This window comes from Geotrypetes seraphini, chromosome 12 (assembly GCF_902459505.1).
Source record: "Geotrypetes seraphini chromosome 12, aGeoSer1.1, whole genome shotgun sequence".
NCBI lineage: Eukaryota > Metazoa > Chordata > Amphibia > Gymnophiona > Dermophiidae > Geotrypetes > Geotrypetes seraphini.
In genome coordinates, this window is record NC_047095.1 from 116,520,982 (window position 1) to 116,585,772 (window position 64,791).

At 42.3% G+C, this 64,791-nt stretch overlaps 1 protein-coding gene across 6 annotated transcripts; it reads left to right on the forward strand.

Moving 5' to 3' along the window:
- The first annotated feature begins 2,035 nt into the window (after nucleotides 1-2,035).
- On the forward strand, nucleotides 2,036-37,344 carry LOC117346824 (zinc finger protein 665-like). 6 transcript variants are annotated; one of them, XM_033916952.1, is made up of 13 exons: nucleotides 2,036-2,106; nucleotides 2,231-2,313; nucleotides 7,131-7,285; nucleotides 10,380-10,643; nucleotides 12,798-12,924; nucleotides 15,166-15,279; nucleotides 15,694-15,807; nucleotides 17,703-17,789; nucleotides 19,958-20,031; nucleotides 20,196-20,322; nucleotides 30,233-30,346; nucleotides 30,508-30,621; nucleotides 35,023-37,344. In XM_033916952.1, exons 4-13 carry the CDS (start codon nucleotides 10,620-10,622, stop codon nucleotides 36,882-36,884), a joined length of 2,757 nt encoding a protein of 918 aa, XP_033772843.1. In that variant the 5' UTR covers nucleotides 2,036-2,106; nucleotides 2,231-2,313; nucleotides 7,131-7,285; nucleotides 10,380-10,619; the 3' UTR covers nucleotides 36,885-37,344. The 6 variants fall into 6 exon arrangements, with proteins under 6 accessions (XP_033772843.1, XP_033772847.1, XP_033772845.1 ...); XM_033916956.1 differs by lacking the exon at nucleotides 7,131-7,285; XM_033916954.1 differs by lacking the exon at nucleotides 2,231-2,313 and having other exon boundaries at nucleotides 2,045-2,106.
- Nucleotides 37,345-64,791: the final 27,447 nt, after the last annotated feature.

The following is a 64,791-nucleotide window of genomic DNA, read 5'->3' on the forward strand; positions in this document are numbered from 1 at the left end:
TCTACTGACCCACCCCATTAAGTCTGAGTACTAATGACCTAGTTCCTTAACTCAACCCTCGTAAGGATCCTACTAGGGCATCCCATTTATTCTTAAAGTTTGTCTGTTTAGATTGTAAGCTCTACTGCAGGGGTGTCCAACCTGCGGCCCCGTGCGTTTCTGTGGCCCCAGAAACATTTTTTTTTTGGCCAATGCGACCCAGGGAAGCCAAAAGGTTGGACACCCCTGCAGTGGTGTACCTAGCATATGCTTGAGTACCTGAATAAATTCATGTAAACCGTTCTCAGCTCTCCTGGGAGAACGGTATAGAAAACTGAAAGAATAAATAAAGAATTCGGTTCTTGGGCCAGTTATTCCTGGGGGGCAGGAGCGACATCACCCCTCTGGCTGCTGCTCACCCTTACTATACCACTGACTACTACTTATTCCTATAGCATTGCCAGACGCACGCAGTGTTGTATATTACAGTGTTTTTCAACCTTTTTACACCTATGGACCGGCAGAAATAAAAGAATTATTCTGTGGACTGGCATCGGTCTGTGGACCCAGTGGTTGAAGAACACTGTTCTAGAGCTCAGATTGTGATGTCATAAAGCCTCATTCCACCAATGCCTAAGCTCCGTCCTCATCTGCACAAGCCTCTTAAGTAGCAACATTCTAGAGCTCAGATTGTGATGTCATAAAGCCTCATTTCACCAATGCCTAAGCTCCGTCCTCATCTGCACAAGCCTCAAACACTTTAAAACCATAAGTAGCAACATTCTAGAGCAGTGTTTTTCAACCTTTTTACACCTATGGACCGGCAGAAATAAAAGAATTATTCTGTGGACTGGCATCGGTCTGTGGACCGGCGGTTGAAGAACACTGGGTTAAGTCGTGGGCCAGACCCCGCCCATCTCTACACAATCTCCACTCCAGACCCCGCCCTCATAATAGTACTAATTGCACCTTGCACATCCCGTGCATCATTTGGAAGCCTTCCCTCTGATGTTGCAACGTCAGAGAGAAGGCTTCCGGTTCAGGCGCAGGATGCCCGTAGGAGCCACTGCCCGTGGCTTTGTGCACTGAATCAGTGAGGAAGAGGGAGCTGGCTCGAAGATAACGCCGCATCGATCGCACCGTGGACCGGCGGTTGAAGAACCCTGTTTTGGGCCTGATGCACGGGCTGGCCCTGTGGACTGGCAGGAAATTTCTGTGGTCCATGGACCGGTGGTTGAAGAACACTGGCATATTACATTAACCATGTAATATAAAAGACAATCCCTGCCCAACAGAGCTTACAATCTAATCAGGCGAGTCTCTTTCAATTGAAGGGAAGCTCTGGAATGAGGGGATTTGAGTTGAAAGGAGACAGATTCAGAAGTAGCCTGAGGAAATACTTCACGGAAAGGGTGACGAGATTTTCCCCAACAGAAAATCCGGACCCATGGCCATGCGCCCGGGCCGGCCCGGTTCCGCTCGCATCCCGCCCCCTTAACCTGTTTGTGCGTGAGGGACAGCCTCCACGCATGCGGTACGACGACCGCGTTGCACCCGTACGTTCGCGGACGCCACCCGACGTCGGAAGCTTTTCAAAACCCGGAGACAGTGATGGGTTTTGAAAAGCCGCCCGGACCCCCCGGACTTATCAGGGGAAATCCGGACGGCTGGTAACCCCAGGTGGAGGAGACGGAAACCGTATCTCAGTTCAAGAAAGCTCGGGACGAGCGCCTAGGGTCTCTTAAATTGCTTTGAATCTCAGATGGCTAGTATTTTAATTATTTTCAAAACACTTCATATTTCCAAAGTTCAAAGTGAATTACAGTTAAAGCATACATAATTCAAATTGAAAACCAGACAAAACAAAGTTAAAGCAAAAACACCACACAGAATCATAAACAGAAACAATGAGAATGTCTTCATTGCACAGTCTGAGTTGTCAAAAAAAATAAAAAAAAATTCTCCTGCACAGAAGCCAGGAAGCATCACAGATACAGCTTTGAAATAAATACAGGTCCACCTTAAGAAAACAGGATGTCCCGGCATGCTGTGAGCCAGAAATATGGTCTCAGTAGAGCAGCCCTGTTGTGGCTGACTATCCTGCTGTACGGAGAACCTACGTTACAGGTAAGTAACTACACTTTCCTGTTCATCTGGATTCCGCAAGCCCCATCCCAGACTCAAGCCTGGGAAATGGAGAGTTTGGACTTTATCGGAGACCCAACCTCGTCGGTCTTATTCATCTTTCCAGGAACAGGGAAATCTCCAGCCTGGATCCATCCCAACAGCTGCTGAGTTCAGAGGGAAAACAGCAGGGAACTGGTTTCTGATCCAGTAAGACATTTTCTCCTAATCTTTCTGATTCTGGGAACTCAAACCAAGATGGGTAACATTTTTGCCAGGTTTGGCATCTGTGGATCTATTTTGCTCATCCTTAGTATGACAGGAATGAACCTTAGAAACATAGAAACATAGAAAGATGACGGCAGAAAAGGGCTATAGCCCATCAAGTCTGCCCACTCTACTGACCCACCCCATTAAGTCTGAGTACTAATGACCTAGTTCCTTAACTCGACCCTCGTAAGGATCCTACTAGGGCATCCCATTTATTCTTAAAATTTGTCTGTTTAGATTGTAAGCTCTACTGCAGGGGTGTCCAACCTGCGGCCCCGTGCGTTTCTGTGGCCCCAGAAACATTTTTTTTTTGGCCAATGCGACCCAGGGAAGCCAAAAGGTTGGACACCCCTGCAGTGGTGTACCTAGCATATGTGACACCCCCCCCCCATCTATATGAAAAATATGATTTTTAGTAACAATTCACATATCGCACAACAAGAGTGTACCTAGGAAAAGGCAGCATCTTAAACACTGCAGTGAGCACTAGAACACCAATACATTGTAAAACTAAACAAACCAGATCCTGTACAGTCAATTGATCCTGTACAGTCGATGCTATCAGAAAGCCATGTCCCTTTCATACACACAGACAGATACACCCTCGCCCAATATGGAATAATCACAAACTAAAAATAGAAATATGTAGACAAAAGTTAAACTGAACTGCCAAGAAACCAGACTCTGCATACAATGCAACACCACAACACCACAAAAACAGTAATACATGTCCTCTAATACTGTGCAAAATATAAAGACAGTAGATGTAAATTTGAAAAAACTGATACATGACAATCACCACTTTACAAATTAACAAATAAAAATAAACAAATAATGAGAAATAAGAAAATACCATTTTATTGGATTAATCCCCGTAAGCTCGGTCCCCATCCCCGCAAACCACCTGATTCCATCCACACAAGCCTTGAATTGTTTATATTAAAGTATAAAAAAAACAATATTTTGTACAATTGTCAATTTATAAATCAGCGTCTTCTCCCCACTCTCTCTTCCCCATTTCCCTTCAGCGTCCTCAGCCCATCTCTCCACTTTCCTTCAGCGCACGCACATAAAAACAAGCAAGTAATTTTATATCATTTACATTCTATTCATTCATAGACATTAAAGTCTAAATAATGCACAGTCAAGCCTGCAAGGATTACTAGATGTCTTTCAGCAGCTCCCCTCCCTCCCCCTTACCTTCGTGGCCAAGTCAAAATGATCTACCAACAATAAAATTTTAAAAACACAATGCACACTGTACACAGAGAAAATGTTAATTATCATTTATATTCCGCGGGTTTTCAAAGTGGTCAAGGCAGATGACTTTATGCAATGTCACCTCAGTAACAAGTATAAAAAAATAGACAAATATACCCCTTCCCTTTTTACTAAACCACGATAGCGGTTTTTAGCGCAGGAAGCTGCGCTGAATGCCACACACTGCTCTCGATGCTCATAGGCTCCCTGCGCTAAAAACCGTTATTGCGGTTTAGTAAAAGGGGTTCATAGTGCAAAATATAGACAGCATATATAAATTCTCAAAACGGACACATTTTGATCACTAAATTGAAAATAAAATCATTTTTCCTACCTTTGTTTGGTAATTTCATCAGTCTCTGGTTGCACTTTATTCTTCTGACTGTGCATCCAATATTTCTTCCCGTCTTTCAGCCTCATCTATGCTTCCTCTCCTCCAGACCTCATTCTCTCCCCCATCTTTTTCTTTGTTTCATCCTGCCCCCTTCTTTCTTTTTCTCTCCATGCCCCCTTTCTTTCTGTATGTCTGTCTTTCTCTCCCTCTCTCCGTGCCCCATTTCTTTCTTTGTTTCACCCTGCCCCCTTCTTTTTTTTCTCTCTCCATGCCCCCTTTCTTTTTCTATGTCTGTCTTTCTCTCTCTCTGTGCCCCATTTCTTTCTTTCTTTGTTTCACCCTGCCCCCTTCTTTCTTTCTCTCTCCATGCCCCCTTTCTTTCTCTATGTCTGTATTTTTCTCTGTGCCCCATTTTTTTCTTTCTTTCTTTGTTTCACCTTGCCCCCTTTCTTTCTTTCTTTCTTTCTCCCTGCCCTCCCCCATGCCACTACCATTGGGAAACATGCTGCTGTAACCGCCGCCGGGGAAAGGCTGCCACTGCCGCCATTGGGAACAGGCCGGCGCCGAGTTCTCCCTCCCTGCTTTTCTTTCCCGTGGGGCCAACCAACTCTCACCGCCCAACATCAATTCTAAGTCGGAAAGGACGCTCCAGGCCAGCCAGGCAGCGATTGGCTGGCCCAGAACATCCTCTCCGATGTCAGAATTGACGTTGGGTGGCGAGAGTTGGTCGGCCCCGCGGGGAAGAAAAGCAGGGAGGGAGAACTCAGCACCGGCCTGTTCCCGATAGCGGCAGTGGCAGCCTTTCCCCGGCGGCAGCCTATTCCCTGGTGGTTGGCCAGCTGTGCACCCCCTTGAGCATGTACCCAGGGCAGACTGCCCCCCGCTTCCCCCTTGGTACACCACTGCACCCCCTGCTCTACTGAGAAGGGACTGTCTCTTGAATGTTTTAATGTACAGCACTGTGTATGTCTAGCAGTGCTATAGGAATGATAAGTAGTAGTAACTTTGCTTACTTGCCAGAGTATGTTTGGTATGACTTGCAAGGGGGAGTGTGGTGCAGTTGTTAAAGTTACAGCCTCAGCACATGCGTGGATTTAAACCCATGCTACTCCCTGTGACCCTGGGCAAGTCACTTAGGGCTAGATTCACTAAAGTCCACAAATTGCTCCAATTCGTGTCCTATCTGTTTCCGAGTCATTCTGGCCGATCGATTCAGTAACGCTTGTCCATGCAAATGATCAAATCGTAAGTACGCCCCCATTCGTGCACACGTCTCGCTGTAACATCGATCGACGCGCATGCGCACTGTATCCTTGTTGGGTTTGAAGCACATAACGCATGCGCTAGCTCTTTCGGACTTCACTGTGTAGAAATGGGGCGGGGTTTAATCGCAGATGTCATTGGCAGGCTTCAAATGCGCCTACCGCAAAGCATTGTTGTCGTAAAAAAAATGCAATATAAGAACTGTAGTTTTTACCAACCTCTCCTCGGCATACTCGTGTTCCAAAAGAAGCAGATAAAGTAGCCAATGAGCGACGTCCATTTCTAGAAGGCACAACAGTTAACAGCAGTTGAATGCGCTAGGATCATGCGCTGTTATATACAGCCTACGAATCCCAGGAGGCTGTGCGGCTCTTTCTGCCGTGAAGCACGAAGCAACCAAAGGCGACCCCGTGATGTCAGATGCACGTGACAATTTAGCTGGAAGGAAGGGGGGAGGAATAGTTGACCCTTAAAAGTTATTTTTTATTTATTTTTTTTTAATTTGGCATTGATATATGAAATGTACAATACGCAAGGAGAGCATGGGGTTAATCCATGATTTTCTCGCCATGGACATTACAAATCCGAGATTTATAGAGCAAAGGTCAGACCACACTTGGAATACTGTGTCCAACATTGGTCTCCCAACCTAAAGAAGGATATAAAACTGCTGGAGAGGGTGCAGAGACGAGCAACGAAGCTAATAAAGGTATGGAGAACTTGGAATACGAGGAACGACTTAAGAGACTGGGATTGTTCTCCCTTGAGAAAAGGAGACTGTGAGGGGATATGATCGAGACTTTCAAAATACTGAAAGAAATCGACAAAATAGAGCAGGAAAAAAATTTATTTACAATGTCCAATGTGACACGGACAAGAGGTCATGGACTGAAGATAAGGGGGGACAAGTCCAGGACAAATATCAGGAAGTTCTGCTTCACGCAATGAGTGGTGGACACCTGGAATGCTGTCCCAGAGGAGGTTAAAGCGGAATCAACCGTTCTAGGATTTAAAAGGAAACTAGATGCACATCTCCTTACGAGAGGCATAGAGGGATATGGGTGACTAAAATTACGCCAGGTGTACACCTGGCTGGGCCTCCGCGTGTGCGGATCGCCGGACTTGATGGACCGAAGGTCTGATCCGGAGATGGCAGTTCTTATGTTCTTATGATTCACTCCTGCGCTCGCTTTGCGCATTCAAAAATCAAAAAAAGATTTCTAACGCTTACATGAAAGTTTACATATATTTAAAGTTTAGATATATTTTGGATTTTTTTGCGGGGTAACATAGTAACATAGTAGATGACGGCAGATAAAGACCCGAATGGTCCATCCAGTCTGCCCAACCTGATTCAATTTAAATTTTTTAATTTTTTTCTTCTTAGCTATTTCTTGGGTTCCAAGAAATATTTTTAATATTTTTAATGGGGTTTTTAACATGCACGCGGCAGTTGCTAGGCAGGAATAGTCGGCGAGGATGTAAAGCGACTGGTCCTCAGCAGTCGAAACTTTTTGGATCGGAAAGGCCAGTCGGTTTGGACGAAATGGTTTCATCAATCGATGCCTTAAGAAATTGACATGCCTTTTTCCTCATTTGCATGCGCAGATCGGATTGGGTGCGGATGGGGTCTGGAGGAAGGTTAGTGAATCGAGCCGTAGTAGGAAAGTGAGCGCAAACCGAGTGGTACATGATTGGTTTGCTTAGTGAATCTAGCCCTTAATCCACCCCCCCTTGCCTCAGTTATATTACATAGATTGTGAGCCCCGCCAGGACAGACAGGGAAAAATGCTTGAGTGCCTTAATAAATTCATTGTAAACCATTGAGCTTTCTTGGGAGAACAGTATAGAAAATTGAATAAATCTCAAATTTCCATTTCATTTTTATTTACATCCGTAGATCCTCTTATTTGCAAAATAGTGCAACCTAACATGGGACCCTCGACCACCAGAGGGCATCCGCTGAAAATCAGGGGAGGGAAGTTTCATGCCGACTCCAGGAAGTACTTCTTCACCGAAAGAGTAGTGGATCATTGGAACAGACTCCCACTCCAGGTGATAAAGGCCAGCAGCGTGACGGATTTTAAGAGAAAATGGGATACTCACGTGGGATCTTTAAGGGAATAAATTCAGGGGAGGGGATACTTGGAATGGGCAGACTTGGTGGGCTATAGCCCTTTTCTGCTGCTTTTTTCTATGTTTCTAACACATTTTACAGCAATTTAATCAACAAAGATGAAATTCAATGCTACCACTACTATTTATCACATATAGCGCTGAAAGGCATATACCGTGCTGTACTTTTTGACATATACTAGATGGTCCCTGCTCAGAAGAGCTTACATTCTAACTTGGACAGACAGACATGATATATAGAGTTGGGGATGCAGAACCCAAGGTGAGATGAGTTAAGATTGAAGCTGCATATTAAACAAGGCCCCCCCCCAACCTGGCTACCCCAAACCCAAGTTAATCTCTGTACTTGCTGGACAGTGAGGGTGGGGAGGGGCAGGTTCAGAGGGGGGGGGTCAGGTGGATTTTTAAAAAAAATTTACTTAAAAAAAAGAAAGTTATGCATATTCCGGCAGAATATAGCCAGTACCCACATAAATGCCGGCTCTTCTCCAGCACTGAAACCTGACTCGCCCCTGACCATCCTACTGTTTTTTAAGGCCAGTTAGAAGCAATATTCCTCAGCACTTAAACTCCTCCCCCACCTAAATGTCTTGTTTGTCTGTCCAAACTAGGTTGTAAGCTCTTCTGAGCAGGGATCTTCTGTTGCATGTTGAATATACAGTACTGCATACACTTTTCAGCGCTATAGAAATGATAAACAGTAGTAGTAGTACTTGCATTGTGCAAGAGATGGACCTGCCTGTTGAGATGAGATCAGCAATAGGATGATAGGACCCCGCTCTGCACAGTGAAACTATTTCCTCCTGTAACCCTGCTGGCCTCCTATGGCTGGTTATGTGCATAGGAGGCAGGCTAGGACACTAACAGATAAAAAGTGGGTAAATAGGACAAACAGAAATCCCCCCTTTACCAGTACATTCAGGGTTCTGGGACACTGAACCCCAGAGCTAATATACAGAAGTAGCCAGCTGCTTAGAAAAATTATCTGCCAGCTCCTACAAAACTATTAACCAGAGAGAGGCAAGCTGCCTCTCTCTCTCTACTCCAAAACTGCTTCCTTCCTTTCCCTTCTCCCATCAACTTTTTTCTTTAAACTACACTGTTTTCAAACTGAAAACTCTGATTCTTTCAAAAAAAGCCAAAACTAGCTCTCTCTCTTGGTAGTGGGGAGTGTGCTCTATGTCTACCATGCTACAAATTCTCATCCTACGCCCACTATACAATATTTGCCATTCCATGCCTACCACACCATACTGTCATGTCTTACTATTCATTACTAATACAGTAAAACCTTGGATTGCAAGTAACTAGGTTTGCAAGCATTTTGCAAGACAAGCAAAACATTTGATCAAATTTTAACTTGATATACAAGCAATGTCTTGCAATACAAGTACATACAGTATACACACATCACAACTGAGCCGATGGTTCTTCTCTCTCTGACGCTGCAAGAGTGTAGTAACTGCTCTAAATGAGCAAAGTCTTGCAATATGAGTACATACAGTATACACGCATCGCATCATCACAACTGAGCCGATGGTTCTCTCTGACGCTGCGAGAGTATGGTGACTGTTCTAAAAGAGCGAGGTCTTGCAATACAAGTACATAAAGTATTTTGTATTAAAGTTTTTGGGTTGTGGAACGAATCGTCTGAGTTTCCATTGTTTCCTATGGGGAAATTCGCTTTGATATGCAAGTGCTTTGGATTACAAGCAATGCTTCTGGAACGAATTATGCTCGCAAACCAAGGTTTTACTGTACTAGGTTAGCCACACAAGTATACTATGTTTGCTATGCTATGCTTGTATATATTGAGCTCTCCTGGGAGAGCATCTACCAGAAAGAAAGTGGTGATGACCCCAGGGTGAAGCCTAGAACACATTGACAGATGTTATCCAATCCTCAGAATAAGGCTTGGAATACTGAGAGTATTATAGTCCCAGAATGAGGCTTGAAAATAAAGCTATTGGGAAGGCAGCATATAATGAGAGAAGAAAATTGGAGCCCCAAAGTGAGGCTTGATATACAATGAGAACAGCTATTGGGACCCCAGAATGAGGCTTGGCTCATAACGAGAGAAGCTATTGGTGCCCCAGAATGAGGCTTGGCTAATAACAAGAGCAGCTAATCGGTGCAGAATGAAGCTTGGCTCATAACGAGAGAAGCTATTGGGGCCCCAGAATGAGGCTTGGCTAATAACAAGAGCAGCTAATCGGTGCAGAATGAGGCTTGGCACAAAACGAGAGAAGCTATTGGGGGCCCCCGAATGAGGCTTGGAATACATAGCCAGCACAGTATTTCCTGAATAGGGGAATATCACCCAAACCGTACACTTTGCCCCAAAACCTGCAACCCAAAAACTTTACCACTGCCGACATTGAAGAACTAGCTCAGTCTGACTGGGAATCCACCCAACTGGCAAACACTGTAGGCAATTTATAGTTTCTAATGGGATAGGAAACCCAGATCTTTTGTTAAGTCCTTTCTTGTTGGTGTCCAAATCATTTTAGCTTCAAAAGTCTTATGTTCCTGGATAATTTTAATGTTCTCTTTTAATTTCCTGATCTTAAAAGGCACTGACACAACTGAGAGCTCACTGTGGTTTGCTTTCTTGTGTTAAGATCTTATGTCTGTGTGAAATGATTATTCTCTGTATGATTTTCCTGACTGCTCAAGGTAGAATATTTCTCATTTTCTATATTGAGTAATAGGAATTGCTCAGTTGGTGTCTAATGAAGTATTTTGAGAAGAGGCAATGGGTGTGTGGGGGGGGGGGGGAGGGGGGGGAAGGAGGGAATAAAAAGGGGCCCATCCAGCAAAGCCTGCTCAGGGTCATATAAAAGGTTAAAGCAGCTCTAGATGGAACAGGACTAAACCAGGTTCCAAACTGTTTCTCTGTCTCACAGACACTGCCGCTGTCTGATTTTTCTATATCCACCTGAAGAAGGCAGAATTTTCTCCCATATAAACAGCACATACTCTTCTGCTTTCTCTCTTCCTCTGTTGTCTACAGGCTTGGAAAGACTTAACATTCAAAGGAGAAACTTTCTGCTGTCCCAAATCTAAGCTCCAGAACTGAGGAAGACCATCAGGGACTCAGCTTAGTCTCCTCCAATGTTATTAACAAGTAGAACCACAGACCAACAAATGCAAAATAGCAGACAAGACGATCTTCATCTTTCTAAGAACAGGGAAATCTCCAGCTTGGATCCATCTCAGCCACTGTAGAAGTCAATGACAAAGCAGGAAGAAAATGGCTACTCCAGTTTCTGATCAGGTAAGAAATTCTCTCTGCTCTTGTGCTAAAGGAGCCAACGCTAAAAGGACAACTTTTCCCTGTGTAGGAAAAATTGACTGATGATATCATCCAGTTGTGCCAATTCCAGATTTGCTGCTCCCCAGACTCACCATTCCTATTGTTAATAAAGATGACCCTTGAGGACTCTCCAGATTCTTTTTTATTAATTGCTAGAACATAGACCACTTTGCTAAGGAACCTTTTTTCTTTTCAAATTTCTTTATCTAAATTGACCAAATTAGCAGCTAATCCACATGAACAATCTATATAACAAAGAATAAAGCAGTTTTCAAATCCCAAGCCCCTTTCTGCTCACTACAACATGGGGTTACATATAATATCAGAAGAAATTAACAAATCCTCAATAAATATGGGTAACTCTGTTACATCCCCTCCGGCTATATGTATCCTGAGTAACAGCCCTCAAGGTATCAGGACACAGGCTGCTTTTTACGCCCTTGGTTACGTGAGGGGGTGGAGGTCAGGGTCTGTTCAAAGATCCTAAATATTGGTCTGTTTGGAGACACTTTGAAGCAGAAATTCCATTTCCTTCACTTCAGCTGCACAGACAGAGCTGACTGGCAACGCATTACTTTCTATGGGAGAATTGGGGGTGGGTGTCTGAAAACGGGGTTTTCAGCACTTTCTGAGGGTAGGGTTCAGGTTTGCTATATAGTCTGAGTAGCATTTTTTTTTTTTTTTTTTTTTTACAGTTCTTGCTTTGTTTATGTTTTAAAGCACAGGTGTCGAAGTCGGTCCTCGAGGGCCGCAATCCAGTCGGGTTTTCAGAATTTCCCCAATGAATATGCATTGAAAGCAGTGCATGCACATAGATCTCATGCATATTCATTGGGGAAATCTTGAAAATCCGACTGGATTGCGGCCCTCGAGGATCGACTTTGACACCCCTGTTTTAAAGGAATTGTTTTATGTTTTTAGGATGTTGAAGTATTTTATGTGATTTCAGTATGTTGTAAAGTAGTGGTTTTATTTGAATTATGAATGTGAATATGTAACCCACATAGAATAAGGATATGTGGGATATAAATGAATAAATAATATTTGCAGGTTTTTGTGTTGCTTCACAATACCTGTTAGTGGTGAAATTTTGTTTTGCAGTTACTGAGGTGAACATAGAATTTGAATATATATTTATTTGTTTTGTTATGTGACAAGTGAGACATCTAGGACTGATATGCTACTTAAAGCCTTTTGATATGGGATACACAGTTAAACTGGAGGTGAAAGCTCATATAGCGTGAAGTACAATAAACTTATGCCGTCCAAGCATGATTTCTTCTTGAAAGTACAAACCAGGCAAATTCATACTAACAGTTAAACAATGAAATATCTAGACATAAGAACATAAGAAAAGCCTTCACCGGATCAGACCGAGGTCCATCCAGTCCGGTGATCCGCACACGCGGCGGCCCATTTAGGCGCTTCTGAATTGGAGACCCAAATATACCGTAGCCCTCAATACGATTTGCAAGAAGGTGTGCATCCAACTTGGCGCTTGAATCCCAGAACAGTCATCTCTGTCACAACCTCCTCCGGGAGAGCATTCCAAATTCCCAGCACGCGCTGTGTGAAAAAGAACTTCCTGACATTCGTCCTGAACCTGCTGCCTCTCAGTTTCAGTCTGTGACCTCTTGTCCGTGTCACCTCCGAAAAAGTTAGTAAAGCTTCTTCTTGGTCCATTTTATCAAATCCCTTTATTAATTTAAAAGTCTCTATTAGATCCCCTCTCAGTCTTCTCTGCTCGAGGGTAAACAGTCCCAATTTCATAAGGCGCTCTTTGTAGCTCAAATTCTCCAATCCCTTGACAAGTTTCGTGGCTCTCCTCTGTACCCTCTCCAGCAGAGTTATATCTTTCTTGAGGTATGGAGACCAGTGTTGTACACAGTACTCCAATTGCGGTCTGACCATTGCTCTATAAAGTGGCATTATTACATCTTCCGATCTACTCATAAGAACATATCTTCCATCTACTCATAAGAACATATTTTGTTCAGCTGTGAATTTTAGTGTTCGGTGTATGTAACTGTTGTCTGTCAGGTGTGTCACAGCAGAAGAAAGGTTGAGAACTGCTAATATAGACTAAAATGGCAAGCACACCATTTTTTTTTTCAGGTGTCAGTCACATTCAGCGATGTCGCTGCTTATTTCTGGGAAATGGAATGGGATATTCTGGGAGAACAGCAGAAGGAGCTATACGAGAAGGTCATCAAGGAGATTCATGGCATCCTCATATCACAAGGTAAATGTCTTTTCTGTCATTACCTCCCCTGCATGTGTCAAAGGATGGGCTTTGCCTTTTTATCAGGGCTGGAAACAAAAACGGTTCCAGATTGATCTAAACTAAACTAAAACTTAGTTTTGTAGACTGGGTCATCAACCAAATCGACTCGGTTAACAGTAAATGGTAACATAATACTTTAAGAAAACAAAATCAGAAAATCTAAATGAACAGAAGAGGCTAATTTTCAGCGTTTAGCAAACAAGAAAGTCTTTAGAATATGCACGAGAAATTTGCATATAATGGAGGTGACAGGCATGCAAATCTGCTCCATGCATATTCATTAGGGCTTTCCTGAAAACCTGACTGGCTGGTGGTCCTCCAGGACAGGGTTGGGAATCCCTGTACTAGAGGCTTCCTATAAGACCAATTGGGCAAGAGGAGGTGTCATATTGACTAATAACACACAACTACACAGTTGATAAATGTGTAATAAACCTTTTGCTTTTAATTCCAATATGGCCGCCTGTTCAGAGAAGGGGACTTAAAATGGCCAACATATCAAATTAGTCACAATGTGGCGACTGATGCAGTACCATCACTCAACCTCCAAGTGAAAGGTGGTTGCAGATTCCCTGCTAACTAGCTTCTGAGTTCCTTTGGGCCACCAGTCTATATTGATATTTTTAAACAGAGTGTGATGATTTCAGATAGGCCGGCCTAAGATGGAGGGCAGAGGGAAGGTCTAAACCTGTGAGCTTTTTGTTTATTGCTGTTGCTTTTTCAGATATGATAGCTTGCTGAAACCAGAGCTTAGCTGTCTCATTAGTGGTTGTTGCACTGGAGGTCTGAAGAGGCTATCAGGAGACAATTTCAGGCTCATAATCAAAAAAACATAGACGTCCAAAAATCATCCTAAATCGGCACTTGGACATCCCTAATCGCCGATAATCAAAACCATATTTCTATAGATCTAGCAAGGTGTTCCAGCCTCTGTGCATCCAGAGCATGAGACAGGCATGATTGAGGCATGCTATGGGCGGGCTTTGGGTGTTCCCAAGGGCGGGTTAGACATGGACGTCTTGCCCTGATAATCAAACATTTTGCAAGACATCCTGGATGGAACTTAGATGTTTGGAACTAGACCTGTTAAGAAGTATCTTAATGAGCCTTTTGGCAGCGTGTTTGGGTCTTCTTGTCCTCCTTGGTTCATGGGCTCCTGAGCTGTAACCCCTGTGTAGCTCTTTTTTACCAGGAGGCGGAGCTTCATGGTTGCACTGTTGGGCAGCGGCAGTTGATTTCTAAGGCCCTTTTGCTGGCTAAGAAAGCCATTTTGACTTTTTGGCGAGAGCCGCATGCTCCCTCTTTCTCTCGATGGCAGGGGTCTCTTTATGACTTAGCTCTCTTTATGACAGCTCTCTTGGAAAGACGGGCTGCGGGCACTCAGGATGAACGAAGGTGGTCTCGATTTCAGGATGTATGGGAGGAGTATTGGCTGTCCCTTCCCCATCGCGAGAGGAGTCTACTATTGAACTGTTAGCATCTACTGGGGTCTTCTGTCCTCTCCCTCTTCAGACTCATTCTTACTTAGATTCTCTTATGGGGTTCATTTCTCTTTCTCTTTATTTTTTCCTCTTCTTCTTCCCTTTTTGATCTAGTTTTCCTCCCCATTTTGTCTATTTTTTGTCTATTTTGTGTATTTCGTATATATATTTCACAGGTCAGGAGTAGGGGTGGGTGGGGGGGTTGAGGGGTGGTTTGGATCCGGTTTTCTACGGTGTATTCTAATGTATGTTATAGTATTGGGGTGCTATGATATGTCCTGGGGGGGTTTTCCGAGGGTTTTACATGGAAAATTGTATTGAGCACCTCTTGTTCCTGAGACATCTGATCTTGGTTGTGTTTATGACCTTTGCTCTCTGTATGCCCGGTAGGGCGGTTTTTTCTGGATTGATGGATGTCCCTTTACTCTGTTATGTTATGTGTGTACTGGTTTGCTCAATAAAGAAATATTATATATTAAAAAAAAGAGAAGTATCTTAAGTGCATAAAGGTGCCCAAACTGTCCAGATGGCATCTGCATGCTTCAAGGTAAGACACCCCCACACTCCCCCAGTGCTCACTGACCCCCTTCTACCACACAAAAATGAGAACTAAAAAGTCCATTCCTGTCTCTAAAACCGCAGCATCTGGTATGGGGAAGCACAGTTGATATGCTTCGGGTTCTAAAACTACTATTTTAAATTTTTTTTTTATTCTCAGGTTATTCAATTTTTAATCCGGATACTATTTTCAAGATTAGAAAAGAAGATGGGAAATATTTTACTCAGAACTGTGAGTGGAAGGGAGAAGAAAATGTGAATGAATCCCCCACGAGTGAGTAAATATTCTGGTTCTAATCTAATCTAATCCTTAGGTTTGTATACCGCATCATCTCCACGTTTGTAGAGCTCGACGCGGTTTACAGTAGGAGAAATAGGAAGGAACTACAACAGAGGGTTAGAGGTAAAAGTGTGAAGAAAATTTAGAGGACTTGGGATGCCAAGATATAAGAGTTTCCTTGATTCCTAAGTTGGAGGGAGACTTACATTTTTTGAGAAAAGCCAGGTTTTCAGATATTTGCTGAAAACTTGGAGAGAGCTCAAGTTCCGAAAGAGCTTTTGCATTTTAAGATCACCACAGATGGGTCATTGACCATTAAATATTGGAGACGTAAAATCTATTTCCTATTGTTGTGTAATAGCATATCCTAGGTGAATCCTTCCAGACATGCTGGTTTTCTCATAATAGGTCTTCCGATTATAACGTCTGTGTTCTCCTTGAGCGTTAAACAAGAGGAAGATTCGCTGTTCATAGATCATCTTAAATCAGAGACAACAGAAGCGATTCACCCTCCTGAAACAGGCAAGTTTAAAATTCCTCCTGCAGCTCTTGACTGTGGTCAGCTGGCACCTTTTAGGAATTGAGCACTGGGAGAGCCAGAGGCCCTCTATCTGGGGCGAGGGAGGGTGCACCTGAGGGAAGTCTAGGGGTGGGGGGGGGGGGGGTCAGATTTGGCTGCTTAATCAAGCTTTTCCACAAGCCTTTTCACCATTCCATCTACAACCTGTTTATTTGTCTTATTATTCATTCAGCAGTGTGTTGTCTTTCGGGCCTTTCTATGTTATGCTACACATTTTCTCCTTCCATTTTGCTTTGTTTGATGATTTTGTGCTTCCCGTGTACTAAATTCCAAGTGCTGTTCCACCATTACGATGACCAATCAAATAGCAGTCTGTCAAATCCAGATAAATTCAGTCGATAGATAACATGGATGCCTATTTTGGCATTTCACATAGGTCCCTGTTAAGAGAAAAAACCCCAAACATATGTTCCTGGCTTTACGGCTTGTATTATTATTTACTTTTACTGAATTTTTTTATTTTTTATTTTTTTCATTCTTTATTCATTTTATAATTCACAAGTGTACAGTAAATATCAAACAATTAGAATACAATATCACTTGAAAATCTACCATATCATACAACAAAAAGATATAACCCCCACCCCCTCCCACTTCCATATACAACAAAAAATATAGCACATGAATATAATATCTTATCATTCATATATATTATTAATAGAAATCCAACCCCCCCTCCCCGATCCACATGTAAGAATTAAAATTGGGAAAAGTGTAAATTATTCATTAGAATAATTTAAAAATGGCCCCCCCACACCTTAAATTTATTATAGTAACCTTTTTGAACTGCCAACGCTCTTTCCATTTTAAACACATGACATACTGAATTCCACCAGAAACAATAATTCAACCTTGTACAATCTTTCCAGTTATACATTATTTGTTGAATGGCAACTCCTGTCAATATCATCAAAAGCTTATTATTATTAGCAGATATTTGAGTCTTAGTTCTCATCAGCATGCCAAATAAAATTGTATGATAATGCTACATAATTTTCCATTAAATGATTTATTTATTTATTTATAGTATAAAGAAGGAGGGAGGGAGGGGTTAAGGGGAGGGAATTATTCTCTTTATCATACATTATAAATAAAATATTATAATAGATGATATTCTTACATGAAAATAACGTAATAAAGGGAGGGGGAAAAGGTTCATATTTAAATAATAATTGATAAAATCATTACAATATATATATTGTATAACTTTATAAGAAAAATAATTACAATTATATGATATATAAAACCATAAGAAAAATAAGACAAGAAATGTTATATATAAAATATATTATAAAAATATCAAGTGTATTGTTAAGATAATTGTATGAAAATTTATGACACTTGTTGTTAAATGGAAAAAAAATTCAATAAAAAACTTTAAAAAAAAAAAAAATGATTTATTTGATCCCAAATAGAAATCCAAAAATTTTTAATGAATGGACAATAAAACAACAAGCGATCTAAAGTTCCAGCATCAAGGTAACAATGCCAACATCTATTAGACTTAGAGCAATCCAATTTTTGTAAACGCACAGGGGTCCAGAGTGCTCTATGCAACAGGAAAAACCATGTTTGCCTCATACATGCAGACATTGTACACTTCATCCTCCGTGGCCACTGAGATGCATTAATTTGATGCTTAATCTCAATGCTCCAAATATCTCTAAGTCCAGTTTTTGGTTTCTTATTTACTTAGCCAGATAATAATTTACTGAATGTTTTATATCTTAGTAATCTGTTAACAATTGGTTTTCAGTAAAACAGGCAGATTAAATTCGGTAAATACAGGCCCTGGGGTAACTTCACTAAACATATTGTAGCCTCTTTCCCATTACAGGCTCCTCCAGTGTCAAACCTGATATCTTAATCCGATTTAAGCTGGAGGGATCCCAAGGTGGAGGGAACCTGCCCATCGCAGACCCAGGTGAGGAACTGCACGAAACAGGGGATGTATTTTGCTTTACAGCTAGTGATGGACTGACCCAAACATTTTACAGGACTTTCACCTCCTCTGACTCAGGCGTTGTGAGAATGAGGTGCTGCAATGGTGTGGGAGGGGGGGGGACTGCTCCGAGCATCGGCGCCTTCCTCCCCTCCGCCCCCTTGCTCCTTCCCCTCCACAAGGGCCTTCAATTCCCCGCCACCGTACCTCTAACTCTTGTCGGCGCGAGCGGCATCTCCAACCCGCTGTTCCCGCCGGCCACGGCACGCCCCTCTGACATTACTTCTGGGTCCCGCAACTACGAAGTGACAGAGGGAGAGCCAAGGCTGGCGTGGGGAGCTAACAGGTATGGGGGGAGGAAAGTGGAGCGCACGCAGCAGGAGGGAAGAGAATGAGGGGGTGCACTCTCCCACTTTCACTATGCCACTGAGGTGCTGTAATCGCAATCCCTGCCTTCTAACCTTTGTTATTTGTATAATTTATTTCTTAATTTCTCCTTTCATTATCGGGTCAGTCTTTCCTTTTGTCTTTGATTCCTTCTCTCTTTTTCTCTCATCCTTTTCCTGCAAATTGCCTCTTTCTGAATCCACCTTCTCCTCTCCCCGTTTCTCTCCCTCTTTTCTCGTGTCTTCCTCTTTCTCCTTACAGTTTCTCATCCTTTATGGGTTTTGTTTCATCCTTCCTGCGACTCGTCTCTCTTTCTGACCCCCTCTCGGTGCTGCTCCAGGACTCTCGCCCTTCCTTCCACCCAGCAGCCTTTAGGTTTTGTTCTCTGTGAGCCACAGACTGCTGGCAATTGGAGAGAGGCAGACGCTGGTTGTACTGAAGGCGGCACAAAGGATCCCGCTGACAGCAGTGGGCGGAGGCTGGATGGATCACAGTGGCGGCAGCAGGATGGAGGGAAGCAGGAAGGCCCATAGTGGAAATAGATGACTGGCTACCTGGAAGAGGTGGTGGAGGCAGAGATGGTGTCGGAATTCAAGAAAGCCTGGAATAGGCAAGTGGGATCTCTTAGAAAGAGGAAGAGATAATGGTTACTGTGGATGGGCAGACTGGATGGGCCATTTGGCCTTTATCTGCCATCATGATACAATGTTTCTATAACCATAAAGTCCTCTGACATCACAATGCAGGTGTAAAGAGCCTTAGCCAATAGGGAGAGGAGGAGATAGTGGATGCTTCAGATGGGTTATTCAAGAAATTTGTTAATTGATCTAACTAAACCTTCTCGACTCCCCAGATGCTTTTTCCAACTATTAACCTTGCAATCCCTCTGGGAATGCCCAGGCCAATTCTTTTGTAAACCGCCTAGAACTGAAAGGTATTGGCGGGATAGAAGACACCAATGTAATGTAATTTGGCCTTTATCTGCCATCGTGTTTCTCTGTTTCACTGTTGTAAACAGGATACTGTGCTTGATGGATCTTTGCTTTCACCCAATATGGCAATTCTTATGTCCTTGTCATGGTTACTTTCCATAGCTACAGAAGGTCTTTTTCTCCAAGCAAAAGCAGGGTAGGTACAGGCACAGTATATGCTGATATCATCTCAAAACGGAGCTGCCACCTGGTTATCAAGTACATACCTTCACCATACATTAGCTCTTTTAAGCCTCTGTCTGCCCCATTCCTCCCAGGTTGCACCAAAAATTGCAATGGGACAGTCCATAGCTTAAGCCTCAACATACAGTGTGTCTCCATCTCCACTGTTTGCCTTCAGAGACAGCAAAGTTGCTTATCTGTAACATGGTAACTTCGTTGACTACCCTCCTCCTCTGACCTCCATGAGGACAGGCTTGCTAATGGACAAACAAGAGGGGAGAGGAGTCTTACCCAGTGCGGAAACACCCGCATATGCTCAGGAAGAAGGCAAACCACTTAGATTTACCTTTGGTTTTATATTTGTGGCATATTAAATAAATTGAACTTGAAACCTCCAGGATGCAGGATTCCATCAGATGATGTCCCCATGCAATATGGCTGCATTCCTCTGCTAACTATGGAGAACCCCTATTACAGGTAAGCAACTTCGCTACCAGGTTGCTTAAAGATCAGAGCTCACAGAATCTCATACCATCATCTCATGTTTAGCTGATCGTTGACTTAGCTTTTAAAAACTGAAGGAATTGTTTTCCCTTTTTTTCGGAACAGGCCTCCGAGGAGACAGTGCTGAGGCCACAGTGAAGAACCTGAAAATGGAAGAGCCGCATGTCAGTGACCAGCTGGTGAGCAAAACAGCCCTAACAGTCTGTGATGATCCTATTCCCAGAATCTTTCCGTAACATTTTCTCTCAAAAGCCGGTGCTCTGCTTGCAGACTCCTTTGTCATGCATGACCCGTGCTTCACAGCCATCTAAGAAGGGCTAAGAATGTTTGTTTGCTGTTTCAGGCATTGGTCTCATTCAGTGACCTTGCGGCGTATTTCCGGCAAGAGGAGTGGGACTTTCTGGGAGAACGGCAGAAGGAGCTGTACAGGAAAGTCATCAAGTACCTTCATGGCATTCTCGTGTCACGAGGTAAAATGCCTTTTCTGTCCTCTACCACCCACAGACACATTGAGGGATGGGTGCTGCAGTTTTATTTGGGTTGGAATAATCTCAGTTGCCAGGTCCCATGAGCACCTATAGCTCACATTCCAACTTCGTTTCCCCCCCAGTGAGAGGTTGTAAACTGAAAAAACACCATGAACATCTTCTCTCGCACCAAGCAGCATCGTGGGGTAAATACCTAGAACAATTGCTTTCGCCCATTACTTATGAGGAATTTAGGAAACGTCTGAAAACACACCTGTTCCTAAAGTATCTAGACAACTGATCCTCTCTTCTCTTTCCCCTCTATAGCGATTAACTTGTTCTATTGATCACTCTCCTCAAAAATGGATTTCCTGTCCTATTAACCCTCTTTCTTCCTCCCCTCTTAAAGTCAATCAATTTGTATCTTTGCTTAATCTTTGTAAACCGTATTGCGGTATATAAGCTGTTATTATTATTATTATTAATCTTCTGTCATCACAAGACCAACAAGAACTTCTGTGGTGCTCTGGGACCCAGAAAAAGACACCATTCCTTTGACACCCAACAAAAGATACTGTGTGTCCTGTAAGATAAAATATTTGTGTGAAACTGGAGACCAGCTGGAGTTGGTGACCCTTTTCTCTATAACAAAAACCAAACAAGGGAACTTGAGAAAGGATTTACCTCTTCTGATTCCTATCAGAGAATTATGACTGCTGTATAAGAATTTGATATGTCAGATGTGCAATTGTATAATGGTAAGCCCTCCAGGTGGTTACCAGATATCAGAGGTCTAATATCCCCTTTCTCCCTGTCGCTGGCCTCTAGATAAAATAATCTAATCTAATCCTTAGGTTTGTATACCGCATCATCTCCACGTTCGTAGAGCTCGACGCGGTTTACAGTAGGAGAAATAGGAAGGAACTACAACAGAGGGTTAGAGGTAAAAGTGTGAAGAAAATTTAGAGGACTTGGGATGCCAAGATATAAGAGTTTCCTTGATTCCTAAGTTGGAGGGAGACTTACATTTTTTGAGAAAAGCCAGGTTTTCAGATGGAGGGAGCTCAAGTTCCGAAGAGGGGAGGTAAAGTTGTTCCAGAGCTCAGTGATTTTGAAGTGGAGGGAGGTCCCCAGCTTTCCTGTGTGGGAAATGCCTTTTAGCGAGGGGAAGGATAGTTTTAATTTGTGGGAGGATCTGGTGGTATTAGGGTTTGAGGAATTCCAAGAAAGAGGGATAAAGGGAGGGAGGATACCGTATAGGATTTTGAAAGCTAAACAGGCGCATTTATAGTGGACCCTGGCGATTATCTCTATCTTAGGATTGGATCTTCCTTCTCAGATGTTGATAAGCAGCAGCTTGGCTAGTAGAAAAGAATGGCCCCTGCGAAGCCTCTACCTAGGAGAATAAGAATATGAGCATTGCCATACTGCAACAAACCAAAGGTCCATCAAGCCCGGTTTCCTGTTTCCACACTGACCAATCCAGATCACAAGTACCTGGCAAAATCCCATAAGAGTAAAACAAGTTTTATGCTGTTTATCCTAGAAATAAGCAGTGGATTTTCCCAAGTCCATCTAAATAAAGGCTTATGGACTTTTCTTTTAGAAAATTATCCATTTTAAAAACCCTGTTAAGCTAACTGCTTTTAAGAAATTCCAGAGTTTAATTACACGTTGTGTGAAAACATTTTTTCTCATTTGTTTTAAATTTACTACTTGGTAGCTTTTTTACATGTCCCCTAGTCCTAGTATTTTTGGAAAGGGTAAACTAGCCATCCATTGCTACCCATTGTACTCCACTCAGTATGTTTTAGACCTCTATCATATCTACTCTCAGCCATCTCCTCTGTACCTTTTCTATAATTTCCCGGATCTCCTCTGGACCCAGTTTTAAAAAGTAGTGTTACATTGGCCACTCTCCAATCTTCCAGTACCCTGCTGGATTTTAAAGATAAATTATAAATTACTACCGATAGCTTTGCAAGTTCATTTTTCATTTCTATCAGTAATCTGAAATGTATACCATCTGGCCCAGGCGATTTGCTGCTCTTGAATTTGTCTGATTATCCCATTACATCTTTCAGGTTTACAGACATTTGTTTCAATTTCTCTGACTCATCAGCACTGAATGCCATTTCTGGCATTGGTATCTCCCCCACATCTTCCTTGGTGAAGACCGGCGCAAAGAATTCATTTAATCTTTACACTATGGCCAAGTCTTCCCCGAGTGCCCCTTTTACTCCTCAGTCATCTAGTGGTCCATCCAATTATTTTATGAGCTTCTTGCTTCTAATATACGTTATGGAAACTAAGAACCATCAGAAAGTACTTCGATGCTACCTCATTTCGCTTACTAGTGCAATCCTCCATTCTGAGCTTACTCGATTACTGCAACATTATCTACCTAGGGTCCTTCAAAAAAACCATTCAAAGACTCCGTATCATCCAAAATTCGGCAATTTGACTGATCTTCGGGCTAAAAAGATGGGAACACATAACTCCCTACTACCAAAAACTCCACTGGCTACCCTTGGAAGCAAGAGTGCAGTTCAAGTTTGCCTGTCTCTGTTTCAAATCCATTCTTGATTCGGCCCCCTTATACTTGGTTCCCCATTTTACCTTAGATTGTCCATCCAGACCCACTCGCAGAGCTCATCTCTTCAGCCATCCAACTCTAAAGGCCTGCCGTTACAAAAGATACCTGAACAGAACACTTGCCTTCCAAGCAGGTCATCTAAATGATTGGCTGAGTAATACTATCTCACGCTCCTCATCCCACCGGGAAATTTCATGGCGACACCAGGAAATATTTCTTCAGCGAGAGAGTGGTTGATCCTTGGAACGAGCTCCCGGTGCAGGTGATCGAGGCAAACAGCGTGCAAGAATTTAAGAGCAAATGGGATGCCCATGTGGGATCCCTTAGAGGGTTAAGCCAAGGGAACCTGTCACCAGGAGTGGGATCCTTAGGATAGTAGACTTGGGGGTGGGTCAGTAGAGTGGGCAGACCTGGTGGGCTATGGCCCTTATCTGCCGTCATCTTCTATGTTTCTATGTTTAAACTTCAGAAAAGTATTAAAAACTAACCTATTTAACCGATTTGTAACCTAAGACCTCTTACCCGACCCCTGTCGCCCAAAATCCCCTTATATCACTCCTGTTTCCTGCTTACATATATTAATTGTATCTGTACTCGCTGATTGTACTCATTCGCTGATTGTCCGCCTCAAACTAGTACGGCTTTGGCGGTACATAAGAAATAAAATTATTATTATTATTATTAAAAAGGTTTTACTAAAATGTTTTTGCCTCCAACACAATCTTCATTTCACTTGCCATTCCTTATGCTGTTTTCTATTATTTTCAGTCAGTTCCTTCTTCTCTTTTCTGAAGGATTTTCTTTTAGCTGTAAAAGTTTCTTTCATCTCACTTTTAAAGCATGCCAGCTATCGTTTGGCCTTCTTTTTTAATGCATGGACTTGTATCTTGTTTGGGCATCCAGGATGACATTTTTGAATAACATCCACACTTGATGTAAATTTTTGACCTTTGTAGCTGCTTCTCTCTGTTTCTTTTTTTTACCATTCTCCTCATTTTATCATAGTTTTCTATCAGAAGGTTAAATGCTATTGCATTAGCTTTTCTTTGTACAGAGATTATATCAAATCTGATCATGTTGTAATCACTATTTATCAAGTGGCTCCAGCATCACAGAAATAATGAGAACAGAAGCCTTTCAAACTGTAATTGTAATCACGTGGCATGCCGTAGCTGGCTTTTCTGACCCAGTTTTATTATACAAATGCACACACTCCAAAAGGGAAAGGGATTGGGACTTGTATATCGCCTTTTTGTAGTTATACACCACACTCAAAGCGGTTTACGTAATAATAATAATTAGTTTATATATCACAAGGCCGTAAAGTTCTATGCGGTTTACAGTAGTTAAAAAAAACAACTAAGAAAAGAAATTGAATAGAACTAAAAAAGTTAAAAGCCAATAATTAGAGACACTAAAATGATCAAAATAGTGCATAATAAAATTTTTACGAATTAGCTGCCTAAATACTTTGAAAACAGAAATGCTTTTAGCTGTCTCCTAAATTCCCCATAAGTGTCAGGAAGCAAAAGCAATTGCTCTAAATCCTGACCCCATAACGCTGCTTGTTATGAAAAAAGATTTGGATGATTTTTTTTTAAGTTTACATCCTCTAATGTTTACATCCTCAGATGTACTTCGAGCTGAGTCAGTCCAGCGAATGGCCACTAGGATGGTCTCCGGACTCAAGGGTCTCTCATACGAGGAAAGACTGGGCAAGTTGCAGCTCTACTCTCTAGAGGAGCGCAGGGAGAGGGGTGACAGGATTGAGACATTTAAGTACGTCACAGGTCGTGTCGAGGTGGAAAACGACAACTTCAAAACATTCAGAAAAGAAATCAAAACCCTGCTTTTCAAAAAATTCATCCAAATATCTTAACCCCTCCTCTTTTACCTCCAGAAGATTCACCTACCTTCAGATAACCTTTCCCCAAATGACCCACCTTAACACCTTCCAATTAAACAAATACCATAAATAGATTGTAACCTACCCTCTCTAACTGCATTCCATATGTATTTTTCATACAGTTCTTCACTGTCAGTTTAATTTCCATCCTATAAGTTCACATAGAATTTTTCTTTTTTCAACCATCTTTATTTTCTCTTCTTTATTAATTTCCAGGTACTTAAGTTAGATTGTGAGCCTTCGGGACAGTAAGGGAATTTTTTTAAGTACCTTCTTACTTCTCATTTATAATCTTAATGTATATTTTCTTCAAACCGCTTAGAACCTAACAGATGTAGCGGTATATAAGAAATAAATTACATTACATTACATTACATTACATTCTTTCCTAAGGGACCTTCAGTCACAAGGGGGCACCCGCTCAAACTCAGAGGAGGGAGATTTGGTGGTGACACCAGGAAGTATTTCTTTACAGAAAGGGTGGCGGATCACTGGAACAAACTACCGGTGCAGGTGATCAAGGCCACTAGCGTGCTCGACTTTAAGAATAAATGGGACATCCACGTGGGATCTCTACGTGGGTCGAGCAGCACTCTGACTTAATGGGGTGGGACAGTAGAGTGGGCAGACTTGATGGCTGTAGCCCTTTTCTGCCGTCATCTTTCTATGTTTCTAATAGGCGGAAAAACAAAATTCAGATGTGAGTTTCTCTTATGTCTGTCGGTTGCAAAAGAGAAAAGCTCAATTATAGATTTGGGAGCTAAACCAAACAAAGCCTTAAAACCGAAGCCACCAGACTTAAACTTCGCCCGCGCCTCCATTGGCAGCCAATGCAGTACACGATAGGAGGGCGTTACGTGATCGTATTTCTTCAACCTAAAAATCAGCCTGACCGCCGCGTTTTGTACTATTCGCAATCGTTGCATATTCTTCTGGGAAATTGCCAAATAGGCAATATTGCAGTAATCAAGCTGGCTTAGTATAAGAGACTAAATGATGAAACATCAAAATAAGCCCTAATGGACCGAAGCTTCCAAAGAGTAAAGAAACCCTTTCTGACCAAAAAGTCCACCTGGTTCTTCATAGTCAAGCCCTGGTCCAGTATTATTCCCAAAACCTTATTGGTAGATTGAATAGGATGGCTGAATTTATTTATACACAATGATGTTTTAGTATCAAACGGGTGCAGTGAAGCTACAAAAATCTTTGTTTTTTCTGAGTTAAGCTTCAGTCTAAATTCAGTCACCCATTGCTCCATTAGACCTAATACTTCTGTTGCTTTAGGAATAACTTCAGAAAGAGAAATAGCAAATGAACTAATGATTGTAAAAATCATCTGAGGAAAGTAGACACCGAAATTCTGGGTCAGGGGTGAGTGCACACACTTTTGAGTCGGGAGTAGGGTCACATTGTAATTCCGGGTCTAGGGGGAGTACACACTGTAGTTCTGGGTATATGGGGAGTACACATTGTGGTTCTGAGCCTCAGGAAAGCACAAATAACACAAACAATGCTAAAGGTGTTCAAATAGCTCAAACAGGAATATCCCCACTGAGACATAACAAAAATATAACATGGAGGGCTATGTACGTCAACGCACACAGTTTAGGAAACAAGATCCTGGAATTGGAAACAGAAATAAGGAATGACGACCTGGATGTGGTGGCGATATCCGAAACCTGGCTCACAGACTCCCACGGGTGGGACATGGTCATACCGGGTTACAACTTGCTTCGCCGGGACAGAGAGGGTAGGAAGGGAGGGGGTGTAGCATTATATACTAAAGATGACATTAAGGTCACGAGAATCTCAGATGTCCAGTATACTGGGGAATCCCTTTGGGTTAATTTGGCCAGAGGGAAGGACAAATGCTTGTATCTTGGCGTAATTTACAGACCCCCAAGACAACAGGATGACCTGGATATGGAAATAATCGAAGATATAGAAAATATCACCTTGCGTGGGGACACAGTATTGCTAGGTGACTTCAACATGCCTGATGTGGATTGGGTTACACTTACCTCTGCTTCCGGCAGCAGCAGGAGGCTATTAAACTCTATGAAAGGAGCAAGCCTCAGGCAACTGGTGTTGGAACCGACAAGGGATCAGGCAATACTGGACCTGATACTTACCAATGGAGAAAGTGTCACAGAGGTCTCGGTGGGCGACACATTGGCCTCCAGTGACCACAACATGGTATGGTTCAATATCAGGAAAGGTTTCACTAAATCTACTACACTAACCAAAGTCCTCAAATTCAAGGACACAAATTTCAAAGAAATGGGAGACTTCGTTCACCAGGCGCTACAAAGCCAAGAAGAAACCGATAACGTGGAAGACATGTGGTCGACTTTGAAAGCAACCATACAAGAAGCAACAAACCGCTATGTAAAATCAGTAAGTAAACGGCGAAGGAACAATAAGCCACAGTGGTTTACTGCGGAGATCTCAGACCTGATCAAGGAGAAGAAAAAAGCATTCATCTCTTACAAACAATCAGGGAAGCAGGACTCTAGAGCAGACTACCTGGCCAAATCAAAAGCCGTCAAAACAGCAGTCAGGGAGGCTAAATTCCTCATGGAGGAGTCTCTAGCAAAGAACATCCAGAAGGGAGATAAATCCTTCTTCAGGTATATCAGTGATAGAAGAAAAAACTCAGGCGGGATTGTACGTCTTAGGAAACCAGACGGAGACTATGTGGAAAAGGATTCGGAAAAAGCCCAACTATTAAATGAATACTTCTGCTCAGTCTTCACCCGAGAAGCGCCAGGGCTCGGCCCTCAGCTACAGACAAGGGTTGGCTCAGTTGACCCGTTTAGTAACTTTGAGTTTACGCCCAGCAGTGTCTACGGTGAGCTGTCAAAGCTCAAGGTTAACAAAGCAATGGGGCCGGACAACCTGCACCCCAGGGTGCTTAGGGAGCTGAGTGATGTCTTGGCGGAGCCACTGTCCGCGCTCTTCAACCTCTCCCTTAGTATAGGCAGCGTCCCGTTGGACTGGAGGACGGCTAACGTCATTCCACTCCACAAGAAAGGCTCAAAGATGGAGACAGCAAACTACAGACCAGTGAGTCTAACATCGATAGTGAGCAAACTAATGGAAACTCTAATCAAAGACCAATTAGATAAGATCCTGGATGAGGAGAATCTACGGGATCCCCGACAACATGGATTTACTAAGGGGAGATCCTGCCAATCCAACCTGATCAGCTTCTTTGACTGGGTAACGGGGAAGCTGGATATAGGGGAGTCCCTGGACATCGTGTACCTGGACTTTAGCAAAGCATTCGATAGCGTACCACACCGCAGGTTACTGAGCAAGATGAGTTCTATAGGATTAGGTAACACATTGACAAAATGGGTTGGGAGCTGGCTTGGAGGTAGGCTCCAAAGGGTGGTGGTGAACGGCACCCCCTCCGAAATGACGGAGGTGATTAGTGGAGTACCACAGGGCTCAGTCTTGGGCCCAATCCTATTCAACATCTTTATAAGAGACTTGGCAGAAGGGCTTCGAGGTAAAATAACATTATTCGCCGATGACGCCAAACTGAGTAATGTAGTGGGCAAATGCACAACAGACGAAGATTCAGTGCCCGACAACATGATGCACGACCTACTCCTACTGGAGCGATGGTCTAGGACATGGCAACTCAACTTCAATGCCAAAAAATGCAAAGTTATGCACCTGGGCAGCCAGAATCCATGCAAGTCTTATACCCTTAATGGCGAGATCCTAGCAAAAACGGTAGCAGAACGAGACTTGGGGGTAATCGTCAGTGAGGACATGAAGTCTGCCAATCAAGTGGAGCAGGCTTCGTCCAAGGCAAGACAAATCATGGGCTGCATACGAAGGGGTTTCGTCAGTCGTAAGGCGGAAGTCATTATGCCATTGTATAGATCCATGGTGAGGCCCCACCTGGAATACTGTGTGCAATTCTGGAGGCCGCATTATCGCAAGGATGTGCTGAGACTGGAGTCGGTGCAAAGAATGGCCACCCGGATGGTCTCGGGACTCAAGGATCTACCATACGAAAAACGGCTTGACAAATTACAGCTATACTCGCTCGAGGAGCGCAGAGAGAGGGGAGACATGATCGAGACGTTCAAGTATCTTACGGGCCGCATCGAGGCAGAGGAAGATATCTTCTTTTTCAAGGGTCCCACGACAACAAGAGGGCATCCGTTGAAAATCAGGGGCGGGAAACTACGAGGTGACACCAGGAAATTCTTTTTCACTGAAAGAGTGGTTGATCGCTGGAATAGTCTTCCACTACAGGTGATTGAGGCCAGCAGCGTACCTGATTTTAAGGCCAAATGGGATCAGCACATGGGATCTATTCACAGGGCAAAGGTAGGGGAGGGACATTAAGGTGGGCAGACTAGATGGGCCGTGGGCCCTTATCTGCCGTCTATTTCTATGTTTCTATGTTTCTATGTATCTCCAGCTGGGACAATTGCGCACCTAATGATGGCAGGTGCTTCAAGCGTTTTCCCTATCTGTCTTGGTGGGCTCACCAGATTGTGAGCCCACCGGGACAGATAGGGAAAATGCTTGAGTACCTGATTGTAAAACCGCTTAGAAAACCTGGATAGGCGGTATATAAAATCCTAATAAAAACCATAAGAACCCCCCAATGTACCTGGGATAGAGGAGGATTAAGTAACTTGCCCAGGGTCACAGAGTGCTGAGGCTGTAGCTCTAACCACTGCACCAGTGTAGAAATCAAAATGTAGTAAAAGTGAGCCAAGTCTAGGACAATCAAGCCATTGTGACATCATTGATGAGGTTGGCTCTTAGGCATTGGTGGAATGAGGCATTATAACATCACAATATCTGCTCTGGATACCAGAGACTGTCATTCTTTAGTGTCTATCTCCAACCTCAGTCCTTCTACACCAGCATTCTTCAATGCAAGGCTTGAGCGTCAGTGGCTGTGTCCATTCACACTCTGATTCTTATGTGAGCCAAGTATAGGGCAGTCAAGCCATTGTGACATCACTGATGAGGTTGGCTCTGAGGCATTGGTGGAATGAGGCATTATGACATCACAATAGCAGCTCTGGTTGTCAGAGGCTGAAACTTTTCACACTTCTCAGTACTTCAGAACGGTTTACATGAATTTATTCAGGTACTCAAGCATTTTTTCCCTGTCTGTCCTGGTGGGCTCAAATCTATCTAATGTACCTGGGACAAAGGGGGATTAAGTGACTTGCCCAGGGTCACAAGGAGAAGCACAGGGTTTGAACCCACAACCTCAGGTTGCTGAGATTGTAGCTCTAACCCACTGTGCCACACTCTACACACACAGCTACCCCTGTTCCACTGAAACAGAACACAGATAAACCTCCCCCAACCCTCGGTGGGGGTTCTTTAAGTACACTAAATGCATTTTTCCTGTTTCATTTTGACAGGTTCTTCAATTGTCAATCCTGATGTCACACTCAAGATTAAAAAGGCCGATGAGAAATATTTCACTCAATGCTGTGAGTGGGAGGGAAAAGAAAACCTGAATGACCCGCTCACGGGTGAGTCAAATGTGTAGGATTTAAAGAGCTTTGAGTTTTCAGGTCACAGGAAATGGGTCTTTAACCTCCAACACCGGAGACTTATAAATTCCATTTTCTGGTATAATCTAAGATCCCTGGTGAATCCTTCTAGAAACGACATGTTGGCTTCCTCATCGCAGGCCTTCCGATTGTGACGTCTGTGTTCTCCCTGAATATTAAACAAGAGGAAAATACCCCCATCATGGATCATCTTAAGTCAGAGACAACTGAAGAGATCCACCCTCCCGTTACAAGTAAGTAGACCATTCCTCCTGGGACATTTTTGATTAACATCTTCCAGAATCATTTTGAGTTTCGGTGCCGGTGGGATAAGAAGCCATTATCAGGATTTTCCCAGTCTGTCATCATCTTAAATTTCCTCTTAATCCAAGCCCAGGCCTCCTCCTGAATTTTACCACTGGGCTGTGTAATAATCCAACCAGCCACCAAAACCACATACAATCATTGATCTTGATGGTAAACCCAAAGCTGCTCCGTACGGGTTACCCCCCAGCTCACTTGGAAACCTGGAGCAGGCATCCCACTGCTGTTAGGGTTATACCCAAAGACGGATTTGCTGTTGTCATATTGCATGATGGCGGCAATGTCCCTCTGAACTTCCAGTAGTTGCGGGGCAGGTGGTAGGGAGGGCCAAACCTCTGAGTGAACCTCCCCTGCCTGCAGATGTCAACTGGCTCTTCATTGCTATTTGAATCCCCCCTTCCCCCTAAAATGTTTAAATTCAAACCCAGTAAAACACAAAAGCATGCTGGTGTCTCATCTGTACGTTCTCTCCATGGGGGGTTATGCACACCCACCAGCAGATGGCGCCCTGACTTTCAAGTAAGCCTCTCTTTCTTCCTCAGTCTCCAGCAGATGGATGTGGTAAGCCTGTGGAGTCCCATATTTGGGTCTTAGGTTTTCTTCTTTTTTTTTTCTGAGTTTGTTATAAAACATAAAATAAAGGAGAAAGACACCAAACCTAAGAAATTGACCTGGGGGAGCAGAGTCAGGACGTACCCGGTTAAGTGTCGAGATTCAGCTGTTAACTGGATAAATTAACCAGACAAATAAGACCTCTCTTGGTCCATTTTAACTTACCCAGTTAAGGGCCGAATTTTGGCACTTAACCCTAAAAATGCTGGCCATTTCTACCTAGCCAGATATTCCATACTTTAATCCAGTGGTTCCCAACCCTGTCCAAGCCAGTCGAGTTTTCAAGATATCCCTAATGAATATGCATGAGAGAGAGATGCATACCTGTTTCCAAGTTTATTCCAAGTTTATTATAAAAATTTGATTAATCGCCTATCACATTTTCTAGGCGATGTACAATTTCATAAATAATTAAATAAGAACATAAGCATTGTCTCTGCCGGGTCAGACCAGGGGTCCATCGTGCCCAGCAGTCCACTCCCGCGGGGGCCCCCCCAGGTCCATGACCTGTAAGTGATCCCTAACCTAAACTTTTTATTCCCTAATCATTTAATATCCCTCTATCTATACCCTTCAATCCCCTTCTCCTTCAGGAAATCATCCAGTCCCTTTTTGAAACCCAATATCGTACTCTGTCCTATCACCTCATCTGGAAGTGCATTCCGGGTGTCTACCACCCTCTGAGTGAAGAAGAACTTCCTAGCATATGTTCTGAATCTGCCTCCTTTCAATTTTTCTGAATGCCCTCTTGTTTTTGTTGTCCCGGCTAGTCTGAAGAATCTGTCCCTCTCCACCTTCTCTATGCCTTTCATGATCTTAGAAGTCTCTATCATGTCCCCTCTGAGTCTCCGCTTTTCCAGGGAAAAGACCCCAGTTTCTCCAATTTTTTTTTCTCTCTCTCTCTCCCTTTCTGTCTCTCTCCCTTTCTCTCTCTCTTTCTTTCTATCTCTGTCTCTCTCTCTTTCTGTCCCTCTCCACCTTCTCTATGCCTTTCATGATCTTAGAAGTCTCTATCATGTCCCCTCTAAGTCTCCGCTTTTCCAGGGAAAAGAGCCCCAGCTTCTCTAGCCTTTCAGCATACGAAAGGTTTTCCATGCCTTTTATCATCCTTGTTGCTCTTCTCTGGACCCTCTCGAGCATCGCCATATCCTTCTTAAGGTACGGCGACCAGTATTGGACGCAGTACTCCAGATGCGGGCGCACCATCGCCCGATACAGTGACAGGATAACCTCCTTCGTTCTGGTTGTGATACCTTTTTTGATAATGCCCAACATTCTGTTTGCCTTCTTTGAGGCCGCTGCGCATTGTGCCGCCGGCTTCATTGTTATATCCACCAATACCCCCAAGTCCTTTTCTAGGTTGCCTTTCCCCAGTACCATCCCTCCCATCGTATAGCTATACATCGGGTTCCCTTTCCCTATGTGCAAGACTTTACATTTCTCTACATTGAAGCTCATCTGCCATTTTTTTTGCCCACTCACTCAGTTTGTTCAGGTCTCTTTGTAGTTCTTTACATTCCTCAACAGTTCTAACCCTACTGGAGAGTTTTGTGTCGTCCGCGAATTTTATAACTTCGCACTTCGTCCCTGTTTCCAGGTCATTAATGAATATATTGAACAGCAGCGGTCCCAGTACTGACCCCTGTGGGACACCACTCGTGACCCCTTTCCAGTGTCCCTTTACTCCTACCCTCTGTTTCCTGTCCGTCAGCCAAATTTTGATCCGTCTGTGCACGTCCCCTTCCACCCCGTGGCTCCACAGTTTCCTTAGTAGGCGCTCATGGGGTACCTTGTCAAAGGCTTTTTTGGAAATCCAGATATACAAGTTTCAAGTTTATTATAAAATTTGATTAATCGCCTATTCAAAGTTCTAGGCGATGTACATCAATATTTACAAAATTAGATAAATTTATAGTAATTTAACATACATTAAAGTATCCAAAGTATACATGACATAACGATACAAACTTGAAAACAATGGGCAAAATGAGGTATAGAAATACATTTTAATATAATAGAGACATTTAAGGATAAAAACAATGGGGAAGGTAGGTGAATTTAAAATGATTAAAAAAGTTAAAATATAAAATTAATTAATCACTAAAAGCATCTTTAAAAAGAAATCCTTTAAGATTACTCTTAAATTTATCTAAAATTCTTTCTTCTCTCAAATACGATGTCTATGGGGTCACCTTTGTCCAATTGTTCGCTTATCCCCTCAAAGAAGTGCAGTAGGTTCGTTTGGCATGATCTTCCTTACAAAAACCATGCTGGCTTGTTCTCATCAGTTTATTTTTTTCTATATGCTCATTGATACTGTCCTTGATCAATGATTCAGCCATCTTCCCCGGAACTGAGGTCAAGCTCACCGGTCTGTAGTTCTCCGGGTCGCCTCTCGATTTTTTTTTGAAGATAGGTGTAACATTCGCTATCCTCCAGTCCTCCGGGATTACCCCTGTTTTCAAGGATAGGTTACAAATCTGCTGCAGTAACTCCGCTGTTTCGTCTCTGAGCTCTTTCATTATTCTCGGGTGGATTCTGTCTGGGCCCGGAGATTTGTCAGTTTTTAATCTATCTGTCTGAGTACATCTTCGAGGCTTACCTCCATGCATGATAATTTTTCCTCTTGATCTCCCTTGAAGATCTTTTCTGGTTCCGGCACGTTGGATGTGTCTTCTCTCGTAAAGACCGACGAGAAGAACATGTTTAGTCTGCCCGCCAACTCTTTTTCCTCCTTCACCACTCCCTTCCTGTCTCCCTCATCCAGGGGTCCCACCTCCTCCCTCGCCGGCTGATTTCCTTTCATATATCGGAAGGACGGTTTAAAATTTCGTGCTTCCATGGCTAGTCTCTCGTCGTATTCTTTTTTTGCTTTTCTGACCACGCGGTGACATTCTTTTTGATGCTTCCTGTGCTCTTTCCAATTTTCCTCGGTTTTATCCTTTTTCCACTTCCATTATATGCAAATCTTTCTTGTGCATATTCATTAGGGATATCTTGAAAACCCGACTGGCTGGGGGTTCCCCAGGACAGGGTTGGGAATTACTGCTTAATCCAAGCATGGCCAGGTATACTTCTACTGGTGACAAAAATCTCTCTGCCCCAATTATGCAATTAACTGCTCTGTCCATGCGTTCATAAATGGAAATATTATTTGAGACAACTGCAGAAGGTCCAAGAGATGTTGGATTTAAAATATAACTAACCTGTTCCTCCCAAGATAAGAAAATAATTCTTAGTAAGGTTAGAGCACACCAAGCATCTTTACAGTGGGTTTCTTTATAGACCAATGAATGATATGAGATTTTTTTTTCCCCTCCAGTTTTTTGAAAATTAGATATAAATTTAAGTATAAACCTATTAAAATTAAAGATGATTTTAAATTGAGAAGCAATTCTGATGTTTTAAGTAAATTGCCATTGGTGTGTTCCGTTAACAAACTTGAACCAGGACTTCAAAAGTTTATTTGGTCAACATAAGCTGTGTTCATTGTAAAAAAGAGACCTCGTAAGTGTCATCTCTCTTTTATGAATTTTTTCCAAAAAATCCAAATAAATCAATAACCCTCCCATAACCCTTGCAGGGATATGTTGGACTAGCTATAACCATCTTAACATTTTCTGAGGCAATTCAGTGTAAATCACATTACAGTAGTCTAATTTGAATTTAGTGATATTTCTCTAATCATTAATGATTATACTTTCATATTTATCCAATAGATGATAGTTTTGGGAATAACAGTGAGAGAATGAGGAATGGAAAGAGGGAAGGAATGGAAAGAGATGGAATGGAATGGAAAGAGATGGAATGGAATGGAATGGAATGGAAAGAGATGGAAGGCTCCAAAGAGAGACCAGATTTCTCATCTGACTGTGAGGGAGGTGCTGGTACAGGGAAAGAAAAAGCCCAAAATAGAGACAGACCAAACATATGTACTGAACAAGAGAGCAATTCCAATCACCTCCTAAACCTTGAAAACGTTAGCAACAACTCACACCAGAACCAGACCAAAAGTGAGAACAAGCTGACCGAAAAATCTAGAGACAAATGTATCCAATATCCTCGATGTGAAGAAAGAATCCGTAAGAAAACCAAGCTTCTGGAACAGAGAAAACTTCACTTTCAAAAGAGATCATTACAATACCTGGATGGCACAGTTGAACTGGAACCACGTCCTGAAATTCACACAAAAGGAAAACGATTTCAGTGTACTGGGTGTGAGAAAATGTCTCCAAAGACATCAGTCCTCAAAGAAAATAAAAAAATTCATAGAGAAGACGAGCATTCTCTGTCTAGAGCACAGCTTACACATCATCAGAAATTTCGGTGTTCTAAATGCAATAAATATTTCAGTTTGGAAGACGGCATACAACAACATGGAATGACACATACGGGAGACAAACCCTTTAAATGCTCTGAATGTGATAAATGTTTCCAGCAGAAGGGTCATCTAGGTCGTCACAAAATGACACATACAGGAGAGAAACCCTTTAAATGTTCTGAATGTGATAGATGTTTCTTGCGGAAATGTAACCTACAGCGTCACAAAATGACGCACACAGGAGAGAAACCTTTTAAGTGTTTTGAATGTGATAAATATTTCAGTAGTCGCTGCGGTCTACAGTGGCATATGAAGATACATACTGGAGAGAAACCTTTTAAATGCTCTGAATGTGATAAATATTTCCGTTTGAAAAATGAGTTGCAAGAGCATAAAATGATACACACTGGAGAGAAACCATTTAAATGTTCTGAATGTGGTAAATGTTTCCAGCAGAAAGATCACTTAAGAAAGCATAAAATGAGACATAATGGAGGCAAACCCTTTAAATGCTCTGAATGTGATAAATGTTTCACGGACAAGTCTTACTTACGATGGCATGCAATGACACACACAGGAGAAAAACCATTTAAGTGCTCTGAATGTGATAAACATTTCCGTATGAAAAGACATCTGTGGACACACAAAAGGACACACACAGGAGAGAAACCCTTTAAATGTTCTGAATGTAATAAGCATTTCAAGTATACATCATCTCTGCAATCCCATAAAAAAACACATACTGGAGAGAAACCCTTTAAATGCTCTGAATGTGATAAATGTTTCCCTCGGAAATGTAATCTACAGCGCCACAAAATGACACACACAGGAGAGAAACCTTTTAAATGTTCCGAATGTGATAAATATTTCAGTAGTCGTTGCAGTCTACAGTGGCATAAAAGGATACATACAGGAGAGAAACCATTTAAATGTTCTGAATGTGAAAAGTGGTTCAGGCTGGAAGCCAGCTTGCAAAGCCATACCATGATACATACGGGAGTAAAACCATATAAATGCTCTGAATGTGGTAAATATTTCCGGCGGAAATATTATCTACAACAGCATAAAATGACACACACAGGAGAGAAACCTTTTAAATGCTATGAGTGTGATAAATGTTTCAGGCAGCAGTCCAATTTACGGTGCCACATGAGGATACATACAAGAGAGAAACCATTTAAATGTTCTGAATGTGCAAAGTGCTTCAGGGTTGAAGCCAGCTTGCAAAGGCATACCATGATACATACGAGGGGGTGCTGAAATGTTTTCAGCACAAGAAGGGAATAACGTGGATATGGTTCAATCATTGCTCTGAAATAATGCCAAAACAGAATTTCCTTTCTACATATTGGCACTTAATGAAATAAGATAATGCTATTTTCAGCTACAGTGGCAAAATAATGATCAGCATTTAGGAAGTTGGTTAGGCTGAGAACTTTTCAGCACTTCCCTTGTATGGGAGTAAAACCATGTAAATGTATTGAATTTGGTAAAATTGCTGATGTAAAATTAAACCAGAACAGCATGAAATGACACACAAGGAAAAGAAAACAATTTAAATGTTCTGAATGTGATAAGTATTTCAGGTATGCATTTCCCCTACAATTGCATAAAATGAAACATTCTGGGGAGAAACCCTTTAAGTGCTCCAAATGTGATAAATCTTACTGTCTGAAATGTCAACTATAACAGCTTGAAGTGACACATTGTAGAGAAACTTTTTAAAAAAATTCTCTATATGTGATAAATCTTACCTATTCAAACATCAATTAGAACAGCATAAAGTCATATGTATGGGAGAAAAACTCTTTAAAGGTCCTGAATGTGATAAATCTTACTATCAGAAACATCAGCTACAACAATATAAAAACTATACACATAGGAGAGAAACCATTTAAATGTTCTGAATGTGTTAAATGTTTTCGTTGGAAAGACCATCTGAAAAAGCATAAATCAACAGATATGGGAGAGGCATCATTTCAATCCTCTGAATGTGATAAATGTTTCCATCAGAAGGTTCAGCTAAAAAAGCATAAAAGTATATACTAGAAACCAAAAGTGGCAAAAAGAAAAAAATCACTAGAATGACTGAGAAGTGCTGGACTCAAGCGAGGGAAAAAAGATGGCATGATATCATATCTCTAATAGGAGTTCTCTATAGATCTTTTGAATGTCTGTGGCATTTAGTCCATTGTAACTTCCTGGGTAACTGACACAACCTCTTGTAATCCGACCTTGAACTGAATAGGTAAAGGCGGAATAGAAAACTTGATTAACATAACATGGCATAATATAATGCAGACTGACAGTTTTATGAGTGATTATGAGCACTAACAAAGGTAGACAGGTGCAGAAGAAAGGAGACTAGTGCCTGGCTAGTGCATTAGAAGGAACGGCAATATATAAGGCACAAAGAAGCCAGAGGCAGAGGGAAATACAGTCAGGTACGCATAAATTTCTGCTCATCGCAAGCAGAAAGTACAGAAAGAAAAGGCACTGCTTCAGCACGTTTCAGCAGTGGCGTAGCGAGGGTAAGAGGCGCTTCTCCCCCCCACCTCCACACGCTCCTTCCCTATCTCCTCCTGCCACTTGAACACCATTTCGCTTCCCCCATACGAGCAGAAACCCCCCAACCCCCTAGGTCCAGGAAATGACATCAGAGAAAGAGCCGATACTGGCACAATAGCAGATTGGTGGTTGCCGCTTACGCCAAGAACATTACAGAGGTGCGAGGAAGGGAAGCGGCACGCATGCGCAGCAGTGGGGGTGGGGTGGAGACGAGGACAGGTGCTCACCAAGACTGTGCCCGGAATGGATCGCACCCCCTCCCCTTACTACATCACTGACAGACAGACAGACAGACTGACAGACAGAATCTAAGAAACCTAGTACCTGTTTATCATTTCCTAGCTCAAAGACAAGCAACAGAAAAAATCTACTAAGCTAGGTCAGGTGGATTCAGGAACTAAGGTTAAACCAGATCCCTTGAGTCTTAGGCAGAGAACTGGTTTAAACCAGCACAGCACACTCAGGAACACACAGCCAATCAAGGGAGAGAAAAGGGAGGAACATACAGCAGCAGCAGCAAGGTTGGAGACCTGCTAGCAAACCACATTTGATCAGGGGAACCAAATCAGCTTCAGAACAGATCACATTTAGAATCTCAGGTAGAATACTCTTGACACTGAAGTTCAGGATGAAAATATGTCTTATGTGCTATGAGATTTATGAAGCTATGGAGAGAGAGGAAGGCTTGGGCTTTTATAATAGCAATGGTGATTATTTACCTTCAGAAAGCACTATGGAAATGGACATTGCTTAAATGAGCTAAATTTTTACTGATGAAAAGAGAAGTAACTTTATGCTGTGTGGCTTTTCCTTGACCCATTGAAGGTAATGCTTGAGTGGGAGAAGCTTCGAAAGAAAACTGTTTTTATGAATAAGCTAATCATGTGAAGACTGTGTTTTTCAAGGCCAAAGTATAAAAGCAGTACATTTAACCTAGAGACAAGAGCCAAGCTACCATTTTCTTCTAGGGAGAGGACTGCTTCATAACTGTATTAAGAAATACATGCAATGCCACAGTATATAGAATAATGCAGAGTGAAGTGAAATGAGAAAGAGAGTATGAATGGGATATTTTTTGGGTGGGATCATTGTAAGCTGATCATTGTGGGCGGATAGATCCCATGTCACTGAGGTTGACACCTTAGTTAAACTCAGTGGTATATTTCAGATGTTTTACTTCATGAACTGTAAACATAAAAGCAGTGCTTACAGATATTAAGTTATTGTGCTTTGGATGAGGTATGCTGGTCTGGAGCAGCTGATATAGACCAGGTCAAAGCCTGCAGGAATGTGATTTTGAACATAAAGAAGAATTAGGGTGGGCTTTTTTTGATGTTTTGAATTCAGACTGAGCCAAAACGTCTATGAACTTTATTAGGGCTTAGTGGCCTGAGAGCCTATGTCTTTTCCTTTGTGTTTTGATGTGATATTTTGATGAAGTTCATAAAATGCTAAAAGGAGAAAGAGAAACTAAAATAAAACCATTCTGTTCATTGGATCTTGGGAACATCCAGGCAGGGCCGCCATCAGAAATTTCTGGGCCCCTTACTGAGCAATCCTATTGGGCCCCCCACGCACCCCTTCCCCCCCCCCCCCCCCGACTCCCCCCTTCTTCCATGGGCCGAATACACACATACTTTTCTCTGTCGCCGCACTCTTTGACCAAAAGATTTGTAAGCCTGCAACCACGTCAAGGTAGACTCTTTCAGCAGGGCCCTAACCTAACCTAAACTAAACTAATCTATACCTATCTATTCTAAACTAACATATGTCTAATACTGAACTAATAACAAACTAACAAACATCTGCATAATAAATAACTAATAAATAATAGTGCTAGTAGCTCTAATTCACTTTTGAATGTAAAATCTCAGTTAAGGATTTCTTTTGACCTTTGTAGGCCAGAAGTAGATCACAATTGCACAATATTTTTTGTAACAAGTATTAAATATGTTTTTATAAATACTGTAAGTTTAATAAATATATCAGAAAAAACTACACATCTGAGCGCATATCTGAACATACACATCTGTATGATCCCATCCTCCTCTGTGCATTGCTATAGCTGCATCATGCATGTTAAAAATGTACGATATGTTGATATGTGCACCTTCCTTCCTTCCCATCCATCCTCCTCAGCCTGTCCTTACACATCCACAGCTGCATGTTAATGATGATGTATATGTTATGATGATAAATAAGTGCATATGAGCACATCATTAACATGCAGCTATGGATGAATATAAAAAAGAAACAATATTCTGTACAATTGTCAATTTATAAATCAGCGTCTTCTCCCCATTCTCTCTTCCCCATTTCCCTTCAGCGTCCTCAGCCCACTCTCTCTCCATTTTCCTTCAGCACACGCACATAAAACAAGCAAGTAATTTATATCATTTTCATTCTATTCATTCATAGAAATTAAAGTCTAAATAATGCCAGTCACATAACAAAACATGATTTTACAAAAATAATTCCCTGCACAGTCAAGCCTTCAAGGATTACTAGATGTCTTTCAGCAGTTCCCCTCCCTCCCTCCCCCTTACCTTTGTGGCCAAGTCAAAATGATCTACCAACAATAAAATTTTAAAAACACAAAGCACGCTGTACGCAGAGAAAATGTTAATTATCATTTATATTCCGCGGGTTTTCAAAGAGGTCAAGGCAGATGACTTTATGCAATGTCACCTCAGTAACAACTATACAAAAATAGACAAATATTCCCCCTCCCTTTTTACTAAAACGCGATAGCGGTTTTTAGCGCAGGGAGCTGTGCTGAATACCCCACACTGCTCTCAACGCTCATAGGCTCCCTGCGCTAAAAAACGCTATTGCGGTTTAGTAAAAGGGGGCCATAGTGCAAAATATAGACAGCATATATAAATTCTCAAAGCAGACACATTTTGATCACTAAATTGAAAATAAAACCATTTTTCCTACCTTTGGTAATTTCATCAATCTCTGGTTGCACTTTATTCTTCTGACTGTGCATCCAATATTTCTTATATTTCTTCCCTTCTTTCAGCCTCCTGTATGCTTTCTCTCCTCCAGACCTCATTCCCTCCCCAAACTTTTTCTTTGTTTCACCCTGCCCCTTCTTTCTTTTTCTCTCTCTCCATACCCCCTTTCTTTCTGTATGTCTGTTTTTCTCTCTCTCACCCTGCCCCCTTCTTTCTCTCTCCACACCCTCTTTCGTTCTGTATGTCTGTCTTTCTCTCTCTCTCTTTCCGTGCCCCATTTTTCTTTGTTTCACCCTGCCCCCTTTCTTTCTTTATGGCTTCCTGTCCCCCCTTTCTTTCTTTCTCCCTGCCCTCCCCTATGCCACCACCATTGGGAAAATGCTGCCACCGCCACTGGGGAATAGGCTGCCACTGCCGCCATCGGGAACAGGCCAGCACCGAGTTCGCCCTGCTTCTCTTCCCCGCGGGGCCGACCAACTCTCGCCACCAGATGTCAATTCTAACGTCGGAGAGGACGTTCTAGGCCAGCCAGGCAGCGATTGGCGAGAGTTGGCCAGCCCCACAGGGAAAAGCAGGGAGAACTTGGCGCCGGCCTGTTCCCAATGGCGGCGGTGGCACTCAAGTGGCTAAAGAGCCGCAGTTTGCCGGCCTAGGGAGAACACTGGAGGGTGGCCAGCTGTGCACCCCCTTGGGACGTAAACCCGGGGCGGGGTAGACCGCCCCCCCCCCCCACCCTGGTATGCCACTATCTGTACCTCCCTCCCTCCCTATGACCAAAAATTCTCCTTTCTTCTATTCCCCGTGTACACAACCATCTCTTTCCCTCCCTTCCTCTCTCCCAAGTCCATGCCTTCTGTGTCCAAAAACTCATTCCCTCCCTCACCTCAGCATCTCTTTCCCTCCCTTCCTCTCTCCCAAGTCCATGCCTTCTGTGTCCAAAAACCCATTCCCTCCCCCACCTCAGCATCTCTTTCCCTTCCTTCCTCTCTCCCAAGTCCATGCCTTCTGTGTCCAAAAACCCATTCTCTCCCCCACCTCAGCATCTCTTTCCCTCCCTTCCTCTCTCCCAAGTTCATGCCTTGTGTCCAAAACGCACTCCCTCCCCCCTTTTGTGTTCCGCGTTTGCCTCCCAGCCCATCTTTACAATTTCTCAGCAAAACGAAGCTCAAGCCACGAGGCTTGTCTTCTGTTTCCTGCCTGCCCTGCCGCGCACAAATAGCTGACCGGAAGTATTCTCCGACGTCAGCGCTGACATCGGGGAACACTTGCGATCGACTATATGTGAGCGGCAGGGCAGGCAGGAACAGAAGACGAGCCTCGCGGCTCGAGATGTATTGAACTCCGCGGGTCCCCCGTCCAGCTCTCTCCTGTCCACGTGGGGCGGACCGCCCCTCCCCCTAGACTGTGGCCTAGGACCCTGGGGGATCCCGGGCCCCCTGTCAGCTCCGGGCCCCTGAATGCAGGACTGGTGGTACTGCCCTGATGGCGGCCCTGCATCCAGGTTTGTTTTTTTTCTCAGTACCTGATTCCTACCAACTCCACAAATATGCCCAGTCAGTTTTGTGGCCTGGGTCAATGCAGGTTTGACACTAATAATGAACCCATGCCAGGTCACAATGTAAAATTAATTAAAACTTTCTGATGACCTTTGGAGAAAAATACAAACGCAGAAGCAGAAGAGGCAGTTAGGCCTGCAGAACTGAGGAACAATACTATGAGAAAACATTTGGACCGTTAAGTTTAAAGGAAGTAAGGTCCAGATGTTTTTATGATAAGCAGAAGGTCACAGAAGGGGTAAGGGAGATGTGAAGTTTGCTACTGCCACCTAGTGTTACAAGATTGAAGCACAGTGTACAGTTGGACATGTAAACTGGATTGAGGGAGAACAAGGAATAAGATTTAAGTACAATAGAGAAATAGTGATTAAGAAGTCTTTCTTGTTAATGAATTAGGTAGAGAGATCAAATTTGAAAGAATGTATCCTATTATATGCTTAATAAAGTTAAGACAATGAGAATTGGAATAGAGAATGACACGGGGACAAATTTTTCTCTGACCTCGCAGGAACTCATTTTCCTGTCTCCATGAGTTCTTTTCAGTGAGAAAATTTATGGGAATGGGGAAAATTGAGTTCCTGAAGGGACGGGGACAAATTTGTCCCTGTGTCATTCACTAAATTGGAATAATAGAGAGAGAAAACGGATGCTGGATAAAGAAACAATATTAAGGAGAAAGCACATGACGGAATGCTTTCTAGAGCTGTGAGAAAATGTTAGGAGAACATAAGAAGTTGTCTCTGCTGGGTCAGACCAGAGGTCCATCGTGCCCAGCAGTCCACACCTGCAGCGGCCCATCAGGTCCATGACCTGTCAGTGGTCCCTGAACTCATCCTATAACCCATCACGACTTCTATCTGTACCCCTCAATCCCCTTCTCCTTCAGAAATTGATCTAAACCCACTTTGAATCCCTGTATTGTGTTCTGTTCAAACATAACTGAGGTGAGATGAAGTTAAAGATCAAATCATTTGAGGTTTATGTCTAAGCAGAAAGAGGAAGTAAGGTGGATGTGTCTTAATAATTTGCTGGAAATCTTGTGATTAATTTTGCATTGTTACATTGGCGTTACGTGAATATGCTAATTAATGAGTGTGATGTAAAAAAAAAGTATAAAAGAAACAGTCCAACTGCTGGATTTTGGGGGGTCCAAGGATAGGATGCGTAGGGTACTTGAACCCCCAAGGTACAAATGCTGTTAAATTATCATCTTTTATTAATAAACCTGATACAGAATTTCTATTTATTAGTCTTTGTGTCTTTACTTTGCAGGCTGTAAATCTTCTCCCTTTGGAGGGGACGTGCAGCCTGGACTCCAAAGGTGATGCTCACAGTCACGTCAATTAAACTTTGTTCCACATAGCAACCAGCAAAACTGAATTTAGGGCGAATGGAAGATTAACATGTAAAAAGGTTCTGAAAATATAGTCTGGTCTACTGGTTCCCAACCCTGTCCTGGGGGACCACCAGCCAGTCAGGTTTTCAGGATAGCCTTAATGAATATGCATGGAACAGATTTACATACCTGTCACTCCATTACATGCAAATCTCTCTCATGCATATTCATTAAGGGCATGTTGAAAACCTGGCTCAGGGACTGGGTTAAGAATTACTGATCTAGACCCCAACCCGTTGGGTTTTCAAGATGTTCTCTTAGGGTTGCCGCAGCTGGAATTATGCAGCGAGACCCAGAAACTTACAACAAGTGTAATGCCAGCTACGGAAACCCTGAGAGAACATCTTTAAACCTACCAGAGACATTTCCATTCTATGGACTTTCATGACAAAATTCAAATTTCTGGCCAACTGACTTTCCCGCCAAAATTCAAATTGATGACCAGCAACTGGAATAGCGTCTGCAAACTACCAGTAGAGCCAAATGGCAGATTTTGAACTGAAGTGAATGAATGAATCCCTTTTTATTTGCCCTTTTAAATTTATCTCCATCAGTTTGTTATTGAGATAAATGCTTTGCGTTCCATGGTTGGGGAAGAAGGCTTTCTCTAAATATAATTTGATAAGAGTATCAACCTAATCCATCTCTTGAGCAGTTTTCAAATGCTGACTCCCTGGTAGGCAGAAGATATCACTTTGTTTTAGTTTAGTGTTTTTAATTGTATAATGAAGCAGAGAGACAGACACCAGGACCACACTGTGTTATTGTGAGAAGGTCCACCTCTTCTGCCACAGTGTGCTCTGCTGATCAATGCTTTTTTCTTGCCTCCTTAGATTGTGTGCTTGATCCACAAATTCTTGAATTATGTCACTGCTGTCTGCTCCAGAAGTCCATCTTAGTGAATGTCTGCGATGGACTTCTGGAGCAGGGTCTACCAGAAGCTACCTTCAGTCTCTTCCTCTGTAAACCGCTCTGAACTGCTTGTGGTATTGCGGTATATAAAAATAAAGTTATTATTATTATTAAGAGACTGAGAATCCAAATGGCAGATGATGTTTAATGTGAGCAAGTGGAAAGTGATGCATGTGGGAAAGAGGAACCCAAACTATAGCTATGTGACAGCTGGGTTCTGTGTTAGGAGTCACTGCCCAGGAAAAGGATCTAGGTGTCATTGTGGAGGATACATTGAAACAGCTCAATGTGCGATGGCTGCTAAGAAAGCAAATAGAATGTTAGGATTATCAGGAAAGGAATGGAAAACAAAGATGAAAATGTTATAATGCCCTTGTATCGCTCTATGGTATGGCCACACCTTGAATACTGTGTACACTTCTGGTCACTGTATCTCAATAAAGGATACGGAGGTGTAACCTATGGAACTTTGTAAGTCTTCAGTAGTTTGAACGTAAGCCCCAAAGTGGAATTAGAAAAAGTGCAGAGAAGGTTGATGAAAATGATAAAAGGGATGGATTGACTTCCCTATGAGGAGAGGTTAAAGCAACTAGGGCTCTTCAGTTTGGAGAAGACACAGCTCAGGGTGATATGATAGAGGTCTATAAAATACAGAGTGGAGTGGAAAGGGTAGATGTGAATCGCTTGTTGACTCTTTCCAAAAATACTAGGACTAATAATAATAATAATAATAACTTTATTTTTCTATACCGCCATAGTCAGGCGACTTCTAGGCGGTTTACAATGTAAGAAGGCTGGACATTCAGCGAATAACAAAGGTCTTAGTACAGTACAATGCTAATACAATACAATAAGTCCACATATAATACAATACAGTAAGTCTAAATACAATACTATACAATAAGTTTAAATACAGTACCGAACAAAGAGTCTAGATGCCGTACAATAGTCTAAATGGTAAACTTACATATTAATTGGAGATCTAAGGGTAATGAGTGTCTGAAGGATCTAGAACATCCATGAGGGGGGGTCTTAGTGGGGGAGGGGACCGTTTTAGTCAATGAATTTAGCGAATAGGGTGGTTTTGATCGATTTGCGGAATGTATTATAAGTCATATTTGGTTCGTTTATGTGGTTTTTCAGCCAGGTTTGCTGTCTGTTCGCTTGGAACTTAAAGGTTCTGTCCAAGAAGGATTTGTATCTGCAGCCTGTGGTCTTTGGGTATGCAAAGATGTTTTTGTTTCTGGTCGTTCTTGTGGGGTTGTGTAGGGTGAAGTGAGTTAGTAGGTAGGAAGGTGCTAGTCCCCAGGCTTGTTTGAAACAGGTGCAAGCGAATTTGAATAGAATTCGCGCTTCTATTGGAAGCCAGTGCAGCTTTTTGTAGTAGGGGCTGATGTGGTCGTTTTTTCTAAGTCCGAAAATTAGGCGAACGGCGGTGTTTTGTATTAATCTTAGTTAGGGGGACATGCGCTGAAGCTACTGAGTAGTAGATTTAAAACAATCCGGGGATAATATTTCTTCACACAATGTGTAATTAAACTCTGAAAATCATTGCTGGAGAATGTGGTAGATGTAGTTGACTAAATCTCCAGCATCCTCAAAGCAGGCAAGAGCCAGTCCCAAAGCTGGAGAAAACAGGAACCTCCCTGGGCTATTAAAAGCTGGCACTGAACAGGAGGCCGGACTGGAAGAGATCTGGGCTTTCTGTGATCTGTTGCCCACCACAGGATTTAAATCATCAGAGATTGTGTCTATGTTGAACTCCTTTTGACTTGCTGAAAAGTATAAGGTTCAAGACCACAACTTATCCAAATTGCTCACATGAATGGTCCTATACTTTTAAAAGTCAGGATTTGAACCTTGTTTTCAGGACTAAGGTAAAAGCAGGACCTTGGGATGGAAACTGCCTTATAGCCACTTGCAGCCCCTGCCAAGTTGTCACACTACAAGTGTTGTATCTGCTGTTGTGATTTGAACCCAGAGATGGAGAAATAGAAGTTCCGAAAAGCTCTTGATGTGAAAGCCTGGCTGGCTCAAGGGTTGAGTGCTGGGTTAGTAACAGGAGGCTGAGGGTTCAAGTCTTAGCTAAGGAGTAGGGGCTGATCCTGCTCCAAGAGAAGAGGGTAGAAACTGTAGTAATTTTACTTAAATTTTTCCATTTTTCATAGTTAAAAAGTAGCATAATCCCCAGCTGCTGGTGGCTCTTGCAAAGAGAGTAGTAACAGGAGATTGAGGGTTCAAGCCTCAGCTAAGGAGTAGTGGCTGATACTGCTCCAAAAGAAGAGGGTAGAAACTAGTAATTTTACTTAAATTTTTCCATTTTTCATAGTTAAAAAGTAGCATAATCCCCAGCTGCTGGTGGCTCTTGCAAAGAGAGTAGTAACAGGAGATTGAGGGTTCAAGCCTCAGCTAAGGAGTAGGGGCTGATACTGCTCCAAAAGAAGAGGGTAGAAACTAGTAATTTTACTTAAATTTTTCCATTTTTCATAGTTAAAAAGTAGCATAATCCCCAGCTGCTGGTGGCTCTTGCAAAGAGAGTAGTAACAGGAGATTGAGGGTTCAAGCCTCAGCTAAGGAGTAGGGGCTGATACTGCTCCAAAAGAAGAGGGTAGAAACTAGTAATTTTACTTAAATTTTTCCATTTTTCATAGTTAAAAAGTAGCATAATCCCCAGCTGCTGGTGGCTCTTGCAAAGAGAGTAGTAACAGGAGATTGAGGGTTCAAGCCTCAGCTAAGGAGTAGGGGCTGATACTGCTCCAAAAGAAGAGGGTAGAAACTAGTAATTTTACTTAAATTTTTCCATTTTTCATAGTTAAAAAGTAGCATAATCCCCAGCTGCTGGTGGCTCTTGCAAAGAGAGTAGTAACAGGAGATTGAGGGTTCAAGCCTCAGCTAAGGAGTAGGGGCTGATACTGCTCCAAAAGAAGAGGGTAGAAACTAGTAATTTTACTTAAATTTTTCCATTTTTCATAGTTAAAAAGTAGCATAATCCCCAGCTGCTGGTGGCTCTTGCAAAGAGAGTAGTAACAGGAGATTGAGGGTTCAAGCCTCAGCTAAGGAGTAGGGGCTGATACTGCTCCAAAAGAAGAGGGTAGAAACTAGTAATTTTACTTAAATTTTTCCATTTTTCATAGTTAAAAAGTAGCATAATCCCCAGCTGCTGGTGGCTCTTGCAAAGAGAGTAGTAACAGGAGATTGAGGGTTCAAGCCTCAGCTAAGGGGTAGGGGCTGATACTGCTCCAAAAGAAGAGGGTAGAAACTAGTAATTTTACTTAAATTTTTCCATTTTTCATAGTTAAAAAGTAGCATAATCCCCAGCTGCTGGTGGCTCTTGCAAAGAGAGTAGTAACAGGAGATTGAGGGTTCAAGCCTCAGCTAAGGAGTAGGGGCTGATACTGCTCCAAAAGAAGAGGGTAGAAACTAGTAATTTTACTTAAATTTTTCCATTTTTCATAGTTAAAAAGTAGCATAATCCCCAGCTGCTGGTGGCTCTTGCAAAGAGAGTAGTAACAGGAGATTGAGGGTTCAAGCCTCAGCTAAGGAGTAGGGGCTGATACTGCTCCAAAAGAAGAGGGTAGAAACTAGTAATTTTACTTAAATTTTTCCATTTTTCATAGTTAAAAAGTAGCATAATCCCCAGCTGCTGGTGGCTCTTGCAAAGAGAGTAGTAACAGGAGATTGAGGGTTCAAGCCTCAGCTAAGGAGTAGGGGCTGATACTGCTCCAAAAGAAGAGGGTAGAAACTAGTAATTTTACTTAAATTTTTCCATTTTTCATAGTTAAAAAGTAGCATAATCCCCAGCTGCTGGTGGCTCTTGCAAAGAGAGTAGTAACAGGAGATTGAGGGTTCAAGCCTCAGCTAAGGAGTAGGGGCTGATACTGCTCCAAAAGAAGAGGGTAGAAACTAGTAATTTTACTTAAATTTTTCCATTTTTCATAGTTAAAAAGTAGCATAATCCCCAGCTGCTGGTGGCTCTTGCAAAGAGAGTAGTAACAGGAGATTGAGGGTTCAAGCCTCAGCTAAGGAGTAGGGGCTGATACTGCTCCAAAAGAAGAGGGTAGAAACTAGTAATTTTACTTAAATTTTTCCATTTTTCATAGTTAAAAAGTAGCATAATCCCCAGCTGCTGGTGGCTCTTGCAAAGAGAGTAGTAACAGGAGATTGAGGGTTCAAGCCTCAGCTAAGGAGTAGGGGCTGATACTGCTCCAAAAGAAGAGGGTAGAAACTAGTAATTTTACTTAAATTTTTCCATTTTTCATAGTTAAAAAGTAGCATAATCCCCAGCTGCTGGTGGCTCTTGCAAAGAGAGTAGTAACAGGAGATTTGAGGGTTCAAGCCTCAGCTAAGGAGTAGGGGCTGATACTGCTCCAAAAGAAGAGGGTAGAAACTAGTAATTTTACTTAAATTTTTCCATTTTTCATAGTTAAAAAGTAGCATTATCCCCAGCTGCTGGTGGCTCTTGCAAAGAGAGTAGTAACAGGAGATTGAGGGTTCAAGCCTCAGCTAAGGAGTAGGGGCTGATACTGCTCCAAAAGAAGAGGGTAGAAACTAGTAATTTTACTTAAATTTTTCCATTTTTCATAGTTAAAAAGTAGCATAATCCCCAGCTGCTGGTGGCTCTTGCAAAGAGAGTAGTAACAGGAGATTGAGGGTTCAAGCCTCAGCTAAGGAGTAGGGGCTGATACTGCTCCAAAAGAAGAGGGTAGAAACTAGTAATTTTACTTAAATTTTTCCATTTTTCATAGTTAAAAAGTAGCTTAATCCCCAGCTGCTGGTGGCTCTTGCAAAGAGAGTAGTAACAGGAGATTGAGGGTTCAAGCCTCAGCTAAGGAGTAGGGGCTGATACTGCTCCAAAAGAAGAGGGTAGAAACTAGTAATTTTACTTAAATTTTTCCATTTTTCATAGTTAAAAAGTAGCATAATCCCCAGCTGCTGGTGGCTCTTGCAAAGAGAGTAGTAACAGGAGATTGAGGGTTCAAGCCTCAGCTAAGGAGTAGGGGCTGATACTGCTCCAAAAGAAGAGGGTAGAAACTAGTAATTTTACTTAAATTTTTCCATTTTTCATAGTTAAAAAGTAGCATAATCCCCAGCTTTTGGTGGCTCTTGCAAAGAGAGTAGTAACAGGAGATTGAGGGTTCAAGCCTCAGCTAAGGAGTAGGGGCTGATACTGCTCCAAAAGAAGAGGGTAGAAACTAGTAATTTTACTTAAATTTTTCCATTTTTCATAGTTAAAAAGTAGCATAATCCCCAGCTGCTGGTGGCTCTTGCAAAGAGAGTAGTAACAGGAGATTGAGGGTTCAAGCCTCAGCTAAGGAGTAGGGGCTGATACTGCTCCAAAAGAAGAGGGTAGAAACTAGTAATTTTACTTAAATTTTTCCATTTTTCATAGTTAAAAAGTAGCATAATCCCCAGCTGCTGGTGGCTCTTGCAAAGAGAGTAGTAACAGGAGATTGAGGGTTCAAGCCTCAGCTAAGGAGTAGGGGCTGATACTGCTCCAAAAGAAGAGGGTAGAAACTAGTAATTTTACTTAAATTTTTCCATTTTTTCATAGTTAAAAAGTAGCATAATCCCCAGCTGCTGGTGGCTCTTGCAAAGAGAGTAGTAACAGGAGATTGAGGGTTCAAGCCTCAGCTAAGGAGTAGGGGCTGATACTGCTCCAAAAGAAGAGGGTAGAAACTAGTAATTTTACTTAAATTTTTCCATTTTTCATAGTTAAAAAGTAGCATAATCCCCAGCTGCTGGTGGCTCTTGCAAAGAGAGTAGTAACAGGAGATTGAGGGTTCAAGCCTCAGCTAAGGAGTAGGGGCTGATACTGCTCCAAAAGAAGAGGGTAGAAACTAGTAATTTTACTTAAATTTTTCCATTTTTCATAGTTAAAAAGTAGCATAATCCCCAGCTGCTGGTGGCTCTTGCAAAGAGAGTAGTAACAGGAGATTGAGGGTTCAAGCCTCAGCTAAGGAGTAGGGGCTGATACTGCTCCAAAAGAAGAGGGTAGAAACTAGTAATTTTACTTAAATTTTTCCATTTTTCATAGTTAAAAAGTAGCATAATCCCCAGCTGCTGGTGGCTCTTGCAAAGAGAGTAGTAACAGGAGATTGAGGGTTCAAGCCTCAGCTAAGGAGTAGGGGCTGATACTGCTCCAAAAGAAGAGGGTAGAAACTAGTAATTTTACTTAAATTTTTCCATTTTTCATAGTTAAAAAGTAGCATAATCCCCAGCTGCTGGTGGCTCTTGCAAAGAGAGTAGTAACAGGAGATTGAGGGTTCAAGCCTCAGCTAAGGGGTAGGGGCTGATACTGCTCCAAAAGAAGAGGGTAGAAACTAGTAATTTTACTTAAATTTTTCCATTTTTCATAGTTAAAAAGTAGCATAATCCCCAGCTGCTGGTGGCTCTTGCAAAGAGAGTAGTAACAGGAGATTGAGGGTTCAAGCCTCAGCTAAGGAGTAGGGGCTGATACTGCTCCAAAAGAAGAGGGTAGAAACTAGTAATTTTACTTAAATTTTTCCATTTTTCATAGTTAAAAAGTAGCATAATCCCCAGCTGCTGGTGGCTCTTGCAAAGAGAGTAGTAACAGGAGATTGAGGGTTCAAGCCTCAGCTAAGGAGTAGGGGCTGATACTGCTCCAAAAGAAGAGGGTAGAAACTAGTAATTTTACTTAAATTTTTCCATTTTTCATAGTTAAAAAGTAGCATAATCCCCAGCTGCTGGTGGCTCTTGCAAAGAGAGTAGTAACAGGAGATTGAGGGTTCAAGCCTCAGCTAAGGAGTAGGGGCTGATACTGCTCCAAAAGAAGAGGGTAGAAACTAGTAATTTTACTTAAATTTTTCCATTTTTCATAGTTAAAAAGTAGCATAATCCCCAGCTGCTGGTGGCTCTTGCAAAGAGAGTAGTAACAGGAGATTGAGGGTTCAAGCCTCAGCTAAGGAGTAGGGGCTGATACTGCTCCAAAAGAAGAGGGTAGAAACTAGTAATTTTACTTAAATTTTTCCATTTTTCATAGTTAAAAAGTAGCATAATCCCCAGCTGCTGGTGGCTCTTGCAAAGAGAGTAGTAACAGGAGATTGAGGGTTCAAGCCTCAGCTAAGGAGTAGGGGCTGATACTGCTCCAAAAGAAGAGGGTAGAAACTAGTAATTTTACTTAAATTTTTCCATTTTTCATAGTTAAAAAGTAGCATAATCCCCAGCTGCTGGTGGCTCTTGCAAAGAGAGTAGTAACAGGAGATTGAGGGTTCAAGCCTCAGCTAAGGGGTAGGGGCTGATACTGCTCCAAAAGAAGAGGGTAGAAACTAGTAATTTTACTTAAATTTTTCCATTTTCATAGTTAAAAAGTAGCATAATCCCCAGCTGCTGGTGGCTCTTGCAAAGAGAGTAGTAACAGGAGATTGAGGGTTCAAGCCTCAGCTAAGGAGTAGGGGCTGATACTGCTCCAAAAGAAGAGGGTAGAAACTAGTAATTTTACTTAAATTTTTCCATTTTTCATAGTTAAAAAGTAGCATAATCCCCAGCTGCTGGTGGCTCTTGCAAAGAGAGTAGTAACAGGAGATTGAGGGTTCAAGCCTCAGCTAAGGAGTAGGGGCTGATACTGCTCCAAAAGAAGAGGGTAGAAACTAGTAATTTTACTTAAATTTTTCCATTTTTCATAGTTAAAAAGTAGCATAATCCCCAGCTGCTGGTGGCTCTTGCAAAGAGAGTAGTAACAGGAGATTGAGGGTTCAAGCCTCAGCTAAGGAGTAGGGGCTGATACTGCTCCAAAAGAAGAGGGTAGAAACTAGTAATTTTACTTAAATTTTTCCATTTTTCATAGTTAAAAAGTAGCATAATCCCCAGCTGCTGGTGGCTCTTGCAAAGAGAGTAGTAACAGGAGATTGAGGGTTCAAGCCTCAGCTAAGGAGTAGGGGCTGATACTGCTCCAAAAGAAGAGGGTAGAAACTAGTAATTTTACTTAAATTTTTCCATTTTTCATAGTTAAAAAGTAGCATAATCCCCAGCTGCTGGTGGCTCTTGCAAAGAGAGTAGTAACAGGAGATTGAGGGTTCAAGCCTCAGCTAAGGAGTAGGGGCTGATACTGCTCCAAAAGAAGAGGGTAGAAACTAGTAATTTTACTTAAATTTTTCCATTTTTCATAGTTAAAAAGTAGCATAATCCCCAGCTGCTGGTGGCTCTTGCAAAGAGAGTAGTAACAGGAGATTGAGGGTTCAAGCCTCAGCTAAGGAGTAGGGGCTGATACTGCTCCAAAAGAAGAGGGTAGAAACTAGTAATTTTACTTAAATTTTTCCATTTTTCATAGTTAAAAAGTAGCATAATCCCCAGCTGCTGGTGGCTCTTGCAAAGAGAGTAGTAACAGGAGATTGAGGGTTCAAGCCTCAGCTAAGGAGTAGGGGCTGATACTGCTCCAAAAGAAGAGGGTAGAAACTAGTAATTTTACTTAAATTTTTCCATTTTTCATAGTTAAAAAGTAGCATAATCCCCAGCTGCTGGTGGCTCTTGCAAAGAGAGTAGTAACAGGAGATTGAGGGTTCAAGCCTCAGCTAAGGGGTAGGGGCTGATACTGCTCCAAAAGAAGAGGGTAGAAACTAGTAATTTTACTTAAATTTTTCCATTTTTCATAGTTAAAAAGTAGCATAATCCCCAGCTGCTGGTGGCTCTTGCAAAGAGAGTAGTAACAGGAGATTGAGGGTTCAAGCCTCAGCTAAGGAGTAGGGGCTGATACTGCTCCAAAAGAAGAGGGTAGAAACTAGTAATTTTACTTAAATTTTTCCATTTTTCATAGTTAAAAAGTAGCATAATCCCCAGCTGCTGGTGGCTCTTGCAAAGAGAGTAGTAACAGGAGATTGAGGGTTCAAGCCTCAGCTAAGGAGTAGGGGCTGATACTGCTCCAAAAGAAGAGGGTAGAAACTAGTAATTTTACTTAAATTTTTCCATTTTTCATAGTTAAAAAGTAGCATAATCCCCAGCTGCTGGTGGCTCTTGCAAAGAGAGTAGTAACAGGAGATTGAGGGTTCAAGCCTCAGCTAAGGAGTAGGGGCTGATACTGCTCCAAAAGAAGAGGGTAGAAACTAGTAATTTTACTTAAATTTTTCCATTTTTCATAGTTAAAAAGTAGCATAATCCCCAGCTGCTGGTGGCTCTTGCAAAGAGAGTAGTAACAGGAGATTGAGGGTTCAAGCCTCAGCTAAGGAGTAGGGGCTGATACTGCTCCAAAAGAAGAGGGTAGAAACTAGTAATTTTACTTAAATTTTTCCATTTTTCATAGTTAAAAAGTAGCATAATCCCCAGCTGCTGGTGGCTCTTGCAAAGAGAGTAGTAACAGGAGATTGAGGGTTCAAGCCTCAGCTAAGGAGTAGGGGCTGATACTGCTCCAAAAGAAGAGGGTAGAAACTAGTAATTTTACTTACATTTTTCCATTTTTCATAGTTAAAAAGTAGCATAATCCCCAGCTGCTGGTGGCTCTTGCAAAGAGAGTAGTAACAGGAGATTGAGGGTTCAAGCCTCAGCTAAGGAGTAGGGGCTGATACTGCTCCAAAAGAAGAAGGTAGAAACTAGTAATTTTACTTAAATTTTTCCATTTTTCATAGTTAAAAAGTAGCATAATCCCCAGCTGCTGGTGGCTCTTGCAAAGAGAGTAGTAACAGGAGATTGAGGGTTCAAGCCTCAGCTAAGGAGTAGGGGCTGATACTGCTCCAAAAGAAGAGGGTAGAAACTAGTAATTTTACTTAAATTTTTCCATTTTTCATAGTTAAAAAGTAGCATTATCCCCAGCTGCTGGTGGCTCTTGCAAAGAGAGTAGTAACAGGAGATTGAGGGTTCAAGCCTCAGCTAAGGAGTAGGGGCTGATACTGCTCCAAAAGAAGAGGGTAGAAACTAGTAATTTTACTTAAATTTTTCCATTTTTCATAGTTAAAAAGTAGCATAATCCCCAGCTGCTGGTGGCTCTTGCAAAGAGAGTAGTAACAGGAGATTGAGGGTTCAAGCCTCAGCTAAGGAGTAGGGGCTGATACTGCTCCAAAAGAAGAGGGTAGAAACTAGTAATTTTACTTAAATTTTTCCATTTTTCATAGTTAAAAAGTAGCATAATCCCCAGCTGCTGGTGGCTCTTGCAAAGAGAGTAGTAACAGGAGATTGAGGGTTCAAGCCTCAGCTAAGGAGTAGGGGCTGATACTGCTCCAAAAGAAGAGGGTAGAAACTAGTAATTTTACTTAAATTTTTCCATTTTTCATAGTTAAAAAGTAGCATAATCCCCAGCTGCTGGTGGCTCTTGCAAAGAGAGTAGTAACAGGAGATTGAGGGTTCAAGCCTCAGCTAAGGAGTAGGGGCTGATACTGCTCCAAAAGAAGAGGGTAGAAACTAGTAATTTTACTTAAATTTTTCCATTTTTCATAGTTAAAAAGTAGCATAATCCCCAGCTTTTGGTGGCTCTTGCAAAGAGAGTAGTAACAGGAGATTGAGGGTTCAAGCCTCAGCTAAGGAGTAGGGGCTGATACTGCTCCAAAAGAAGAGGGTAGAAACTAGTAATTTTACTTAAATTTTTTCCATTTTTCATAGTTAAAAAGTAGCATAATCCCCAGCTGCTGGTGGCTCTTGCAAAGAGAGTAGTAACAGGAGATTGAGGGTTCAAGCCTCAGCTAAGGAGTAGGGGCTGATACTGCTCCAAAAGAAGAGGGTAGAAACTAGTAATTTTACTTAAATTTTTCCATTTTTCATAGTTAAAAAGTAGCATAATCCCCAGCTGCTGGTGGCTCTTGCAAAGAGAGTAGTAACAGGAGATTGAGGGTTCAAGCCTCAGCTAAGGAGTAGGGGCTGATACTGCTCCAAAAGAAGAGGGTAGAAACTAGTAATTTTACTTAAATTTTTCCATTTTTCATAGTTAAAAAGTAGCATAATCCCCAGCTGCTGGTGGCTCTTGCAAAGAGAGTAGTAACAGGAGATTGAGGGTTCAAGCCTCAGCTAAGGAGTAGGGGCTGATACTGCTCCAAAAGAAGAGGGTAGAAACTAGTAATTTTACTTAAATTTTTCCATTTTTCATAGTTAAAAAGTAGCATAATCCCCAGCTGCTGGTGGCTCTTGCAAAGAGAGTAGTAACAGGAGATTGAGGGTTCAAGCCTCAGCTAAGGAGTAGGGGCTGATACTGCTCCAAAAGAAGAGGGTAGAAACTAGTAATTTTACTTAAATTTTTCCATTTTTCATAGTTAAAAAGTAGCATAATCCCCAGCTGCTGGTGGCTCTTGCAAAGAGAGTAGTAACAGGAGATTGAGGGTTCAAGCCTCAGCTAAGGAGTAGGGGCTGATACTGCTCCAAAAGAAGAGGGTAGAAACTAGTAATTTTACTTAAATTTTTCCATTTTTCATAGTTAAAAAGTAGCATAATCCCCAGCTGCTGGTGGCTCTTGCAAAGAGAGTAGTAACAGGAGATTGAGGGTTCAAGCCTCAGCTAAGGAGTAGGGGCTGATACTGCTCCAAAAGAAGAGGGTAGAAACTAGTAATTTTACTTAAATTTTTTCCATTTTTCATAGTTAAAAAGTAGCATAATCCCCAGCTGCTGGTGGCTCTTGCAAAGAGAGTAGTAACAGGAGATTGAGGGTTCAAGCCTCAGCTAAGGAGTAGGGGCTGATACTGCTCCAAAAGAAGAGGGTAGAAACTAGTAATTTTACTTAAATTTTTTCCATTTTTCATAGTTAAAAAGTAGCATAATCCCCAGCTGCTGGTGGCTCTTGCAAAGAGAGTAGTAACAGGAGATTGAGGGTTCAAGCCTCAGCTAAGGAGTAGGGGCTGATACTGCTCCAAAAGAAGAGGGTAGAAACTAGTAATTTTACTTAAATTTTTCCATTTTTCATAGTTAAAAAGTAGCATAATCCCCAGCTGCTGGTGGCTCTTGCAAAGAGAGTAGTAACAGGAGATTGAGGGTTCAAGCCTCAGCTAAGGAGTAGGGGCTGATACTGCTCCAAAAGAAGAGGGTAGAAACTAGTAATTTTACTTAAATTTTTCCATTTTTCATAGTTAAAAAGTAGCATAATCCCCAGCTGCTGGTGGCTCTTGCAAAGAGAGTAGTAACAGGAGATTGAGGGTTCAAGCCTCAGCTAAGGAGTAGGGGCTGATACTGCTCCAAAAGAAGAGGGTAGAAACTAGTAATTTTACTTAAATTTTTCCATTTTTCATAGTTAAAAAGTAGCATAATCCCCAGCTGCTGGTGGCTCTTGCAAAGAGAGTAGTAACAGGAGATTGAGGGTTCAAGCCTCAGCTAAGGAGTAGGGGCTGATACTGCTCCAAAAGAAGAGGGTAGAAACTAGTAATTTTACTTAAATTTTTCCATTTTTCATAGTTAAAAAGTAGCATAATCCCCAGCTGCTGGTGGCTCTTGCAAAGAGAGTAGTAACAGGAGATTGAGGGTTCAAGCCTCAGCTAAGGAGTAGGGGCTGATACTGCTCCAAAAGAAGAGGGTAGAAACTAGTAATTTTACTTAAATTTTTCCATTTTTCATAGTTAAAAAGTAGCATAATCCCCAGCTGCTGGTGGCTCTTGCAAAGAGAGTAGTAACAGGAGATTGAGGGTTCAAGCCTCAGCTAAGGAGTAGGGGCTGATACTGCTCCAAAAGAAGAGGGTAGAAACTAGTAATTTTACTTAAATTTTTCCATTTTTCATAGTTAAAAAGTAACATAATCCCCAGCTGCTGGTGGCTCTTGCAAAGAGAGTAGTAACAGGAGGTTGAGGGTTCAAGTTTCAGCTAAGGAGCAGGGGCTGATCCTGCTCCAAAAGAAGAGGGTAGAAACTAGTAATTTTACTAAAATTTTTCCATTTTTCATAGTTAAAAAGTAACATAATCCCCAGCTGCTGGTGGCTCTTGCAAAGAGAGTAGTAACAGGAGGTTGAGGGTTCAAGTTTCAGCTAAGGAGTAGGGGCTGATACTGCTCCAAAAGAAGAGGGTAGAAACTAGTAATTTTACTTAAATTTTTCCATTTTTCATAGTTAAAAAGTAACATAATCCCCAGCTGCTGGTGGCTCTTGCAAAGAGAGTAGTAACAGGAGATTGAGGGTTCAAGCCTCAGCTAAGGAGTAGGGGCTGATACTGCTCCAAAAGAAGAGGGTAGAAACTAGTAATTTTACTTAAATTTTTCCATTTTTCATAGTTAAAAAGTAGCATAATCCCCAGCTGCTGGTGGCTCTTGCAAAGAGAGTAGTAACAGGAGATTGAGGGTTCAAGCCTCAGCTAAGGAGTAGGGGCTGATACTGCTCCAAAAGAAGAGGGTAGAAACTAGTAATTTTACTTAAATTTTTCCATTTTTTCATAGTTAAAAAGTAGCATAATCCCCAGCTGCTGGTGGCTCTTGCAAAGAGAGTAGTAACAGGAGATTGAGGGTTCAAGCCTCAGCTAAGGAGTAGGGGCTGATACTGCTCCAAAAGAAGAGGGTAGAAACTAGTAATTTTACTTAAATTTTTCCATTTTTCATAGTTAAAAAGTAGCATAATCCCCAGCTGCTGGTGGCTCTTGCAAAGAGAGTAGTAACAGGAGATTGAGGGTTCAAGCCTCAGCTAAGGAGTAGGGGCTGATACTGCTCCAAAAGAAGAGGGTAGAAACTAGTAATTTTACTTAAATTTTTCCATTTTTCATAGTTAAAAAGTAGCATAATCCCCAGCTGCTGGTGGCTCTTGCAAAGAGAGTAGTAACAGGAGATTGAGGGTTCAAGCCTCAGCTAAGGAGTAGGGGCTGATCCTGCTCCAAAAGAAGAGGGTAGAAACTAGTAATTTTACTAAAATTTTTCCATTTTTCATAGTTAAAAAGTAACATAATCCCCAGCTGCTGGTGGCTCTTGCAAAGAGAGTAGTAACAGGAGATTGAGGGTTCAAGCCTCAGCTAAGGAGTAGGGGCTGATACTGCTCCAAAAGAAGAGGGTAGAAACTAGTAATTTTACTTAAATTTTTTCCATTTTTCATAGTTAAAAAGTAGCATAATCCCCAGCTGCTGGTGGCTCTTGCAAAGAGAGTAGTAACAGGAGATTGAGGGTTCAAGCCTCAGCTAAGGAGTAGGGGCTGATACTGCTCCAAAAGAAGAGGGTAGAAACTAGTAATTTTACTTAAATTTTTCCATTTTCATAGTTAAAAAGTAGCATAATCCCCAGCTGCTGGTGGCTCTTGCAAAGAGAGTAGTAACAGGAGATTGAGGGTTCAAGCCTCAGCTAAGGAGTAGGGGCTGATACTGCTCCAAAAGAAGAGGGTAGAAACTAGTAATTTTACTTAAATTTTTCCATTTTTCATAGTTAAAAAGTAACATAATCCCCAGCTGCTGGTGGCTCTTGCAAAGAGAGTAGTAACAGGAGGTTGAGGGTTCAAGCCTCAGCTAAGGAGCAGGGGCTGATACTGCTCCAAGTGAAGAGAAGAGTGTAGTTTTACTCAAATTTAGTCCACTTTTCATAGTATAAAGTAGCAAAATCCACAGCTGGTGGTTGCTTTTGTGGTTATTAAATTTCATGCAAAATTCCCAAGATTGATCTAGCCCCCTTAACTCCCAGTCTCTAACTCTCTCCTCTGCAGCCCACATGGTCTCTTTAACCCCACCTCTCTGGCCTCCCCTAGCTTCTGACTTAGCCAGACTTGAACCTGTGATTTCCTATATTGGATCCGAGCCTTTTAGACCACTGAGCCACCAGCCAGCCAGACCCTGTGTGTTTTCCATTTTTTTCCCTTTCCCTTTCATGCTTTGATTTGGATTTAAAATTCAAACATCCAGTCCCCAGAGTTGAACCTGGGACTCCTTGGTGGAAGGTAACAAACATTTCCTCAAGTCTACCATTGGATTGATGAAGGTTGACTCACTTTTCTCTCCCTTATACTTCTCCTTCCTTGATTTGGATATAAAATTCAAACAACTCAAGCAGGGGACTTGAATCCATGAGCATTGGGTACTGAGCAAATGCACAACCACTAGGTCACAAGCCTAGTTTCATGTAATGTTATTCACTTTTATCTCTCTTCTACCTCTCATTCCCTGATTTGGATTTAAAACACAAAACCTCACTCAGGAGTTGAACTCAAGACTTTTTGGTACAAGGTAACAAACCTTCCCTCAAGTCCACCAATTGAACTGGCAAAAGCCAGATCACTTTTTCTCCCCCTTATACTTCTCCTTCCTTGGGTTTAAAAGTCAAACACCTGGTCATTGAAGGGACTTAAATCCAGGATGATTTGATAGAAAACAACCCATCTTTCCTCTAAACCACCTTGCGGGAAACAAAGGTCTGTTTCCTTCCCTTTATGCCCTGATTTGATATTTACAAATACATAAACATATCTATTAACTGATTCACTGAAAGGATTTGAACCCTCAGCCTCTTGCTCCAAAAACATGAACACCTTCCACTAGGCCACAACTTACCCAGTGACTGTTAGCTTGAGTTTTATCTCCCTTATATCTTTCTCTCTCAGATTTGATTTTTAAAATAGATAAAAGACATTTATTCACAGAAAGGAGTTGAACCCTCAGCCTCTTGCTCCAAAAGCATGAATACCTTCCACTTGGCCACCACTTACCCAGTGACCTATGGGTGGACTTTTCTTTTTTTTATATCTTTTTCTCTCTGATTCAATTTTTAAAATAGATAAAAGATATTCATTGCCTCTTGCTCCAAAAGCAACAACACTTTCCACTAGGCCACCACTTACCTCACAACTTTTGGGTTGACTTTTCTGTTCCTTATATCTTTCTCTGTCTGATTCAATTTTTAAAATATTTAAAAGATGTTTATTTACTGAAAGGATTTGAACCCTCAGTCTCCTGTTCCAAAAGCATGAACCCCTTCCACTAGGCCACACTTACCCAGTGACTTAGGAGTTGACTTTTCTCTCCCTTATATCTTTCTCTGATTTGATTTTTAAAATGAAGGACATTTATTCACTGAAAGGAGTTGAACCCTCAGCCTCTTGCTTCAAAAGCATGAACACCTTCCACTAGGCCACCACTTACCTCACAACTTTTGGGTTGACTTTTCTGTTCCTTATATCTTTCTCTGTCTGATTCAATTTTTAAAATAGATAAAAGATGTTTATTTACTGAAAGGATTTGAACCCTCAGTCTCTTGCTTCAACAGCATAAACACCTTCCAGTAGGCCACCACTTACCCAGCAATGTTTGGGTTGACTTTTCTCTCCCTTATATCTTTCTCTCTCTGGCAACTGTGGCCGATCTGAGAATGTGGAGCTCATAGAAAGGTTCACTGTAGATTTTAAGCCTTTAAAAAAAAATCTCTAACGATTTATCTACTTGTGGGAGCCTTCCATAATCGACTGAAGATTAGCAGATGTTTCCGCTTCCCTTGACTTACTGGAAACAAGAGAAAGCGGTATATAAGAAATAAATTACATTACATTACATTACATTACTCTAATGTAACCTGTCTTTTAATGTGTGTTGATGTATTTGTTATTTTATGTATTTAAGAATTGTAACCTGCTTAGTTTATAAGTGGGATATAAATTTTATAAATAAAAGAAAATCTAAATATTAATCATATGTGTGAAGTAGACCTCATGTCAAAGTGAAACGTTGAGGGGTTTCCTTCTCTCCCAGCTCCAGATCCTAATACAACTAAAAGCCAAAAAAGCTAATAAAATAATGTATTAAGTTAGTCCAATAAAAAGGTATCATCTCATTTTCTTTTCTTTGTGTTTGTGTGTATTTTTTTAAGCTCTATTAACTTCCACAGGTGAAAATGGGCCAGGGATCCATCATCCACCTTGTATTCTGAAAAAGCACCACAGGAGGGCAGCACTGGGCAAATTGACTACTGTATTAAAAATGGGAATGGCTGAGACAGTGGCGCCCTCTTGTGGGAAATCTTCAGAATTGTGTGTTCAAATGAAAGCAAACCTTAGACATTGTACAGCAAAAAGGGGCTGGGTAGGATTTGAATTTTATAACACTTTAGGAATTTCTTTTTCCCTTCTTTCAGGCCCAATTCACTGCCAAAGAAAGAGGTCATCCAAAGATTGGTTGGTTCGTCAATAAAAATACATGAAAAATATACTCGCTCACTGATTGAAAGACTCAGGTAAAATTCAGTCATTTTCCAAACAACAGTGACCTCACTCAAGCACTGCCAGAGGATGAGGAGGACTGCAGCTACAGAGCCTTGAAATGTCCTGATGCATAGGGAAAGAGTGGGAAATAGGGCGGAGCCCCTAAAGCAAGGGGTCCACCACTGTGTCCTCGGACCAGAACAGAAGAGACCAACAAATGCATCTCATGGAGCTCGTCCCACCGAAATACACGCCCCATGGACGCATCAGCGCTAGCAGATGCTGCATAAAGCTGCCGCTAGCAGGAAAACCGTATCACCCAGAGGATCCTGGAGAGCTCCCCAAAGGGTCAAGGTCCTGAGAACCAAAAGACTGCTCCTGCCAAACCAGCAGCATTCCCAGAGATCCACAGGCGGTGGGACGCGAGAGGAGCAGAGGGGAACAGCACTGTCACTGAATGGGGCCGAACCATAGAGGATGTCGGGGGCAACCCCCCCCCCCCACTCCCGAGACCCCGGGGTGCAAGCAGGACCTCCAGCCGTAGGCAAATATGGGGGGAAACCCCTCAGTGGCCCCATGGGACTCCCTGCCACAGCAGGGGACCCAGCAAACAACCTGCTGTCTGTGTCATCAAACAGGGGCAAGGTCACCTGAGGCTAAACAAAATTGGAGGTGCTTCCCGCCAAAAATGGAGTTGAACCGTCCCAAAAAAAAGAAGCTCCATAAACCTGCAGCGGCTAAGAGACCTAAACTGCCCCAACTGTAAAAGGAGTCCCCAGCCGCTTAGCAGAAAGGGAATCCTTTCTGCCTGACCATGGGCAGCAGGGAAAGCCCGGGCTTCCCCCACCAACAGCTGATGGCCACGATGCACTTGCCAAGGGGATCACTGGCCGCTGGCACCCGATGCCGACAAGGATTCCCCTTCGCAGCGGCCTGTCTCGCTGGATTACAATGAGCACTTTTCCCCTTACAAAAGTTCTCATTGCTCCGGACGCGACCTAGCTAGAATAAAAGTGCAGGTTAACAGAAAAAAACCCAGTAAAATACAGTACTTTTAAAGGGAAAGAGCCCTTTAGACCGGCACAGTCTCAGGATTTATTTATTATTTCTCAGAACAGATTCCATGGCTCTCAAAGCTGGAAGCCTGACCAACCAGGGGGCCAGACTGCCAGCTGAGGCACCTCTACAAAAATGTGGAGAGGTGGAAGAAGTGGGGGCACCCAGCACGTCTCGTTTGATACCCCTGAGGTCGGCCAGATCCCCAAACAGGATCCGTCCACGCTCCGTCCGGCACCAAAAGGGGAACCAGGAGTCCTACAACAAATTCCAATAGGCCTAACAGAGGAAGCCAGATTTTACCTACCTGTTGGAGACTGAGATAGACTGGATTGCTAGAGGGAGCCTCAGCTAATATACTACAACAAGTTTCCCGTCCCCACCTGTCCCCGTCAGGATCCTCTCCATCCCCACCCGTCTCCGCAAGGAATTACCTCCATCCCCATAAAAAGCAGCAATTACTTCTGACAGGATCATCAATTCCACAGTTTCTTTTGTGTTTGCGCTGCTGTTTTCCTTGTGGAATCTCTTTGGTGGAACCCTTTTTTTGTTTTCTGTTCAGGTAATTAACTTATAAACCCTCTCTTTTACTAAGGCTGACGTGTCCGTTATGTTATATGGACGAACCTTGCTTCCAAAGCCTTCCATCCCCGTGGGAGTCCCGTTGGCTAGAGGGGGGTCCCCATGGGAGTCCCATGGGCCTGAGGGGGGTCTCCATGGGAGTCCCGTGGGTTAGGGGGGATTTCCGTGGGACACCCACGGGACCCGCGGGATTCCCGCGATCCCCGTTCCCATGCAGACCTCTATTCCTGACACAATCCTTGTTTTGCTGAAACACGGCTGTGTTGTCTTCAGGTTTTTTTTGTGCCTCTTTGACGCAGTGAACTAATATGTTTCATTGCCAGCTGATTGTATCTTATTCTCCAATAATGTACCGATCTTTTTCATAAGGACAGTGTTTACAAATGGGCTAGTTTCTGCATGATCTCAAGTCTCCCAAATTTAGTGGGTCCTTTTACTAAGGGCGTGCTAGACGTTTTAGCGTGCACTAAACGCTAACGCGTCCATTATAGTCTATGAACGCGTTAGCATTTAGCTAAAACGGATAGCACGCCTTGGTAAGAGAGTTCGCCGTGGTACTTCCTTCAGGCGTTCACAAGATATGACATGTACTGTATAGGCAACCTCTCCGAGTGTGCTTGAAATGTCCTTTAAATCAAGCCTGTGGCACCCACATTTCTCTTCCCTCCAGGTTTTGATGAGCTCTCTTGTAGCTCTCTTATTTCTAGCTAATCCTCTTCAATTTTTCATGATCTTTCTGTGGTTTATCTCCAGCTGCAGTGGTTCTATGGAACAAAGCTACCCAGGCCTGTATCGGCATCAGGGTTGTTATCGTCATCTGCAGTGGTCTGCATATTTGCTGCAACCAAATCTCTTAAAAAAATAATAATAAAGATTTTCCAAATAATATAATCACAACAATGCTAACATGTCCATTATAGTCTACTAGTCTTTAAGCCCGTTACATTAACGGGTGCTAGAATCCCTCTCCCTAACTGTCTCTCCATGACCCTCTTCTGTCTACCCCTCCCCCCCCCCCCCGAGCAAAGCTGTCTGTCCCCAGCACACCTCCCCCCCAAAGCAGCCCCCTTTCCCTCTCCCTATCAATGGCCCCTTCTGTCTCCCCCCAGCACACCCCTCCCACCAAAGCAGCCC

What these genes read in the sequence shown, in the direction of transcription:
- LOC117346824 (XM_033916952.1), top strand. Translation starts at nt 10,620, where the DNA reads ATGGCTACTCCAGTTTCTGATCAG. An exon ending in TGGCATCCTCATATCACAAG is followed by an intron (nt 12,925 to 15,165) that starts GTAAATGTCTTT and finishes TTTTATTCTCAG; the next exon opens with GTTATTCAATTTTTAATCCG. An exon ending in GATTCACCCTCCTGAAACAG is followed by an intron (nt 15,808 to 17,702) that starts GCAAGTTTAAAA and finishes TTCCCATTACAG; the next exon opens with GCTCCTCCAGTGTCAAACCT.